This window comes from Amblyraja radiata, chromosome 11, assembly GCF_010909765.2.
Source record: "Amblyraja radiata isolate CabotCenter1 chromosome 11, sAmbRad1.1.pri, whole genome shotgun sequence".
NCBI lineage: Eukaryota > Metazoa > Chordata > Chondrichthyes > Rajiformes > Rajidae > Amblyraja > Amblyraja radiata.
The window spans coordinates 62,576,967-62,643,378 of record NC_045966.1 but is presented as its reverse complement, the minus strand read 5'-3'; the positions used below and the strand labels follow the sequence as shown (position 1 = coordinate 62,643,378).

The following is a 66,412-nucleotide window of genomic DNA, read 5'->3' as shown; positions in this document are numbered from 1 at the left end:
AACACAACCTGCCAAGTACAAACCCATGCTGGCTCTCCCTAATTAGCCCATTCTCTTCCAAATGGGAGTAAATCCTCTCAAAGAATTCTGTCCAATAGTTTCCCTACAATTTACATGAGGCTCACCAGCTTATAGTTCCCTGGATTCTCTCTACTTTCTTTCTTAAACAAAGGAAAACAGTGAACAGATCTCGCTAATGGCCAGAGATGATATGAATATTCTCGACAAAGCCCTGGCAATATCGTCTCTTGCCTCACTCAATAATCTGAATTAGATCCCATGCAGCCTTGAGGATTTATCCACCTTAATGTTCTTCAACAGCCTCAGCACTAGCTCTATTTTGTAGATGTGTTTAGTTGGAAATATGGTATTGAAAGCACAGCTATAGTTAATAAATAGGAGTTAGACAAAAAAATGCTGGAGAAACTCAGCGGGTGCGGCAGCATCTATGGAGAGAAAGAATTGTTGATGTTTAGAGTCGATACCCTTCTTCAGAAGGAGTATGTTGTAGGTGTTATTCAGATGGTCCAGAGATGAATATAGGGCCAGAGAGATGACATCTGCCATAGATGTGTTGCAGTGGTAGACAAATTGCAGTGGATTGACGCTGTTTGACAGGCTGGAGTTAATGAGCAGTGACTAGTGTCTCAAAGCACTTCATGCTAGTGGATGTCAGAGCCACTGGATTGCAGCTATTAAGGCACACTACTTGCTTTTCTTAGACACCAGGCTACAAAAAAGTAGAAGCATCACTATGAATTTCTGGATCATAAGCTACAGAATGCGGTGATAGTGTTGTTCCTTTACAACTTTAGTGACCTGGGTTATATCCTGGTGTCATTTGTTGCCTGTGTGGATTTTACATGTTCTCCTTGTGACTGTGTGGGTTTATCCCAGGTGCTCCAATTTCCTCCCACCTATCAGAGGTTGGTAACCTGATAATTCACAGTAAACATACTGTGAATTAATCTGAATGTATATGAGCAGTTGAAGAATTAGAAAGCAGTTGAAGGGCACTTGAGGAAGAGGGGGTTACACAGAAATAACAACCAAATAGAAATGATGGGATTACTCTAAGAACTAGCATAAGTCCTTGTGCCAATGGCTTGCTTCCTTCTAAGTTACACGGAAAATTAGGAATTATTTAAAAAACAATTATGATAACTTGAAAAAGGTGAAGATTTTTTTGTTTATCCACATCTTGCCTTTGCTTGTGAGGCCTGAATTTATTGGCTAGGTCAACCACATTTGGAGTTACATAGATGCTAGACTACAAATGATTGGCAGATTAATAAACCAGATGGATTTTGACAACAGCCAGTCAGCTTTTCTGAAAAAATACATTTTTTATCCCATTAATGCTAATTTTCTAGTTCCTGTCTCATAGTCCAGAACTGGTTGATAATTTAATTACTTAAACACTACATCACTATGTGGAAGAAAATATTAATATACTTTCTTACTTAATTTTGATTGGAATTGAACAAGGTAACGAAAGGGTGTTTGGATGTGACAATTGGCATCTCTCGTTGACCAGGTGCAGAAGAGGTTCGTGGGAATCAGCAAACATTAGACCTATTAACTTTTGTCTAGGAATGTGTTGCAGGATGGATGGTAAATATAAACATGAAATAGTAGACGGAGATAAGGAAGCTTGTTTCTCTCAGCAGTGTGTTACAGTAGACCACCCGTGTCCCCTTCTGCTAGTTGCATAGATACTTTGCAGTAAATAGGGGCTCAGAGAGAGGATGGTGGCGCGGGCAGCCTAAAAGGTGATATAAAATAATGGCAAGATGCTCTTGTATTGTGTTTGACGTATTAACCATCTGTTGTTCAATAACATTGACATAAACAAAAAGTATGTTATCACTAATTAAATAATTGGTACCCATGTAGTAGATAGTATATTTTCATATAGTTGTATCTAAGAAAAAACGAAGGTTGTTTACTGCACAGTATAACTGTCAGCTAATTCTGCTGTGAAGTCAGAGAACTGTTGAGCAGTTAACTGCCTCCATCTCTCCATGATATCATGCAGTGTAGTCTCTTGAAGCAAACCTGCGAAGTCTCCGCTTTTCATTTTCCTTTAATTTCCCTCTAAATTAATTTCTTCCGCACACCAAAACCTACAAGTTCTTACCTATAAACATCTTTCTCACTTTCTTGACAAACTCCTTTGTCAACTTTCCTAACACTCCTTTGAAGCAGATCCTTTCACCTGCATTCAACTCAGAATGACACCTCTCTCGACCCACTATCACCAGGTATTCATAGTTGAGCATCACAACAACTGAGAAACAACCCCTTCGACTCACCGCCTATATGCTGACCAGCAAGCACACATTTTAGTTATCCCATTTACCAACAATTGATACTTAGCCTCATCATCAATTAATCTGAGAATGTCTAATTTTGATTCTGAGCAAACCAATTTATTTATAAGTAACCCCTTTCTCTCTCATGTGACCATCAACTTTCTGATTCTGCAATCACTCATGATAATAGCAGGGAAAGTATCATACACTCAAGATGAATGCACTTATTTTTGGCAGTGGATGTTGCCTTGACTTTAATAAAGTATCCGACAAGGTCCCTCATCCAGAAGATGAAGGCATAGGGATCCGTGGAGACTTGGCAGACTGGATTCGCAATTAGGTCAATCACAAATTAGTGATAGAAGAGTGTTGTTCTGACTGGAGATATAGACTGCACTGGGATTTCTATTGTTTGTATCATACATAAATGATTTGAGCAACAATGTAGATGGCTTGATTAGTACATTTGCACAGACAGATACATTGAGGATAGAGTTATGGACAGTGAGGAAGGTTGTCAAAAATATACAGCAGGATATAGATCAGTTGGAAATATGGGAAAAAAAATTGGCAGATGGAGCTTAACTCCAGACATATAACATATAACATATAACATATAACATATAACAATTACAGCACGGAAACAGGCCATCTCGACCCCTCTAGTCCGTGCCGAACACATAATCTCCCCTAGTCCCATATACCTGCGCTCAGACCATAACCCTCCATTCCTTTCCCATCCATATAACTATCCAATTTATTTTTAAATGATAAAAACGAACCTGCCTCCACCACCTTCACTGGAAGCTCATTCCACACAGCTACCACTCTCTGAGTAAAGAAGTTCCCCCTCATGTTACCCCCAAACTTCAGTCCCTTAATTCTCAAGTCATGTCCCCTTGTTTGAATCTTCCCTACTCTCAGTGAAGAGTGAAATGTTGCACTTTGGAAGGTCAAATGTAAGAGGAAACAATACAGTAAATGGCAGAACCCTTCGGAGCATTGAGGTTCAAGAGAATCATTGGGTCCGTCCATAGCGCACTGCAGTTCCGGTCACTCAATTACAGATAAGATGTGAGCTTGGGTTGGAGTATATTAGCTACAAAGAGATTTTGGATCAACTTGGATTATTTTCATAGAAGATTTGGAGACTGAGATGGTTACCTGATAGAGGTTTGCAGATGACACAAAAGTGGGTGGTATTGTAAATAGTGAAGATAGTTATCAAAGATTACAGCAGGATCTTGATCAGTTGAGCAATTGGTTGAGGAATGTTTAATAGTCTTTAACCGTGAGACATAGATAGCAGATAGTCAGTATCCTTTGCCCTGGATGGAAAAGCAAAATACTAGTGGTGAAAGGGGGAAAGTTTAAAGGAGATTTACAAGACCAGTTTTTTTTCACACAGTGTTGTGGGTGCCTGGAGCACGTTACCAGGAGAGGTGGTGGAAGCAAATATGATAGCAACATTTAAGAGGTATTTAGACAAGCACCTGAATACGTAGGGGATGGAAGGACATGGATCATGTGCAGGCAGATGTGATTAATTTGAGTTGACATTATGAACATCAGTTTGTATGTTGAAGTGCCTGTTCTTGTGATGTACTGTTCTGTACGGACAATAGACACTACATATATACTTTATTAAGGTCTATGACAAGGTCCTGCATGGTAGGCTGGTCTAAAACGTTAGATGATACAGAATCCAGGATCTGCTAGAGCAAAATTGGATTAGTCCAAGGAGTCAGAGCGTGTTGTAGGTGGGTGTTTTTTCAGATTGGAAGCCTGTGACTAGTGCTGTGCCACATGAATCAGTGCTGGGTCCCTTTTTGTTTGTCATATATAAATTAATAATTTGAATGAGAATATGTGTCATTTTGAGTAAGACTCCAGATGGTACCAAAATTAGTGGCATAGTGAACAGTGAAGAAGGTTGGCTGAGGAGACAGCAGGATATTGGTCAACTGGGAAAGTAGGCAGGGCAGATAGAATTTATGTTAAACAAGTTAATTTCCCAATTCCATAGGTTCTGAGCTGACATACAGTGCATGACAGTGCACTGACAGTGAATGTCAGTGAATGACAGTGCCCCAAGGTGTGTTATGAAACAGAAAAACTACATGGAACAAGTACAAGACATCAAGACAGAAAGTGTTGACACATTAAGATATGGGTGAGGGGGATAGATATGGTAAATGCACAGAGTAGGGGAAACAAAAACTAGAGGAATAAGTTTAAGGTGAGAGGGGAAAGATTTAATAGGAACCTGAGGGGCATTTTTTCACAGAGGAGATAGTTGAGGCGGGTACTATAACAACATTTAATATGCATTTTTACAGGAACATGGATATGAAAAGTTTAATGGGATATGGGCCAATTGCAGGCAGGTTGGACTAGTGTAGATGGGGCATCTAGGTTGGGGTTAAGGGCCTGTTTCCACGCTGTGAACAAGGCATTTTCAGGGTCATAATGACAAGAATTGTAATGTCATATTACAGCTCTTGGAAGGCATTGGTGAGATCGTATTTGGAACATTTTGTGCAGTTCTGGTCACCACACTGTAGGATAGGCATATGATAAAGCCGGATAGCTTGGTGGAAAGATTCACGAGGATATTACCAAATCTGATGGGCTTGTGGCATAAAGGTAGACTGCATAAGCTAGGACCGTTTTCTCTGCAGCGTAAGAGGTTGAGAGGTGTCCTTAAAGAGATTTATAAAACCATGAACTGGTACAGATAAGGTGGAAGGTCAGAATCTTTTTTCTCGGCTATGAAAGTCTAAAACAAGATGGAATAGGTTAAAGGTGAGGGGGGGTGGTGGAATATTTAAAGGGGATTAGAGGCTGAAACAATTACAATATTCAAAACATATTTGGACAGATGGATAGCAAAGGTCGAAGGGAGCACTGGCCAAAGGCGGGCAAATGGGACTAGCTTAGGAAAGCAGCTTGGTCAGCAATGGATAAGTTGGTCCAAAGGGCTCATCTGTGCTATTTTACTCTGTGAATTAATATCTGGTGTAATGTGGGCAGAAGAGCCACAAAATCTCAGACCACATTTTACAAAAGAAGATTCTGTGAATCGTTCCCCAAGATTAAGGTACAAATTTAGTAAAATCTGATCAATGTCCTAGCTAAAATCCATCATCTCAACCAACATTAATTACATCACATAATTTTGTCTTCTTTCTTGGTCTTACTTGGTTCCCTTGGAGTTGAGAATGACTTGCTTCTACTCTAATTCTGTTGGTTCTGATCAGACTAATGAGGCCAACATGGGACCCTCAGACCAGCATAGGTGGGGCCAGAGTTGCTTGAAAGGTTGGGACAGATGGGGAGGTTGCAGGAAAATGTTGCCACTTATGCTGGCTTCTCTGTGCTCCTGATGCATGTGTTTGAGGCTTAAAGCCTTAGTGCCATTCCACATTCTACTTCTCTACTGATCATTTATGGACCCCACGCTGCAAAGACATAGGCAATATAAGTGAACATTGCAAGCACCCTCCCTCAAGCCAACATCCCCTCATTATTTATTCATTATTAGCCTGCTATTTAGGAGAATGAAAACTAGTCGTTGCTTTGTCCATAATTATATTACATGTATATAAGACTACATTGCAAGACGGACATCATGAAAAATTAATAGAATTTCTTTCTAAAAATACTTATTTGGTCAGTAAAGTATCATACTGGCTATAGCATCTGTTGGATCGTTGATCTTTACATATGCGAATAAATGTTCAAGTGTGAAATATAATTGAGCTGCTGTGGAACCACACATTACTGCCAATCCAGGAAAGTATCTGTTGGCACCTCCACAAATTGCTACCTGACAAAAGCAAAATAAACACAAATTATTGTTCTATAACTATCAGGTATAACGTGTGCTTCGTGAAAAATGTAAAATGCTGTGATAAATCATAAACATAGCACAGTTCATGATTTAAAATCTGAAAATCTACATTTCACCTCCTGGATGTTTGACTGGAAAAGCGCGAAATAAAAAGAGAAAATGCTGCAAAAACTTGTCAAATCAGGCAGCATCAGTAGAGAAAGAAACAGATTTAACATTTCAGGTCAATGAGCTTTCATTAGCAATCAAACATGTTTTAAACTACAGAGAAGTGGAGGGTTAGTGAAAACAAAGGGAATGTCTGTGAATGGGCATAGTCTAAGAAATATTGTATGACACATGGTGTTATGGTGAGATGGCTAAGACTTTTTAATTGCAGGTGATAGAGTCATAGAGTGATACAGTGTGGAAACAGGCCCTTCGGCCCAAATTGCCCACACCGGCCAACGTGTCCCAGCTACACTAGTCCCAATTGCCCGCGTTTGGTCCATATCCCTCCAAACCTATCCTATCCATGTACCTGTCTAACTGCCTCAACTACCTCCTCTGGCAGCTTGTTCCATACACCAACCACCCAAAGTGTGAAAAGGTTAACACTCAGATTCCTATTAAATCTTTTCCCCTTCAATTTAAACCTGTCCTTTGCTCCTCGATTCGCCTACTCTGAGTATGAGTCTCTATACATCTATCCAATCTATTCTTCTCATGATTTTATGCACCTCAATAAGACCACTCCTCATCTACCTGTGCGCCAAGGAATAGAGTCCCAGCCTACACAACCTCTCCCTATAGCTTAGACCCTCTAGCCTGGCAATATCCTTGTAAATCTTCTCTGTACCCTTTCCAGGTCGACAACTTCTTTCCTATACCATGGTGCCCAGAACTGAACACCATCTGTCAGGAAATGTAAAAAGCATGAGATGGATGTCAGATAAGTTTTGATAAAAGGTTATAAAGCTATAAAGGTTAAATGCTTTTCTCTCTCTTGATATGCTGCCAGACCTGCTGAGTATTTCATGCATTTTCTTAATTATTTCTTAATTATTTCAGATTTGCAGTAACTGCAGTATTTTGTACCTCATGTTTCCAGTATTGCATTTACTTTGTTTCTCTTCTATTTTCATTCAACTCCTTGTACTGACAGTCAGATCATCTGTTATTACCAAGTCTCCACTCCTCTTTCTCAGATGGTAACAAAACCATTCAGTTTTTCTGGATCCCTATACCATTACAGGCATTTGCCTTGTTCTCTTCAACCACCTCTTCTTTGCAACTTTGCTTAGTTCTGATGAAAACTCAGTGATCTAATACATGAATCGTTTTTTTCCTGGACCCTCTGAAGATTTGGAGGGAGCTGATGGAATGTGGGGAAAATGAAATGGGATTTATGTAGGACAGATACAGGGAAATGTTTTTTCTTGCTGAGGAAACTAGAACTGGGAATTACAGTCTCAAAATGAGGGGTAAATTATTTCAGACTGAAATGAGGAGAAATGTATTCAGTCAAAGGATCATGATTTTTGGTTTAAGGGGCTGAATTGTCTTTTGCCTCTTTTATTTCTTATGTTCGTGTTTCATTTTTGGTTTATTTTACCAAAGATCTCCTGAAAGTCCAACTACACAAAATCCACTATTATTTAATTTGCTAGTTACAACCTCAAAAAATCTAATAGCTTTATCAATCATGATTTTCCTTTCATAAATCCAATTTGACTCTGTTCAGTCCTATTATTATTTTCTTTGTGCCCTCCTTCCACTTCCTTGACACTAGACTCTTCCTTTTTCGAACTGATATCGAGTTAAGGAATTTGAAGCTGTGCATTTTTTCTTTTCTTCCTTCCTTAAATAGTGAAATTACGTCTGCGACCCTAGTCTTTGGGAATCATTCTAGAATCCATGGATATTTGGAAAATGACAACCAGCCAAGCCACCCCTTTCAAAGCCTGGATTTGCAGCACCTGCAGGTCATCAGGTTTTATTAATATAACCAATACTATTTTGCAATTATTGCTAATTTCCCTCTATTTATTGCTTAGATTAGCAAACCAGTACTAAATACAAATACTAAACCAAACCTTCTTTTAACCCAGTATTTCTTCATTATTTCCAGGAAGTTCTCTGATTCACTTTCCAGGACAGTTGGCATAGACATGGTGTGCTGAAGGTCAGTTTTCATGCTGTGACTTCACTCTTACATGTTCACGTTTAAAAGACATTTTGATAGACACGTGGATAGGAAAGGTTTTAGAGCATACTTTAAATGTTGCAGTTCTCATCTTAAAGCTATGCCCTTTAATATTTTCCACCCTGGCAAAAAGGTTCTGATTATCTCTGATAATTTTATATACTTCTATTTGGTCTCCCTACAACCTCTGACGTTCCAGAGAAAACAATCCAAGTTTGTCCAACCCCTCCATATAATCCGGGCAGAAGAGCTCTTCTGCACTCCTTCCTAAGCCTCCACATCCTAATGTAATGGGACTGTCCGAACTGCACATGATACTCCAAAAATAGCCATACCTAAACTCTATAAACCTGCAATATGAACTCCTGAATAATACTCAATTTTCCGACTGATGCAGGGAACTATTTACCCAAACGTTCTTTACCACTCTAGCCACTTGCGTTACCATTTCCAGGGAGCTGTGTACTTTAACCCCACCTCCTTCTGTACATCAATTCTGTTAATGGTCAAGCCATTAATCATATATTTTCCTCTAACATTTGACCTCCCAATGTACCTCTCATTCTTGTTCTGATTAAATTCAATCTGCCATTTCTCCGCACATTTCTCTAACTGCTGTATATTTCGACGGCCTTACTTATTATCCGCAACACTACCAACTTTGGTCTTGGCAAACTTAACAACCAATGTATCTACATTTATGCCCAAGTCATTTATAAATATCATTAACAACAGAGATTCCAGGATAGATCCCAGCAGTATTCACCTGGTCATGAGGAATAGGAGTAGAATTAGACCATTCGGCCCATCATCTACTCCGCTATTGAATCAAGGCTGATCTATCTCTCCCTCCGAACCCCATTCTCCCGCCTTCTCCCCATAACCTCTGACACCTGTACTAATCAAGAATCTATCTATCTCTGCCTTAAAAATATCCACTGACGGCCTCCACAGCCTTCTGCGGCAAAGAATTCCACAGATTCACCACCCTTTGACTAAAGAAATGTCTCCTCATCTCCTTCCTAAAAGAACGTCCTTTATTTCTGAAGCTATGACCTCTAGTCTAGTCCTAGACTCTCCCACTAGTGGAAACATCCTCTCCACATCCACTCTATCCAAGCCTTTCACTAATCTGTATGTTTCAATTAGGTCCCCCCTCATTTTTCTAAACTGCAGCAGGTACAGGTCTTGTGCTGACAAACGCTCGTCATAGGTTAACCTATTCATGCCTGGGATAATTTTTGTGAACCTCCAGAGTCAGCACATTCTTCCTCAGATATGATGCCCAAAATTGCTCACAATATTCCAAAATGCAACCTTACCAGCGCCTTATAGAGCCTGCAGAATCTGCCCCTCCACCTATTTTCATATCATCCGTAAACTTTGCCACAAAGCCTTCAATCCTCTCGTCCAAATCATTTATATACAACGTGAAGAGTAGCCGCCCCATCACCGACCCTTGCGGAACTCCGCTAGTCATTGGTAGCCAACCAGAAAAAGCCACCTTTATTGCCACTCTTTGTCTTCTGCCATCCAGCCAACCTGCAATCCATGTTAGTATCTGCCCTTTGATACCATGGGCTCTCATCTTCCTAAGCAGCTTAACGTGTGGCACCTTCTAAAAGGCTTTCTGAAAATCTAAGTAAACAACATCTACTGGCTCTCCTTTGTCTGTCCTGCTATTTACTTCTTCAAAGATTTCCAGCAAATTTGTCAAGCAAAACCTCCCCTTAACAAAGCCATGCTAACTTCGGCCTATTTTATTGTGAACTTCAAGGTACTCATCCTTTATAATGGACTCTAACATCTTGACTCTAGTAATTCCTGAAATATCACTAACAATGCCTCCACAACTCTAAAGCCACCTCTTTCAGAACCCGAGGGTGCAGTCCATCTGGCCCAGCTTCCCAAACATCTTCTCCCTAGTAATAGCCACTCCATTAACTTCCCATAATTTCTCAGCTCTATCATAGACCACCAGGCAGAATATGAGAAATTTGGAATAAAGATGTCAAATTAAGGAAATTGTGGATGACCAAGGAGGTTGTAAACTTGATCAAGAATAAAAAGGAAGATGATGTCAGATTTAAGAAGGTGGCATCAAACAGAGCTTATGAGGATTATAACGCGAGGAGGAAAAAAATCAAACGGGTGATTAGAAGGGCCAAAAAGGTGAAATGTGATTTGCGAGTCATATTGAAGAAAATCTCAAGGCTCTTTACACGTATGTTGAAAACAGGGAGAAGGTAGGGCTGCTCAAGGATAAAGGAGAGAATCTATGCTTGAAGTCGGAGGATGTAGAAGAGGTACTAAACGCATCTGTATCTGTATTCACCGAGAAGGAGGACTTGGAGGACAGCAAGATCAGTGTGGACAATAAAAACATGTTAGGGCAATTTGATCTTGAGTAGGTGGTGCTGAGACACTTGAGGAGTATTAAGGTGGTACGTCCCCAGGTCCAGTTGTGATCTGTCCTGAGTTGTTGAGGGAGACAAGAGAGAAGATTGCGGGACCTTGATGACAACAGAAAAGTTGGCGTGGGAATGGGAAGGGGAGATGGAAACCTAGAGATCCAGCAGGCCTTGGCGCATGGAGCATAAGTGTTCAACAAAATGGCCGCCTAGTCTACAATTGGTTTTGCAGATGTAAAGGAGTCAGCACCAGATGCATTAGGTGAAGAGGTTCACATGCAGAAGGTGCATGCACACATCTTTCGCATGTGGAAGGGCTGTTGAGCCCCTAGCTGGAGATGAGGGAGAAGGTGTAAGGACAGGTGTTGCCTCTCCTGCAGTTGCTTGAGAGAGTTCCTATGGGAAGGGGCATTTGGTGGGAAAGGATGAGTGAACCAAGGAGTTGCAGATGGAATGGTCTCTGCGGAATGGATTGGAGCTGGGAAGATGTGACTGGTGGTGGGATCTCCTTGAAGATGGCGGAAATGTTAGGGAACAAATTTTTGAATGTGCAGGTAGGTGGGATGTAAAGTGAGGACAAAGGGAACCTCTATCCTTGTTCCGTCTGGGGAGAGGGGAAGCAAGAGCAGAACTGTGGGACAGAGGAGACAAGGTGGGGAATTCATCCCCACCAGCAGGGTGAAAATCACTGAAGATAGAGGACATTTCCCACCAGTCACATTCACTCACCCCCATTGCTTTACAGAGATGACTTCCTTTGCAATTCATTGGTTCACTCATCCCTTTCTGTGCAACCCGTCCCATCCCTAGGTACATTCCCCTACAACTGCAGGAGATATAACATCTGTCATTGGTCTTTCTCCCATTCATAGACCGCAGCAACTTTTTCAGGTGAGACAGAGGTTCACATGCGCCTCTTCAAACCTCATCTTTTGCATTTGATGCTCCCCATGGCCTGCTGGATTTCCCATTTGCTAACCATTTTAACTCTCCTTCTCATTCCCATACCTACCATTTTGTCCTTGGCTGTCTCCAGTGCCAAAGTGAGGCCACACACAAACCGGAGAAACACCTCAATGGTATAAACATTGAATCCTTCAATTTTAACTTAAACCCCTCCCCACCGCTTTCTCTTTCCTGTGCTACAGAACTGCTGAGTTCCTCCAGCACCTTGTGTTTTACTCAAGATTCCAGCATCTGTGGTTCCTTGTGTCACCATCTCAAACTTCTAGACTAGCCTGCCATGACGGAGTTTATCAAATGTGCAGGTGCCATTAAGCTTACGTCAGTATATTATAGCCATGTCTAACATTTTAAAAGTCTTAGTCATAAGTCTGTATTTTTTGTAGGTGGGATTGGATACGAAGGGGTGTGTCTACTTCCAGAGACTAACGAAGACACACACAGACACACACACACGCACACGCACACGCACACACACACACACACACAATTTAATGAGACATACTTTTATAAGAAGAAACTTTCCTAAGATTTATATGACATGAATGGAACAGCGATTAAGAACTGAAAGTGACGGATTATTTCTTGCTATGTACTACTTCAATAAAAGACCAATTAATCAAGAAACAACGTTTGGAAGATTTGTTTTTACTATCTTAAGTGTGTCGTGAGTGTGTAAAATATACTTCCTAACCATCCCTGAGGAGTAATGGTTATCGAAGTTGGACTTTGAGAACGTCGTAAAGATTGCCATTATATTGAGTAAAAAACTGTGTGACTACCAGTAAGCCAAAAACAGCTGAGTAAGCTTGTTTACAGTCGTTTAAAGATAAAGCAGCCAGTGCTGAGCCATGACCTTGGAAATAACGATGTTTTGAACTTTGCCAAGATAAGACTTGCTCAGCTAATGATTGTTTTGAAGACGTGGAACGGGCTGTTTTTTAAACGTATAACAACCTGGCAGCCAGCCAGCCAAGGATACACCAACTCATAGAGCCATGGACAGGTGAGTACGAAGAGGCACCACAAGAGGGAGCCGTGGAGCCAGAAGAGAGAAGATATGGAAAGAGAGAAGCCAAATGCACTGAAAAGGGAGAAGCAGCCTACCTAGAAAGATGTGAGATAGAAAGAAACAAGTTATGGAAGCAGATAGCCAAGGCAATTGAAATCCAGAAGAAACTAATGAAATCAGATGAGAATGCGAAGATGGTGCATTCTAATATGGACCAATAATTCATCCTCGGCCACGAGGTTGGGGACCAGCAAAACTCATTGCTGAGTTTACAACTGCCTGAGGGAGAACTCGAAAGGTACACCCAGTGGTTCCAATAAAAAGTGGAATTTTTCGATGGTTTTGTAGAGTACTAGACCAAGGAGGACCCGTTGGATCCTCACACACACACTAACCCCCGCTTGATATTACATTAAAATGATTCATTCGCTCCTTTTACCCCATCCCCCGCACAATCCACTCACACGTAACCCGCAACTGCGCAGGTGCGGTAGAGATTGAAGGGGGGGGGGCGCGGCGTCACAAGGGAGAGCTGGTTCCCGAACGCAATACTCCACCTCTCACTATTCACCACTCCCTAGAGAGGGAGGGGGGGCAAAGAGGAAGGGGGGGGAAGATTTTGAATCATGGTTTTGAATCATAGATCATGCGGCGTCACATGCACTTACCACCCCTACACATACTAACTACCCCCCTTGATATTATATTAATATGATTAATTTGCTCCTTTTACCCCATTACCGCCCTATCCACTGACGCATAGCCCCCAACGTGCAGGTGGGGGGGGGGGGTAGAGAGGGAGGGCAGAGAGAGAATGGGGACAGACGGAGAAAGAGGGGCAGAGACAGAAGGGCAAGGGCATTGTGAGGTCAGCTGCTGGGCAACCTTAATATTTTTTTTAAATGGCAGTTTGGTTATAAATTTTAGCAAATATCTCGGGAAATAATTGACCAAATTTATAGAGGATTGGTTTTTGAAATCATAAGGAAAATTTCTACCAGAAGATGTAAAAATGCCACTGTTATTGTAACGTCAGCAGCTGGGCAGCGGTCAGATTTAAAAAAAGGGTCAGATTGGTCAACAAGTTTAATAAAAAAGTCGTGAAAATAATGTACCAAATGTACAGAGGAGTGGATTTCTAAAATCACAAGGAAATCACTCTACTGAAATATGTAAAAATTTCCCCGTTTCGGCGTCTGGTTTTTGAGGAGATACGTTTCAAAGGCAAAATGACACACACAAACCCACACAGAGTTTTAAAAGCATATAGATGATATGATATATGATGTGAAAAAGTGGTTACTTGAAATCAAACAACTACAGTCAGAAGTGCGATGCAACAAGGTGTTGAAGTGGGAGAAGAAATTGGACCACAGGATAGTATCTCAAACGTCTCAACACGAAGATCTGGATGAAAATCTGGTTCTGTAGGCAGTTCAACTGCAAGGGTCTCTGCTCAAGTGGAAGCCAAAGCTGAAGTAGCTGCCCTCTCGCTTGCAGCTGCTGCCTTGGAGAAAAAATTAGATGAGGCACAAGAAGAACAGCTGAACAGAGAGGCTGAGGAATGGAACAGCTGAAAAGGGAGGAAGAACAGCTGAAGAGAGAGGCTAAGGAACGAAAAACTCAGTTGGGGAAGGAGAAGGAACGGCTGGAAATAGCCATGAAGCTGGCAGTTGCCGGAGCAAGGAGAGAGATATTGGAAGGCCAAGGATCAAAATGTGTCTTGAGAGTATCTCAGAAGAAAAATTCCTTAATGGAAAAGGAAGTAGCAGCTAAATCGAACCCACAGCCAGCCACTTTGGTCTCGCGACAGAGCTAGCACTGGGTGGTCGACAAAACTTCATTTCAACAACAAGGAGCTAGACCAAAGCAAACAACTTTTGGGCTGTCTGTTGAGGCTCGTAATAAGCCAGCAACCCAATAGTCTTTTCAGAGGCCTGTTCATCATCCATTTGCGCCCAGCCAAGGATCTCAAAGTGAATTCTATGAACTACTGAGGAACGAGAATCAGCGAGCTCCTAGCTCAACAAAATCTCTCTTTCACCTTACCCCAATGGAAATTCCTATGTATGATGGTGGTCATTTGCAATATGAAACTTTCATAATAGTATTTCACAAAGAGTGGAAATCAAAACTACTAATGAAAGCGATCGCTTACGATTTCTGGAGCACTACACAAGCAGATATGCAAAGCAGCTTGTAATAAGTTGTCGAAATGTGCCTGCAGAGGAGGGCTATCAAATGGCAAGTAAATTGCTTGAAGAAGGCCTATGCTTGGACAACTATCAAGGCAGAAGATGTGAAGGCATTGCATGAGTTTGCAATATTTCTTCGAGGTTGTGGCTCAATGAGAAATCACGACATGGAAGAAATTAATGTTGTTGTTAATATGAGAATTATCATTCTAAAACTGCCCTTTAGGCTTAGAGAAAAGTGGAGGGATAGAGCAAGTCGGTTACTGGAAGTTGAAAAACGAGAAGCCATGCTTCCTGATCTGGTGAGTTTCATGGAAAGGGAAGTATGGTTAATGTCAAATCTACGCCATGGGAATTTTCAAGATCCTAAACCAGCAACTGTTAAAGGTTCTATCTTTACTAAAACAAAAGATCAGGGTCTAAGGAAAGCAGTTTTGCTACCGCTATAATACCTGTAGATACGACAGGAAGAAATGAAAGGAGATGCATCTACTATTAAGCAAAAAGGATTCTGTTTGTCATGTGATGAGGTTGGTCACATCATAAGGTGGTGTTGTGGCGGTCCCTAGGGGTTAGGACACTCCTTGGATCACCCCACTCGGCTATTGAGCGACAGGGGCGTTAGTCTGCCACGGGGTTTCCCGAGGTCCCTCTGGGGTGTGTGCTCTCGCTGTGTGATTAAAGACTACTGTTTGAACCTGCGTGGCTTCTGGCCTTTTCTTGACCTCGTCCAGGCCACTACAACTGGTGACCCTGCCATTCATCACACATTGTGATAGATAACAACGCCGTTGCACTTAAACTCCCTACTCTGTGGACCGAAGAGCCTGACATCTGGTTCCAGCAGGCAGAGGCACAATTTGCTGTGCGAGGGATAACTGTGGACGAAACAAAATACTTTTACATGGTCAGCGCGCTTGACCAAGCGACTGCGAGGCGAGTTATGCCTTACCTTAGAGCCACCCCATTAACAAACAAATATAGGGGCCTTAAGGAATTCCTTATCAGGAGGTTTGGCCTTAGTGAATCTGAGCTGGCAGCTTGGATTCTCCGAATGGACGGCCTGGGCGACCGCCGGCCATCTGCCCTCCTGGAGGACATGCTCACCCTAATGAGGAACCACGAACCTTGTTTCCTATTTAAGTTTGCTTACCTGCAGCAGCTCACGCCCAACATCCGCCTGCAGCTTGCCAAGGATCCCTTGGGATATGCAGGCGCTGGCCGAGCACGGCGACGAGCTGTGGATGTCCCGCTGGAAGGTCGGGGCCGCTTTCCACCAGTCGGCCCCTGCGGCAAAATCCGGCCGCCATCAGGCATTCCACTGCAGCCACGTCTTTTTAGCACGGCCCACCTGCAGTTCCACCCAGCGGCAGCAGAAGTCGCTGGTGTTCAACCCAGCCAAATTCGCCTGCAGTTCCACCAGACGCCAGCAGAGGGGGATGGTGCTATTACCATCGTCGCTGGGGAGCTGCAGCAAGGCAATGTCGCCCAACCTTTTCATTCCCGGGAAACGCAGGGGCCGGTCGTCAGTGATTCCTTCGGCGGACGGCAATATTCGTTGCGTCTTCGCCTGGGATCGACGCACTGGGGGTCGATTCCTCGTGGACACAGGTGCGGAAGTGAGTGTTCTGCCTCCCTCCATCGCTGACATCCGTTGGGGGCAAACGGGGCCCCTTCCTCACCGCGGTGAACGGGTGCTATTCGCACCTACGGGGTTCGCACCATCTCCCTCAACTTTGGCTGCAGCTGCTTTTCATGGGAGTTCGTCATCGCCAACGTTTCCCAGCCATTGCTGGGCGCCGACTTCCTTCGAGCCCATTCACTGCTCGTGGATGTCAAGAGGCGGCGACTGGTGCACTCCGTCACGCTGGAGCCGGTCTTCCTCCGCATTGGTAATCCCGTATTCAATTCAATTCAATTCAATTCAATTTATTGTCATTTGGACCCCTTGAGGTCCAAACGAAATGCCGTTTCTGCAGCCATACATTACAAACTAATAGACCCAAGACACAACATAATTTACATAAACATCCATCACATTGCTGTGCTGGAAGGCCAAAAAATCTTCTCTCTCCACTGCACTCTCCCCCCCGATGTCAGAGTCAAAGTCAAAGTCAAAGCCCCCGGCGGGCGATGGCGAATTGTCCCGTGGCCATTAAGCCACGCCGGGTAATGCAAGATCGCGCACCGGGTCTTGATGTTAGAGCCCCCGGCGCGCGCTCGCAGCCCGCAGCCATTCCAAGCCGCGCGGGGCGGTGCTGTAAGGCCCCGCTCCAGGAGCTCTTCAACCCCGCAACTCGGGCGGGAGAAGTCGCCGTTGCGGAAGCCCCGAAAAGCGGTCTCCCTCCAGGGACCCGCGGGCTCCCGGTGCCGTCCGCCAAACCTGCGGTTGCAGCCACCGAATCTCCGGGGGTCGGGCCGCAGCAGCGTCCACCACAGCTCCACCCGCTCTGGACTCGGCCAGCTCCGCGACGGTGAGGTGAGTAGTCGGCACCAGAGCTCCCGGTCTTCCTGTTGGAGGCCGCTCCTCGTTGCAGCCCCAACGACAACGGAGACCCGACAAAGAAAAGGTCGGGTCTCCCGTGCAGGGAGAGATTTAAAAGTTACCCCCAACCCCCCCCACACACATACCCCAACAAAAATAACAAAAACTACATAAAAACATAGACATAAAATAATAAAAACGCAGACGGACTGCAGAGGCCGCTGCTGACGAGAGCCGCGCCGCCTACCGGGAACGCCGATGGTCCCCTGTCGTCCATAGATGGGACTTCCACGCAAATCCTGGCAGATTTTCCGGACATCCCCGAACCCCACTTCTGTTCCTCCACCCCCAAGCACGGGGTGGAGCACCATATTCCTACTACTGGCCCGCCTGTGCACGCCTGGGCGCGTTGTCTCACGCCATACAAGCTTCGTCTGGCTCGGAAGGAGTTCCGCCTGATGGAAGCGATGGGCATTGTGCGCCCTTCCGATAACCCATGGGCATCACCGCTCCATATGGTTCCTAAAGCGGGAGGGGTCTGGTGCCCGTGTGTGGATTACCATCGCCTGAAGGATGCGATCGTCGCCGACTGGTACCCGGTCCCGCACATTCAGGACTTCAATGCCCATCTGGCCGGAGCATCGGTGTTCTCCAAAGTGGACCTCGTGCGAGGGTACAACCAAATTCTGGTCCACCCCGACGATATCCCAAAGACAGCCATTATAACGCCATTTGGACTGTTTGAATTTGTACGGATGCCGTTTGGTTTGAAGAACGCTGTGCAGGCCTTTTAGCGGCTTATGGACTGTGTATCGCGGCCTGGACTTCGTATTCGTGTACTTGGATGACATACTCGTGGCCAGTCGCTCGCGGCAGGAGCACTGCATTCATCGCCGTCGGCTTTGTCAGTGCCTCAGCGATTTTGGTTTGTCCATCAACTCGTCCAAGTGCCGTTTTGGGGTGACGGCTATCGACTTCCTCGGCCACCCCGTAACTCCACAGGGGGTGGTGCCGCTGCCGGTCAGGGTGGACACTGTCCCCAGGTTCCCCCGTCCGACCACAGTTAAGGGTCTACAGGAGTTCGAGGGGATGGCCACCTTTTATCACCTTTTCTTGCCGGCAGCGGCCGCAATCATGCGTCCGCTTTTCCACCTGATTGCTGGTCATCGCAGGGAGGTTGAGTGGTCCGACGAAGCAACAGCGGCATTCGAGAGGGGTAAGGAGGCCCTGACTGGTGGACGCCCCGACCGCCCTGACGGTGGCCGCTTCTGAGATTGCGGTTGGGGCAGTGTTGGAGCAGCTCGTTGACGGATGCTGGTGGCTACTCGCCTTCTTCAGCAGGCATCTCAGTGATGCTCTGCGTCGTTACAGCACTTTCGACCGCGAGCTCCTTGCCCTGTATCTCGCCGTACACATTTTCGCTACTTCCTGGAGGGGAGGCCTTTTACTGCATTTACGGATCACAAGCCGCTAACCTTCGCATCTGCCAAGGTTTCAGACCCGTGGTCTGCCTGGCAGCAGAGGCAGTTGGCGTATGTGTCCGAGTACACCACCTCCATCCGTGTCGTTGAGGGCAAATACAACAGGGTGGCCGACGCCTTATCGCGACCTGCAGTCCACGCGGTTCTCCAAGTCGCTGAGGGGATCAATTATTCCGCCCTGGCAGCTGCTCAGCTGGTCGACGAGGAGATGGCCGCCTATCGTACGGCAGTTTCGGGCCTGCAGTTGGAGGACGTTGTCCGTGGTCCTGGTGGCGCAACGCTGCTGGGCGATGTCTCCACTGGACCTCCGCGACCCATCGTCCCCACCGCGACCCATCGTCCCCTGAGGTGCTCCATGGACTTGCGCATCCCTCCATCCAGGCGACAACGGCCCTGGTAGCCTCCCGCTTCATGTGGCACGGGCTGCGGAAGGAGGTTGGACATTGGGCGCGCACTTGCATCACGTGCCAGACCGCCAAGGTGCAACAACACGTGCTCGCGCCGTTGCAGGAGTTCACCATCCCTCGGCATCAGTTCGACTACATTCACGTGGACATCGTGGGGCAGCTACTGCCATCCCGGAGCATGACCTATCTCTTCACCGTGGTGGACCGCTTCACGCGGTGGCCTGAAGCCATTCCGCTACCTGATTCTTCAACGACCTCTTGTGCTCGAGCCTTGGTGGCGCACTGCATCGCCGGTTCGGTGTACCACTGGACATAATATCCGACCGGGGGCCTCAGTTCACATCGGAACTGTGGTCGGCCATGGCACGCTTCCTGGGGGTTCGCCTACACCACACAACGGCATATCATCCCGCAGGCGAACGGACTGGTGGAGCGGTTTCACCGCCAACTCAAGGATGCCCTGAAGGCACGGCTGAATGATCCGGACTGGGTGGACGCTCTCTCATGGGTTTTGCTGGGGATCCGCACTGCACCGAAAGAGGGCTTGGCCTCCTTCTCCGCCAATTTGGTGTATGGCTCTCTGTTGACGGTGCCCGGGTAGTTCATCCCTCCGGCACGAGGCCAGGTGGAGCAGCCTTCCGACGCTCCGCAACGTCTTCGGCAGACAGTGGGCAAGCTGGCGCCGGTGCCCATGTCTCGTCATGGGTCCTTCTGTCCTCACGTTCCCTCTGCTCTGGAGGACTGCCAGTTCGTCTTCCTGCGCAGGGATGCTCATCGGACACCCCTCCAGCGGCCATGTGAGGGTCCCTTCCGAGTCCTAGAGCATGGCTCATCTACATTCGTCCTGGACATGGGGGGTCGGCATGAGACTGTTTCGGTTGTGCGGCTGAAGCCGGCGCATATTGACAGTGATCAGCCGGTGCTGGTAGCGCGGCCCTGTAAACGAGGGCGCCCTCCGTCCAGGGTACCTCCTTCTCTGGCTACTCCGTCCCCTGCACCTGTTGGTCAGTTACCTGTTCCTGTGCCGGGCATGATATGCACCCGGGCTGGATGCCGTGTACGCCCACCTGTCCGTTTCGTGCCTTGGGTACTTGGGGGGGGGAGGGGGGGGGCCTGTGGCGGTCCCTGGGGATTAGGCCACTCCTTGGATCATCCCCCTCGGCTATTTAGCGACAGGGGCATTGGTCTGCCATTGGGTTTCCCGAGGTCCCTCTGGGGTGTGTGCTCTCGCTGTGTGATTAAAGACTACTGTTTGAACCTGCCTGGCGTCTGGCCTTTTCCTGACCTCGTCCAGGCCGCCACAGTGTCGAAAATTCAAGAAGGACTATAAAGAGACTCCTTAAAGGAGAAGGGAATCTGCTTTGGATGTTTGAAGAAAGGACACATGGTTAACAACTGCAAGAGTCGTATAACTTACAATAAGTGCAGACAAGATCATCCTGAATTACTTCATACTGAACAGAAGAATATGGAAAAGAAACCGGAGCAAATAGAACAGAAGGATAAGCTAGCTACTAGTGATGCTGTTACCTCAAATCAAATAAATGCGCAATTTGGGGCCAGGGTAGAAACATGCATTTTCTCCATCTTACCAGTAAAGGTAAGGAGCAGCCAAGCGAATATAGTGTTGCAAACATATGCATTTTTGGATCATGGAAGTTTGGCTACCTTTTGCACAGAAAGCTTGATGAGAAGGCTGGACATCACAGAAGAAATTAAGATTTTCTTGCATACCATGAATGAAGAGAAATGCTGCATAGTCATATTACAGGTATGGAAATATCTAGTCTGGATGAAGACAATTTTATACAACTATCTGATGAATGAATGAACGAATGAATACGTTTATTAGCCAAGTATTCACATACAAGGAACTTGCCTTGGTGCTTCGCCCACAAGTGACAACATGACATACAGTGACAGTTAAGAATGATACATAAAACATTAAACATTAATAATAAAACATTATTGATTAAAAATGTGAATTAAATAAAATACCAGAGCAAATGTTTCTATGTAAAAGGAGGCTACAGATTTTTGGTTATTGAGTAGAGCTATTACTCGATGTGTTTACACATGCATGCCTGTTTCTCTTCTAAATATACCCAAGCAAGAAGACTTGAAACAATGGCATTACTTGAAGGATGTCAAGATACCTAAAATAAATTTTGGTGTCAACCTACTTATGCTTTGAAGGCACTGGAACCTACAATGCTTTGAAGGCACTGGAACCTAAAGATTTTGTCAGCAGTCAAGGGGATGGACCATTTGCTGTGAGAACCCTACTCGGATGGGTTATCTATGGTTCCTTGAGAAGGAACAACAGAAGCAGCAACCAGAATAACCACCCTGCTGCTGCTATCAATCAGATATCTACTGCTAAAATAGAAGAGCTATTGATCAAGCAATACAACCACGATTTCAATGAAAGTACCTGTAAGGAATCAGAAGAAATGTCCAAAGAGTTAAAATTTATTGTATATTATGAACTACTCAGTAAAGATGATAGACGGACACTATTGTCTAGATTTGCCTTTCAAACAAGAAAGTGTTAGTCTGCTGAATAACCGTCGCATTGCAGAACAACGCACCCAGAATCTGAAACGCAAGTTTGGCAAGAATACAAAATTTCATGATGAATATACATTTCCTAAAGGACATGATTGACATTGATTATGCCAAAATGGTACCAACAGACCAGTTGAATCGAAATGACGGAGAGCTTTGGTATATTCCACACCACGGATTGTATCATTCGAAGAAACGGGACCTTGAGGGTGATCTATGACTGTGTTGCAGTCTTCAAAGGAACATCACTTAACCGTCAACTACTGCAAGGTCCAGACCTTACCAACTCACTCATTGCAGTTCTTATTAAATTTAGACAAAAACTGGTTGCTTTGATGTCTGATATTAAAGTGATGTTTCATCAAGAAAGTATCAGAAAAGCATATTGCCTATTTTCGATTCCTGTGGTTGCCTGATGGTGATGCACAAGACCTCATTGAATACTGGATGAAGGTGCATCTTTTTAGAGTGGTGTCATCACCAAGTTGTGCAAACGTTGCGATAAGGAAGACCGCCGAGGACAATAAAGCTCACTTCCCAGATGAAGTGACAAACACAGTAAAGAAAAATTTCTATGCGGATGATTGTTTAAAATCCATGACGTCGGAAGAGGAAGCAATTCAACTGGTAAAACATCTGACTTCCCTCTGCAACAAGGGAGGATTCATGTTATCCAAGTGGATCAGCAACAGCGTGCTGTATTGCATACCATTCCACCAGATAACAGAGCTGAGGAGACCCGGCAGTTGGATTTGGACAAAGAATGGAAAGGGCACTGGGATTGCACTCGTGTGTCGAAACATATGTGTTCCAGTTCAGAATCTCGATCCAAGAGCGACCATGTACTAGAAGGGGTATCCTATCCGTGATTCGATCTGTTTATGACCCTTTGGGATTTCTCGCACCATTTACACTGCCAGCCAAGTTGATTTTGCAGGATCTTTGTAAGGAATAACTTGGATGGGATGAGAGTATAACGCAAAATTCCTCTCAGCGATGGACAGAATGGTTAGCAGATCTCAACAAGATCTCAGAATTCAAAGTGGACCGGTACATGAAGCCTACAAACTTTGGTCAAATCAGATATGCACAGCTGCATCACTTTTCAGACGCAAGTTAAAGTGACTACGGGTGCTGTTTCATATCTAAGGCTGGAAAATGATAACAATGAAGTACAAGGTAGACAAAAATGCTGGAGAAACTCAGCGGGTGAGGCAACATCTATGGAGCAAAGGAAATAGGCGACGTTTCGGGTCAAGACCCAAAACATCGCCTTTCCTTTGCTCCATAGATGCTGCCTCATCCGCTGAGTTTCTCCAGCATTTTTGTCTGCCTTCGATTTTCCAGCATCTGCAGTTCCTTTTTAAACAATGAAGTACATGTTGCATTCTTAATGGGAAAGGCCAGAGTGACTCCATTGAAGCAAATGACGATTCCCAGAATGGAACGTACTGACACAGTCTTAGAAACACAGAAAATAGGTGCAGGAGGAGGCCATTCAGCTCCTCGAGCCCGCCCCGCCATTCATTGTGATCATGGCTGATCATCCCCAATCAATAACCCGTGCCTGCCTTCTCCCCATATCCCGATTCCACCAGCCCCAAGAGCTCGATATAACTCTCTCTTAAATCCATCCAGTGATTTGGCCTCCACTGCCCTATGTGGCAGGGAATTCCACAAATTCACAACTCTCTGGGTGAAAAAGTTTTTTCTCACCTCAGTCCTAAATGGCTTCCCCTTTATTCTAAGACTGTAGCCCCTGGTTCTGGACTCGCCCAACATTGGGACCATTTTTCCTGCATCTAGCTTGTCCAGTCCTAATCGTATATGTTTCTTTCACATCTCCCCCTCATCCTTCTAAACTCCAGTGAGTACAAGCTAGTCTTTTCAATCTTTCCTCATATGACAGTCCCGCCATCCCAGGGATCAATCTCGTGAACCTACGCTGCACTGCCTCAATTACAATTACAAGGATGTCCTTCCTCAAATTAGGAGACCAAAACTGTACACAATACTCCAGATGTGGTCTCACCAGAGCCCAACACAACTGCAGAAGAAACTCCTATACTGAAATCCTCTTGTTATGAAGGCCAACATTCCATTAGCTTTCTTCACTGCCTGCTGTACCTGCACGCCAACTTTCAGTGACCGGTGAACAAGGACATCCAGGTCTCGCTGTACCCCCCCCCCCCTTACCTAACCTAACCTAACCCCATTGAGATAATAATCTGCCCTCTTGTTTTTGCCACCAAAGTGGATAACCTCACATTTATCTATATTATACTGCATCTGCCACGCATCTGCTCACTCACTCAACCTGTCCAGGTCACTCTGCAACATCCCAACATCCTCTTCACAGTTCACACTGCCACCCAGCTTTGTGTCATCCGCAAACTTGCTAGTGCTGCTCTTAATTCCCCCTTCCAAATCATTAATATATATGGAAACAGTTGCGGCCCCAACACCGAGCCTTGCGGCACTCCACTCGCCACTGCCTGCCGTTCTGAAAAGGACCCGTTCATTCCTACTCTTTGCTTCCTGTCTGCCAACCAATTTTCTATCCATGTCAACACCCTACCCCCAATACCATGTGCTCTAATTTTAGTTACCAGTCTCCCATGCAGGACCTTATCAAAGGCTTTCTGAAAGTCTAGATACACTACATCCACTGGCTCCCCTTCATCCATTTTACTTCTCACATCCTCAAAAAATTCCAGAAGATTAGTCAAGCATGATTTTCCTTTCATAAGTCCATGCTGACTTGGACTAATCATTTTACTGCTATCCGAATGCCCCATTATTACCTCTTTAATAATTGACTCCAGCATCTTTCCCATCACCGAAGTCAGGCTAACTGGTCTGTAATTCCCCGTTTTCTCTCACTCCTTTCTTGAAAAGTTGTTAGCTGTTGACATAATGCTGCAAAAGGAACTGCAGCTTCAGCTGGAGAAATCTATCTCCTGGACTGATTGTACTACAGTGCTTAAATGGTACCCGGACGTGGTGCAGACAGACAAGAGGCCGAAGCAAAGAAGCCGAAGCCAAAGAACCGAATAGAAACGAGGCCAAAATGCGAACGAACCGAAATAGTCCGAAGACGAAACGCCTACTAACCGAAAGGTTGGGCGCTTAAATGCAAACTAACCGAAAGGGCGGGACGCCTAAACGCCTACGAACCGAAAAGCTGCGTCGCCTAAAAGCAAATTTACCGAATGGCCGCTCAGTCGATACGCCACCTACAGCCCAAAGGACCGACAGCTGCTCAACAGAAAAGTCCAATAACAGACTTGGCGTTGCCGGGGGGCGGGACTTATCAGCGATTGGTCTAGACCCCCGCATCCATCACATCACCGTGAAGGCATGAACATTGCCCCAAACCTCCGCTCCACCCGATCCACAGCCCGCCCAGGGTGGCCTTGGGAGAGTGGAGGCTGTCCCGAGGAATGCGCCCCTTCGGCCGCTTTCAACTTGGTGCTTGTGTTCAGATTGTCCAGTCACCTATAGCCTGTGTGGGAAAATGAACCCCATGCTCCTGCCTCTCCTTCTCTCTCCCCCCTCTCTCTCTCCCCCTTCTCTCTCCTCCCCTCACTAGCCTCTTCTCTCTCTCCTCCCCCTCTCTCTCCTCCGTCTCCACCCGCGAGAGCGTCCCACAGTCAATGACCGCGATGCACCGCCATCGGACCCCAACCTCCACACCAGGGTGATTCTCCCCCCCCCCCTCCCGACCCCCGGTCTTTGACACCCACACCAGGGTGATTCACCCCGGCCGCGGGGACAGACGGTTTATATATTACCGTCTCGGTGTTTGCGGAAGGCACCCAAGCTCCCACGCACAAAACAGGCAGCATCTCTGGAGAGAAGGAATGGGTGACGTTTCGTGCCGAGACCATTCTTCAGAGTGCTGCCTCTTCAGCTGAGTTACTCCAGCATCTTTGGTGTGACAGTTGTGTAATTTCATCGCCTTTGTGTATTGCGCGCCCAGGAGAGAAGCTGGACATGCCGCTTGCATCTATTCAAACAAGTGCGCTCAAATTGAAATCCCACATCTTTGCGAGGGAGGGATGGAATAGATTTAATCACCGGCTAAAACAAAGGCCGTTAGGACAGGGAAATAATTCCACCAGTTAATTAACCATGTTCCCGAATGTAAGAAAGATTACTACATGTAATACATGATATACATTTATACATGGTTAATGCACCACGAGTGTCTTGGTTGATGGGAAGGATACTGGAAATCATGCCCGATATTAAAGGTTTGGTGCGTACAGTACGACTTCAGACTAAGAACAATATCTTGGTAAGACCAATAACCAAGATATGTCTGCTTCCAAAAGCGAAGGTAAAGATGGAAGAATCGCTAAAGAAGTCTGAATGCTAAATAATGCATATTATTTTTGTCTTTTGATATATGTTAAGCTTTTATAGCTCCTTTTTTAATGTTTGTTAGTAATTGCTTCGTTATATGCTTCGAACAATTAGGGGCCGGTATGTAAGAGCCATTAAGCTTGTCAGTATATTATAGTCATGTCTAACATTTTTAATATTTTAGTCTTTATCTGTCTGTATTTTTGTAGGTGGGATTTGATACGTAGAAGGGGTGTGTGTACTTCTAGAGACTTGCGCAGAATCATAAATGAGGAGTGAGTTTGATCTTGGAAGGATGGTGAGAATAGTTTTTTACCATTCATTCACACACATCCACACACATACACACACACACGTTAACGAGACAACATACTTTTATAAGAAGAAACTTTCATATGATTTATGTGACATGAATGGAACAGCGATTATGTACTACTTCAATAAAAGACCAATTAATTAAGAAGAAATAACGTATGGAAGATTTATTTTTACTATCTTAAGTGTGTTGTGAGTGCTTAAAATATACCTCCTAACCATTTCCGAGGAGTAATGCCTATCGGTTGGACTTTGAGAACGTCCTAAAGACTGCCATTATAAAATGCCTCACTAAAATCCATGTAGACAACATTCACAGCCCTACCCTCATCAATCACCTTCGTCACTTTTATTTGGAATGACATAGGCCAATTGCAGGTAAGTGGGATTAAATAGGAACTGGGTCGTCATGGATGAGTTAGGCCAAAAGGCCTGTTTCAATGCTGTGACTTTGGTCAAATTTGCACTCTTTAATTTTATCACTCCAAGATGGATGCAAAACACTTTTTATTTATCTACTATTTCTTCCTCTGAATTCTCCTTCCATCTTTAGGGAATCCTTGCTAATTTTTGCTACTCCTTTCTTTTTTGCATATTAATAGTTGCTTGTGCAGTCTATCTTTTGTGCTTTTTGCGGGTTACTCTATTTAATTTCATTATTTAAGCTAGATAAGTCCTTATCTAACTTTTCCATTCCTCTTCAATTTCTTAGTACCTCTTTGTCGAAATTTGAAATTTTGATGATTCTCAGGATAAGTTATTGTTAGCATTGTAATGGGCCTGTCCCACTTAGGCGATTTATTTGGCGACTGTCATAGTCCGCCGACTGGACCCCCTAACGACAATGTCTACAACAACCTACCACCTAGTCGACGTCAAGCTACGGCAAGCTACCGACAACCGGCGACACATTAGGACGTCCACCTATGACCACACCTTCGACAATCTATGTCCACCCATGACAGGTTACGACAAGGTAAGACAATTCAGTCGCCGGTACCTGTCGTAGGTAGTCGCCAATGGAATTCACCAAAGTCAGCACCGGCGACAACCTACGTCATCCTAGCGACAAACTACGACAGCACCTACGTCAGGAGAAATCAAGTTACGACAAGCCCACGGTCGCCAAAAAGTTTTGAACATTTCAAAATGCAGCGCTGACCAGAAAAATGCTATAATTCTTTTGGGCGGCTGAGGAGACCATACAGGCGACACCCCGGCGATAGCCTAGTCGCATGTAGTCGCCTAAAAAATTGCCTAAGTGGGACAGGGGCATACATTACCGTGAGGTTAAGCATTGAGAAAATAATAATTTTCAGGTTTTGTCACTCTACAGTCTGTAATAACTGTTTGATTGTAATAATTTATTTCTAACTTGGGTTTCAATTCATCTATTGTTATGAATGCCACATGCATTCAAATCAAAAGCCTTCAATTTTGGCACTTTACTATTTATTTCCTGCTATGATTCTAATTATAAGAGCCCAAACATTTCTCATAAGAGTCATACAGCACAGGAACTGGGCTATTAGACGACTTGGTCATGTTGACCAAGATGCACAATCCAAGCAAGTCCCATTTGTTTGCATTTGGTTCATATACCTCTAAACCTTTCTTATCCATGTACCTGCCCAAATGTCTTTTAGGTGTTGTTATTGTACCTGCTTCCACTACCATCTCTGGCAGCTCTTTTCATACCCACCAACTTCTGAATGAAAAAGTTGCCCTTCAGGTTCCTATCAAATCTTTCCCCTCTCACCTTAAGCCTATGTCTTTTGGTTCATGATTCCCAACCCTGGGTAAAAGATTCTATGCATTTACTCTATCAATTCCGTGCGATTTTATACACCTCAATAAGATCACCCCTATGCCTCCAGCACTCCAAAGAATAAAGTCCTAGCTTGCCCAATTTCTCTCTGCAGCTCAGGCCCTCAAGTCCTGGCAACATGCTTGTAAATCTTTTCTGTAGTCTTGTCCAAGGGCATTGCCTGGAATCTTAACTGCTTTTGTTTCTTCAGATGCTGCCTGACCTGCGGCGTATTACCAGCATTAACTACAGTTTTTCACAATCCTCAGAGTATTTTATTGTTGTGTTGTTTTGCCCCAAACATTCCTTGCTGATGATAAAGTAATTCACTTGTCATTCATTCACAGCATTTGCATCGGGATTTCTTAATATCTTTGTTTTGAATTCCACCATTTCTAATTTCCCCATTTGCACCATTACCGTTCCTCCCCACCTTCTCTGACAATATATTTTGTGATACAATTGTTGCATGTCTAACATTTCCCAGTTCCATTGAGAACTTTCATTAACCTGAAAGAGTTTGCTCTCCACATGGAAAACAATTGATCTGCTAAGTATTTTCAGCATTTTCTCATTTTAGATTTTCAGACTGTGGCATTCGCACATTTCTGTTGTAAGCAGGGAACATCTTGGCATTGAAGAGATCAATCAATTAAACACTTGAGATATGTGCAGAAATAGAACTACTTTTTACTTTGTTTAAACAAAAGGGTAAGGAAGACCACGCTGAGAAATTAAAAATTCTAAAAGTAAAAGAATTAACTCTGAAATCTGACTTCATTATAATCTCCACAATAAGTAGTGACGTAAACTGAAAATAGGAATGGAACACAATAATTGAGAAGATTTTAGATGTGCGTAATGTTAGCACATTTTAGCAGAATGTGCTAAAAAAATTACTTAAAAGAAAACATTTCAGTCTCTTCTAGTCTTCTGCATTGTGCACATAATCCAGTGAATAGGATTGTCATTAAGGATGTCATTAAACTGCAAAGTATGCAGGAAAAATATCACCATGATGTCGCCTGGAATCAAGGGCTTGAGTTATAAGGAAGATTGGATAGGCAGAGACTTGTTTACCTAGAGTACAGTAGGCTGAGGGTGACCTTGTTGAGGTATACAAAATCATGAAAGGCATAGATAGAGTCACAGAGTCATACAGCATGGAGATAGGTCCTTCGGCCCAACTTGCCCATGCCAACCAAGATGCCCCATCTTCATTAATCCCACCTGCCTGCGTTTGGCCCATATCCTTGAAAACATTTCCTATCCATGTACCACTTCAAATATGTTTAAAATGTTGGTATAGTACCCACCTCAACTACCTCTGGCAGCTCGTTCCATATACCCACCACCTTTTTGTGTGAAAATGATGCCCCAAAGGTTCTGATTATATCTTTCCCCTCTCACCTTTCCCCTGTCCCCAGGTCCTTGATTCCACAACTCTGGATTAAAGACTCTTAAAAGCATCTAACCTATCTGTCCCCTTATGATTTTATTCATCTCTATAAGATCACCTCTCATCCTCCTGCACTCCAAGGAATAAAGTCCTAGCCTGTCTAACCTCTCCCTGTAACTCAGGCCCTCTAGTCCTGGCAATATCCTTATACGTCTTCTCTGCATTCTTTCCAGTTTAACAACATGTTTCCTATAGCAGGGTGACCAAAACTGAACACTATACTCGTAGTGTGACCTCACCTATATCTGGTAGAACTGTAACATAACTTCTATACACGGTGTGCCAAAAGCCTTCTTGACCACCTTATCTACCTGTCACTTTCAAGGAACTATGTACCTACACTCCTAGATCCCTCTGCTCTACAACATTCCCCTGTGCCTTGCCAATCACCGTGAAGGTCCTGCCCTAGTTTGACCCCCCCCCCCCCTCTATCTGCATTAAACTTCATTAACTGTTCCTTGGCCAATTGCCCAACTGATCACGATCCTGTTGTAATCTTTGCTAACCATCTTCACTATTTACAATACCATCCACTTTAGTGTTATCTGCAAACTTACTACTTATGTCTTCTACATTCTCATCCAAATCGTCGATATAAACCACAAACAGCAAAAGATACAACACTAATCCCTGAGGCACACCACTATTCACAGTCCAAAAAATAACCTTCCACCATCACTCTCTGCTTTCTTCTAACAATGAAGCCAATGTTCTATCTAGTCGGCTAGCTCTCCTTGGACCCCATGCGATCTAAACTTCTAGAGCACCCTCCCATGTGGAACCTTATGAAATGCCTTGAAATCTATAAAAATAACAATTACAGATTTGCCTTCATCAACCTTTTTGATTAGGTGAGATGAATAGACACCCACTTTTTCCCAGGGAACAGTAGTGCAGAACTAGAGAGCAGTTTTAAAGTACCAAAAGAACAACTTAAAAGAGACCCGAAGGGCAATTTCTGCACACTGAAAGCGGTGTCATATATGGAACAAGTTGCCAGAGGAAGCGGTAGAGGCGGATACAATGGTATGTTTAAAAAACAGGCAAATAGGAAAATTTCAGAGGGATGTGGTCAAATCCAGGCAAATGGGATTAGCCCAGTTATAAAATAGAGTTCTGTGCTGTATGACTTTATGAATGTATTTCAATCAGCTGAAACATAAATACTTGCCAAGCCAGTGAGAGCTGCATTAACCAATCGTATTATATTGTAGGAGTCGCTCTTCATTCTCAGGTAAATTAAGCCACATAAACCTGCAGATCCTGTTGATAGTAGAGTATTGACCGCGGCAAGGCTGGCTGATTGACCATCTCCAGATTCTGTAATGTGACCTTGTGCACCAACAATAAAACCTAAGGAGCCCACAAGTTCCATGGAAGCACCAAGAACTGTAAGCTTTCAAACAAAAACAGAAAAAGTCATCTGTCTCTCAGGTTTCATCTTCATCAGTTGTGCTAAATCCACTATATTGTCAGTAGAAAAACTGCTAAGTCATGGAGATATACAGCATGGAATCATGCCATTCAGCCCATCAAAGCCCTGCACCAAGCAGTGGAAACCTGTCAGTAATTAATCCCAACTTCCAGAAATTGTCCACAGGCTTCTTTTTGCTTTTTTTTTAGGCAGTGTATTCTGGGTACTCACTCTTTGTGAGCTCCTCCTCAGATGCCCTCTAAATGTCTGAATCTGGTGGTGCGGAACTTCAGGATTCTGTACCGCTTGCCCAATGTTAGCACTACGAAGGAGGCTGGGCCCGGATGGTGAAGATCCTAAATAATAGATGTTGCCTTCTTGAGGCACTTTCTCATGTAGAAGCTGAATGGGGGACTGAGGGTTGATGACTAAGTTCGTGATGAACCAGGCTGAAAAAAACAATGTTTGCAACTTCTTGTATTTCTGTGCATTGGAATTGCTGTGCTAGGCCATGAGGCAACTAGTGATGACCATTTCTACAGTGCATCTATAAAAGTTTGGTGACATGTTGAGACTCTTTAACCTTCTAAGAAATAAGAGGTGCTGCTGCACCTTCTTCATGATTATATCTATGCCCAGGACAGGTCTTCTGAGATGTTAACACCCAGGGGTTTTCCTATATTCTAAGCAAAACAGTCCCAGCTTCTCCAATCTCTTCTCATAGATGAAACAATCCCATCTCCGGCAACATCTTCATGAACCTGCCCTGCACCTTCACCATCTTTGCTATGATGTGGTGACCAGAACTGCACACAGAATTCTAGCTGAGGCCTGACCGATGTTTTTTAAAGCTGGAGCATAACTTCCCAGCTCTTTCGTCAATGCTGACTACTGAAGGCCAGCACCCCACATGCTTTCTTAATCATATTATTAACCTCTGTTGTGAGCTTGAAGGATCTTTAAACTTGTACACCAAGGTCCTTTTGTTCCTCAATGCTCTTCTAGGACCCTATAATTTATGGTGTATACCCATAGCCTCATTTGTACTTCGAAAATCCATCACCTCACACTTATCGGAATTAAATTCTCTGCCACTTCTCAGCCCATTTCACCAACAGATCAATATCACTTGGTATGTAAGATTATCCTTCACACTATCAACAACTCCAGCACGTCATGTCATCAGCAAATTATCTTGCCTCTTATATCCATGTTCAAATCATTTGTGTATATTACAAACAGCAAGAATTTTTGTTTTAAACATCTGAAGTATTTTACTGTGGACATAAGAGGAACTTTCAGGTAACCAGAGACTCAAGCAAAGGGGGTACAACTGTAAACATGGGTGACTTTACATCTAAATTGATCAAAAAATCAGGTGTAATGCTAAATAATACAATGAGCAGTTAATTCCTGGAGAGAACATGTGACTTTGTTTTTAGACTAATGCATTGACGAACCAATGAAAGATTAGAGTACACTAGGCTGGGCTTAATACAATGAGAAAGACATAAGAAATTAACCATTTTATTGTGTGTGGTCCTTTTGGGAAGAGTGACTAAGAATTCATCATCATGATGGAGAATAAAGTAGTAGAATCCTGAATCTGAATGAAGAAAATTGCAAAGGTAGAAGATATGAAGATAGACACAAAGTGCTGGAGTAACTCAGTGGGTCGGGTAGCATCTCTGGTGAGATTTTGGACCGGGACCCTTCTTCAGACTAAAAGTAGAGGGGAGAGAACTGCAGGTAATACAAGGCCAGAACGAAGAAAGACAAGCAACAGATGACCAGGATGGGAAAGGTGGGGAGGAAGGGAATTAAATGACTTGAAATTAGATAAATCAACGTTGTAAACTGCCCAAGCAAAATATGAGGTGTTGTTCCACCAATTTGCATGCGGCCTCACTCTGACAGTGGAGGTGGCCCAGGACAGAAAGGTCAGTATTGGAATGGGAAGGGGAGTTAAAATGTTTTCAAGGTAAAAGACTATTGAGGTAAAAGACACAGTTGGCACAGAGAATTTACTATATAGGTTAGCTTGAATATGTAAAGAATGGATACATGAATTACACCAATTATTCACTCACATCTGGCACAAAAATGTCATAAAAAAAGGCTCAACAGTGAGCCAAAGAAATTAAGTATAGTATAAGATACAAATAGGAGGTACATAAAATAGCCAGAAATAAAAAACAGTGGGCCTGAGAATTGTGAGCAGTTTAGAATACAACAAAGGACAAAATAATTAAGACGGAGATGATGAAACACAGGAGTAATCTTGAAGGGATTATAAAATACTAGACCAACTGCAGACCCATTGAGTCTGCTCCCTACCCGTTCCCATAGCCCCCAAGGGAGAGCTCACAGATGATTGGAAAATTGCTAATATTACCCCGCTGCACGAGAAGAGAGCAAAGCGGAACAGTGGGAACAACTGGCCGGTTAGTCTGGCTTCGGTGGTTGATAAGATTTTAGAGTCCATTATAAAGGATGACGTTACGGATTACTTAGAAGTTCACGATAAAATAGGCCGAAGTCAGCATGGCTTTATGAAGGGGCGGTTGAAAAATTTGCTGGAAATCTTTGAAGAAGTAAATAGCAAGACAGACAAAGGAGAGTCAGTAGATGATGTTTACTTAGATTTTCAGAAAGCCTTTGATAAGGTGCCACACGTTAGGCAGCTAAGGAAGATGAGTGCCCAAGGTATCAATGAGCAGATACTAACATGGATTGCAGGTTGGCTGGATGGCAGAAGACAAAGAGTGGCAATAAAGGGGGCCTTTTCTGGTTGGCTGCCAGTGAATAGCGGAGTTCCGCAAGGATCGGTGCTGGGGCCGCTACCCTTCACATTGTATATTAATGATTTGGACGGGGGGATTGAAGGTTTTGTGGCCAAGTTTGCGGATTATATGAAAATAGGTGGAAGGCAAGGTTGTGTAGAGAAAGCAGGGACTCTGGAGAAGGACTTGGACAAGTTGGGAGAATGGGCAGAGAAGTGGCAGATGGAATAGAGTGTAGCAAAGTGTGGAGTCATGCATTTTTGTAATAGGAATAAAGGAGCAGACTATTTTCTAAATGGGGAGGGAATCCAGAAATTGGAGGTGCAATTGGACTTGGAAGGTGGTGCAGGATTCCCAAAAAGTTAATCTGCAAGTCGAATCTGTAGTAAAGTCAATGCCTGCATTTATAGGCTTGTATACAAATCAGGGATGCAATACCGAGGCTCCATACGGCGCTGGTAAGGCCGCATTTGGAATATTGTGAGCAATTTTGGGCACCAGATCTGAGGAATGATGTGCTGGCTCTGAAGAGGGCCCAGAGGAGGTTTACAAGAATGATCCCAGAAATGAGTAGGTTAACCTATGACGAGCATTTGTCGGGCCTGTACTTGCTGGAGTTTAGAGAATGGGGTGGTGGGGGGGGGGACATTGAAACATATAGAATAGTGAAAGGCTTGGATAGAGTGGATGTGGAGAGGATGTTTCCATGATTGGGAGAGTCTAGGACTAGAGGTCACAGCCTCAGAATTAAAGGACATTCTTTTTGGAAGGAGATGAGGGGAAATTTATTTTGTCAGAGGGTGGTGAATCTGTGGAATTCTTTGCCACAGAAGGCTGTGAAGGCCAAGTCTGTGGATATTGTTAAGGCAGAGATAGATTCTTGATTAGTGCGGGTGTCAGAGGTTATGGGGAGAAGGCTGGAGAATGGGGTTAGGAGATATCTATCAGCCATGATTGAATGGTGGAGTAGAAAAATGGGCCGAATGACCTAATTCTACTCCTACGACCTTATGAAACAGGCTCTTTGGCCCACCAAGTGCACACTGACCGTTATTCACCATAGTTCTATGTTATCCATTCTATATCTACTAGGGGCAATTTACATATTCTGAATAACCTGTAAACCTACCCATTTTTGGGAGGCGGCAAGAAACCAAAGCACCCAGAAGAAACCCATGTAGTCACAGGGAGAACGTGCAAACTCCAAGGTCAGGATCGGACATGCATGCAAGGTTAGAATTGAACCCGGGTCTCTGGTACTGTGAGCTAGCTGTTCGAACAGCTGAGCCAGTGTGCCGTCCATGGTTTCTATGCTTATAAATTATTGAAGTAAGCCCATTGAAAACTCCACGGTTAGGAGAGTAATATGACATAATATGACTAATGTGTCATATCACGTTATTTCAATTCATTTTTATTATGAACGCTTAAGTTGTTTAAATTATCTTGACTTTGAAAGTTTCTCTTCATAAAACCAGTAAACTATTTTTTGTATTTTATAAAATGTGTACATATAAATTTGAATTTTCATAAAAGCTTTGATTTAATTCAAGAACTAATAATTGAAAAAGTACAAAATCCACTGTTATGAAACAACATCTTAACTCATCTTACTTTCATGCATCTTTTTAAAATCAAAAAAGTTAGATAATTATGGTTTTCTTTTTTTAATGTATTCACTCACAGGTAAACTGTATTCTTTATTGATCTTTGGTGTTTGCCAGTGTTCAACATGTAGATTTGTAACAAATGATGCAATTAGTGCTGCCGTGCCACCGACTAAGAACACTACTCCACTTCCAGCATAGTCCTTTGAAAATAAAATAGATGAAATATATATGATGAGATAGTTGTGATATAGTCATTTCATAATTTCTTTAAACATTGCAAGTAAAAACAAAAACATTGGAAACATGTTTTATTGGTCATGCTAAAAAGGGATTGGCTATATGATGGAGCAGGGAGCATTTGAAATTGTGAGCTAGGTGGGACTGACAGGAGTCTCCGCAAGGAGAATTTATGGGAAACAGAATGTTGCATTTGGCAGCAGGTCATTAAGAGCTGTAACTTGCTTCTAAAGAAAATATTGGTGTGGTACCATACCAATTCAACACAAATTATTCAACACAAGTGAACAGCACTGGTGCGTTTAATTTTAACACGTTGAATCTTTTCTCTCGGAAAATACTTTTATGATCACTTTTTATTTGTTTTAAGTGAAAAGTGACACAGAATAGTAAGAAGGAAGGCGGTTTTTCTACAGAGGATAGGTTACGATGTGTTTTTAGATTAAGAATACATATTTATTTTCAATGTTGTTGTCTTACTTGAAAATCAGTAAACTCAAGGAAATTAATGTTCAGAATTGACAAAATTTACAGCAAAGGCAAGAGAAATTTCTAAACAAACTTCCAGCAACTTCCAGTCAATGGCTAAGGCATAACTCAAGTGAATAATGGCTAGACTGGATTGGTAGAAAAAGGGAAATTGAAGGACAAGGGTGGGGAAATGTGATTAAAACTAATTGCATTTGTGGAAGCTAAATGTAAACGTAGATCAGTTTGATCAACTATTACAATTTCTATATTTCTGCTGCACCAACAGAAGTTGTCATATTCAAGGCTATATATAATCAACTATTAAAGAAAGATTAAAATATTACAACCGTAGGTCATCAATTCAATGCAGATTTCCTGGTACTCATGTTATTCCAACCAAAGAAGAAGTTTTCTAGTTTCATGTCACCCATATTTATCATGGGTCCCATCAACCAAAATGTAGAGCTAGGTGGTAAATGCTGCAACCTCTGGACGATTCCATTTCAAGTAATGTTAACATCCATTTTCCATTAAAATCTTAGCTGGTCATTATCTCATTGTTGTTTGAAGGATTTTGCCACCTGTAAATTGAAGCAATATTTCCTCTATTGCAACAGTGATTCTATTTCAAAAGTCATCAATGGCTATTAAGTAATTTGGAATTCTTACATTTGTGATTAGCATAACTTCATTTTTTCCCCCTCTCTTTTTATATGCTGATGAATAACATAAAAGTTGTTTGCCAAAGTACTCGTATTACATTTAAAATATTGTTCCTGAATTTGTTTTAATTTACCAAAAGTGGCAACACAGGTAGATAGGATGGTAAAAAGGCATATGGTTTGCTTGCTGTGGACATTGAGTACAAGAGTCAGGATGCAACTCTATAGTACTTTGGTTAGGCCGCACTGGAATATTGTATGCAGTTCTGGGCATCCCATTACAGGAAAGATGTGGAAGCTTTGGAGAGGTTTACCAAATGCTGCCTGGATTGGAGAGTTTCAGCTACAGGGAGAGGTTGGACAGACTTGGATTGTTTTCTTTGGAATGTTGGTGGTCGATGGTTGAGGGGAGACTTGATAGAAATAATATTAAATTATGAGAGGCAGAGATAGGGTAGACAGTGAGAACCCTTTTCCCCCTAGGTGGAATTGTCCAACAGCAGAGGGCATAGCTATAAGGTGAGAGGGGAAAAGTGTAATGGAGATGTGTGGGGCAAGCTTTTTCTCCACACATCTCTATCAAACATTCCCCCTCTCACCTTATACAGAGGGTGGGGGTTGGGGGGAAGGAGGGGCTGGAATGCATTCCCAGGGTGGTGGTGGTGGAGGCAGATACGATAATGGTGTTTAAGAGGCTTTTGGATAGGCACATGAAACTGTAGAGGAATATGGACATGTGCAGGCATAAGTGATCAGTTCAGCTAGGCATTAGGTTCGGCAAACATTGTGTGCCAAAGGGTCTGTTTCTGTGCTGTACACTTCTTTGTTCTAATTCAAAACACAGTCCTCAAATTTGCATGCAACTTTTTATGATTTGAAATTTTACTCACCTGAACTGGGAGACGTACATAAAAAAGGCCAGATTGATTCCAAAAGAAACGAGAAACAATTGGATACACAAATCCTGTGATAGATCAAAATTTAAACATATACTAAACTTCAAAGTATTTGCATATCAAAAAACATAAAACAGATTTTTACATAAAACAGATCTTCCATATGTTTTGTTATGAAGTCAGTAGCAGCTATGGCTTATTTCAATCTAGTCTCATTGAAGTTCCCAGCTATGATACAGAAGGCATTGGGATAATCCATCTGATGTTTGTTGATTCAGTTTCAGAATCACACCTACTTCTTCTCGTGCTAGCTGAACATCTGCCAGGGGTGGGAAGTAGACATTCACGATGATGGATGTAAATTTCCTTGGAAGGTAGAAGGGACGGCACTTCACTACTAAATGTTCCAGATGAAGGGAGCATGAGTCAGCACAGACACTGCATGCCGAAGAGCCTATTACTGTGATTTCCCACATGAAAAGCCATCCCTAATCTGAGTTGTCTATCCAGCCATGGGCTGATTGTAACAATAGGATTGTTTATTTAAGTACTGTTGTACGGGGGACTGGTTTAGAGGTGACACCGGGGGCGCGGCCCAGTTCGGATGATGACTGCACAAAGACAATAAAGTTCAAGTAAGCAAGACTGCTTTAATCGTCCATTATGTATAGTCCAGATAGAGACAGAACATAATGAAACATGGTGGCAGCTGTGGGATGGACGTCGAAAATTGTCAGAATTAACTAGAAAAGTGAAAGTTTAGCTAGCCAGCAGCAGGCTAACGTTAGCCTTACAGAAGCCGGCAAAGAAGAAAAAATGCAGTTGAACAATTGAAGAGAGTAGCTTGTTTTCAGTGGGCCCGTAGCCAACAGCACACCAAAGACATAACAAAGCACAAAAGATAAGCAGTTAGCCTTCAGCATCGGCAAAGAAAAAAACAACAGCTAGCTGACAGCGATGGAAGTGCTAAAACCCCCTGGAACTTTGGTTTTGGACTCCAACAACTTGGCGAAGTCATGGAAAAGTCGGAAGGAGGAGTTCACACTGTACATAGACCTTACCATGCCAGACGCCGAAGAGACCACAAAAGTCAAGCTATTCAACTATCTCATCGGAGAAAAAGGCAGAGAACTTTGGGCAACTTTGTCGAGTGCTAGCCCTTCAGCGAGGACCACAGTGAGTTCAATGATCATACAGTTTGACGAGTACTGCAACCCAAAGGTAAACGAGACTGTGGAAAGGTACCGATTCTTCATGAGGAACCAAGGATTGGATGAAAACGTGGACAGCTATATAAGACTTGAAAATACTTGCTAGTAGTTGCAATTTTGGGGACATTAGAGATTCATTGATTAGAGATCGACTTGTGTGTGGTACAAATAGCTCAGCACTGAGGGAGAGATTACTCAGGGAAGAGAAGCTGACTCTTGAGACATGCCTGCACATTTGTAGAGCTACAGAGCTGTCAAGGGAGAATAGCAGAACACTGCAAGGACAGACAGTGGAGGAGGTACATGCACTGAAACAGGCAGAAGAGAGACAAAAAGACAATGAGATACTGTGCAAGTTTTGTGGTAGAACACACGAGAGGAATAAGAAAAAATGCCCAGCTTTTGGGAAAAAGTGTAAGAAGTGTGGAAAGGAAAATCATTTTGCAGCTCAGTGCAGATCGAGACAAGAGAGCAGTAGGAAAACTAAGAAAGTGCATGCAGTTACAGAGCAGACTAGTGACAGTGACTCTTATGAGGATGTCAACTGTATAATTGAATTGAATTGAATTGAATTGCCTTTTATTTGTCATCCAGACCGAAGTCTGAACGAAATTTAAGCAGTCATTACATATAATACAATACAATAAAAAACAACAATAAACACATATTAACATCCACCACAGTGAGTCCACCCAACATCTCCTCACTGTGATGGAGGCAAAAGTCTTAGGGCTGCAGTCTCTTCCCTCCTCTTCTCCTTCTGCGCTGAGGCGATACCCCCCGGGCGATGTTAAAACCTGTCCTGCGGCTCAAACACCGCGGCCCGGGGTAGTCGAAGCTGCCGCTCACCAGACCTGCTGACGCAGCCGCTGGCCCGCGGCCGAACCCCCGGTCTCAGGCCACCGCCACCAGAACTGCCGTCCCAGCCCCCGGAGCATCGTTCCAGCCCCGGGCCGGATCGCCCTCACGTGAGTACTGCCACCGTCTCAGCCTCGCGCCAGGCCGCCGCTCCTCCCTCGCGCCAGGCCGCCCCGACCGGGCACCGCTCCTCCCTCAGGCTGGGCCGCCCCGACCGGGCACCGCTCCTCCCTCAGGCTGGGCCGCCCCGACCGGGCACCGCTCCTCCCTCAGGCTGGGCCGCCCCGACCGGGCGCCGCTCCTCCCTCAGGCTGGGCCGCCCCGACCGGGCGCCGCTCCTCCCTCAGGCTGGGAACGCCGTACCTCCCGAGCTCGGCTACTCCGACGGGAGCACCGTTCCTTCCTCGGGCCGGCCGTCACAGCCCCTCACGAAAGCCCTGTTCCAGCCCCGAGCCGGGCCGTCCTCACGGGAGCGAGCTCAGTGCGAGTCCTGGCAGGCTCTGCCTCCTGAGCCTCGAGGTCGCCAGCTCCGCCATTAGGCCTCAGCGCAGACGGAGGCAGAGAAGGGGAATACGACAAAAAAGTAACTGAAGCAAATAGAGAGGATGAAACTGTAAACCAGGTTAAAAACAGCCACAGTCAGGGCCAGCAGCTCTTTGCAGGAATGAAGATAGGGGAAAAGTTAGTTGACTTCCAGATAGACTGTGGGGCCACCTGTAATATCATCCCCATCGATCTACTAAACCCAGACACACAGTTAGAGCACACTGAGAAGGTGCTAGTGATGTATAACAAGACCAAGTTGACTCCTCTGGGTACATGTAAGGTTAAGGTCAGAAACCCCAGAAACAACAAGCTGTACCGACTAGAGTTTCAAGTGGTTGACCAGAGTAGCAGAATCCCTTTACTGGGCAGAAAAGCCAGCGAGGCAATGAAGTTGATAAAAGTACAGTACGAGAATATTCTGGCTATAGACAACATAGTGAAGAAAGAGCCGAGCCCAGTGACAAAGGGAGAAAGTGGCAAACACGTGACCATGGACAAAATAAATGAAGAGTTTGAGGATGTGTTCACCGGAGATGGCTGCATGGAGGGTGAATATAGAATAGAGATAGATGACAGAGTACCGCCAGTGAAACTGCCAAAGCGCAGAGTGCCTGTAGCTATGATGACACCTCTACAAGAGGAACTCAAAGATCTAGAGAGAAGAGGGATAATCACACCAGTGGAACGCAGCACTGACTGGATCAGTAGCATGGTCGCAGTGAGAAAACCTAATGGGAAGCTGAGGATATGTATAGACCCAAAACCCCTGAATCGGGCACTAAAAATAAGTCACTATCCACTCCCAACTATAGATGACATCCTGCCGGAGATGTCAAAGGCAAAAGTATTCACAGTCTGCGACGTGAAGCAAGGCTTCTGGCACGTCAAACTAGTGGAAGAGTCGAGCTTACTTACCACATTCGCCACCCCATTTGGTCGCTTCCGTTGGCTAAGGATGCTGATGGGAATAAGCCCAGCACCTGAAGTGTTCCAAAGAAAGCTCATGCAGGCCCTGGAGGGCCTCCCAGGAGTCTGCGTCATAGCAGATGATGTGTTAATCACGGGGGAAGGAGCAACACAAGAGGAGGCAGGAAAGGACCACGACGAGAAAGTCAGACGCTTTCTAACCAGGTGCAGAGAGCGCAACATCAAACTGAACGCGGACAAATTCAAGCTCAGACAAAAAGAGGTACCCTACATAGGTCATCTGCTCACGGCCGAGGGACTGAGGGTTGACCCGGAGAAAGTACGGGCAATCAGAGAGATGCCAAGGCCAACAGACGTGAAAGGGGTACAGAGATTAGTTGGGATGGTCAACTATCTTTCTAAGTTCTATGACCACCTTTCAGATGACTCTGAGATTCTGAGACAACTCACGCGCAAGGAGAACATGTGGGAATGGACGGACATCCAAGAAGGGGCGTTTCAAAGACTGAAAGACAAAATCGCTAAAGCACCAGTTCTACAGTACTACAACAAGGAAAAGGAGTTGACACTTCAGTGTGATGCATCTGACACGGGACTGGGGGCCGCCCTGACACGGAAAGGTAAACCGGTAGCATTTGGTAGTAGGGCACTCACACCAACTGAAAGGGGCTATGCCCAAATAGAGAAAGAATGCTTAGCCATAGTGTTTGGGATGGAAAAGTTCCATCAGTATACTTATGGTAGAGAGGTCACAGTACAAAGCCTCTAGAAAATATACACAGAAAGCCATTACTTAGTGCACCTAAGAGACTGCAGAGAATGCTACTCAGGTTGCAGCAGTATGATATCAGTGTGACCTATGTTCCAGGCAGGGACATGCTACTTGCAGACACGCTGAGTAGAGCATACTTACCAGAGAGCACTAAGGGAGAGAGTGAGACAGATATAGAGACTGTGAACATGGTCAGCTACCTACCCATTTCAGCAGAGAGGCTGAGTGCCATCAGGGCTGCAACAAAAGATGACACAAAGTTACAGAGTGTGGCAAACAGAATACTGTCAGGGTGGCCCAAGAGAAAAAAGGACTTACCAAGTGACATCAGGCACTACCACACTTTCCAAGATGAACTGAGTTTCCAGGACGGCATAGTGTTCCGAGGAGACAGAGCCGTGATACCTGACGCACTCAGGGTGGACATCACTCACAGGATCCACTCCTCTCATCTGGGAGTAGAAGGATGTCTGAGGCGAGCGAGGGAGTGTGTATACTGGCTTGGAATGAACGAGGAGATCAAGACCTTCATCGCCAAATGTGACATATGTAGGTCAGTGGACCCAAAGCAACAAAGAGAGACACTACATCCACATGACATGGCCAGCAGACCCTGGACCAAGGTAGGAACGGACCTTTTCTCCTTTCACAATAAAGACTATCTGATAACAGTATTATTATTCAAACTTTTGGGAGGTCGATTATCCACCTGACACTAAGAGCAACACAGTGATCAAAAAACTCAAGGCCCACTTTGCCCGACAGGGGATTCCTGACATTGTTATCTCGGATAACGGACCCCAGTATGCATCACAAGAGTTTCAGCACTTCAGCCAGAAGTGGGGCTTTGAACACAGGACATCGTCGCCGGGATACCCGCAGAGTAATGGGAAGGCGGAGTCAGCGGTAAAGACAGCCAAGCGCCTGATGCTGAAGGCTGCAGCAGCGAGACAGGATCCGTACTTGGCAATGCTGGATCATCGCAACACACCGAGCCAGGGCCTCAACACAAGCCCGGCACAGAGACTCCTAAGCAGGAGGACCAGGACCCTGCTTCCCACAAAGGACACTCTGCTGAAGCCAGAGGTGACACACGACGAACAGGGACTAAAATACAACAGACAGAGACAGGAAAAGTACTACAACCGCACAGCAAAAGACATGGACACTCTGAAAAGAGAGGACAGTGTGAGAGTACAGCCCTGTGACACACACAAGGGTTGGAGACCAGCAAGAGTGGTCCAACAGGTGAGCCATAGATCGTATGAGGTGGAGTTAGAGTCAGGAGGTGTTCTGAGACGAAATCGTCGCCACCTCAGATACAATCTCACCACGCTCACACCAACACAAAACACACCCACACCAACAGTGACTGAGGCGGCCATACCGCCAGATGGCCCAGCAGAGAACCAAGACACGGTCACCAGGTCAGGTCGACAAGTTACAGTGACTGAGGCGGCCATACCGCCAGATGGCCCAGCAGAGAACCAAGACACGGTCACCAGGTCAGGTCGACAAGTTACAGTGACTGAGGCGGCCATACCGCCAGATGGCCCAGCAGAGAACCAAGACACGGTCACCAGGTCAGGTCGACAAGTTGTCACCACGGTCACCAGGTCAGGTCGACAAGTTGTCAGACCCCGCTACCTGACAGACTATACTCAGTGATTAGAGTATGGACTATGGAAAGAAAAAGAAATGAAAATGTGTTGTTTATGCACTTGTTGGAAAACGGATGTTTTGAACTGTTGATTTATTATTGCTTATGTTGCTAGATCTGTTGTAAATGAGCAGAGCATATGGTACAAGTGTTGCACATAATACCTAAGGGAAAGAGACTAACTTGAAAAAAGAAAAAGAAAGATGTAACAATAGGATTGTTTATTTAAGTACTGGTGTACGGCGGACTGGTTTAGAGGTGACACCGGGGGCGCAGCCCAGTTCGGATGATGACTGCACAAAGACAATAAAGTTCAAGTAAGCAAGACTGCTTTAATCGTCCATTATGTATAGTCCAGATAGAGACAGAACATAATGAAACACTGATGAGCTTAACATCAGTGGTAGGTTTCCCCACCATTGATTTTACACTCACCAGCTTGTAGTACCCTTACTTCTCCTTGCACCTCGTCTTAAGTAAAAATATACTATTATCCATTCCTCAATCTTCCAATACCCTACATGTGGTTAAATGATGTAAACATATCTGACAAGGCCCTTGTAATTTCTTCCTTTGCTTCCCACAAGAGGGCTACTTTGCTCTGTTGGTGAGATTCCTGAGACTTGTTGACACTGCACTCTTGCAGACAAGTGGAGAGTATTCTATCACTTCTGATTTGGGCTTTGGAAAGGGTGGTGAGTCACATGCCTTAGAACACCCAGGTCTGACCTGCTCTTGTTTTTAAAGGGCTAGTCCAATTGAGTTTATGGCCTATGATAACCACCAGGATAGTGAAGGATGGATACTTATCAAAGACACATTTAATAAACTATTCAACCTTAAACAATAACATGTTTCTCTTTCCATTGTCTATAAGCATTTTCTATTTTTTAATCTCTGGTAACCGAACTGCTGTGCCAACACGGCATCCTTTTTTATGCAACTCTTTTACACGTTGACGGTATTAAGGTGACAGATTTTAGTTCTACAGGATAATTTAAAATATACTCATTACTAATGTCAGTAGGAGATTAAAACATTAACAAATCCATAACTATACAAATTGCTATACCTGCTAACATGTAGCTTGACATAATGTAACCAATTGGTTCTGTCCTTCGGGTAATAGTTCCAGATACGATCGTAGTTACAATAGCACATCTTGCATAATTATAAAAGAAGTGTGAGAAGTTGACATTGCCAGAAGTAAAGAAATTCTTATTTCCAATAATTCTGTCTTGATCTCCAAAAGCAAAGGCATAGCCATGTATCCAGTAGGCTAGTAAAGACACAACTACAAAGAATTAAATCTTTCTGTTAACGCATTTTTCACCATTGCACACAGAAATAGTGATTGAAAACAAAATTCACATTTAACTATTTTTTTCAAGAATCACATAAATTACAATTTTCCTTTGTTCAACTTTAAGTAATTTTGTTGAATTCTTTCAAGTTACATCAAATTTTGTAACGGTACAGTTCCAATTAATTAAACTGTGATATTTCCCAATTACTTGTGGAGGACAGGAAAGGTTCTCTACTCCAATAGTACATGGTAAATGGATGTGTGGTGAACTGCTGGCAGTTTGCACCTGTCTACTTCTACCCAGTGATATATCTCACTGAATTTAGGTCTTAGTGTATTTTTTTATGCTTTTTACAACATTGCATGATAAAAACACTGCAGTTCAATGCCTGTGAGTGAAGATTGAGAAATCCAACGTATTATTATGGCCAATAACTGTAAATTTTATTCCATGCTTGATTTGTAAGGGTGGTGCTGTTCAACAGTTCCTGAAGTAATATAAACAGGTTGGGATTTTTGGAGATAAAAATATTTTTGCCTGACTTACAACTGTGATCTTTTTAGTAGATATTTCTATGTACTATGGGAGAAATCCCTGCTTCTTTGCTTTTAATGGAGAAAGGTTTCATGCAGGTTAGCCAGCACTATGGCATTCAACACCTGAATCACCATTTATTACGAAGCCAAGACCATGCTCAATCAAGAGCCACTTTCTTGAGGTACCTTGAAGGGGGAGATGGTGCTTTATTGGACACTGGAACATTTGCAACTTCACATACCTGTTCTCCACTAAATTGTGAAGGTATGTTACGTAAACCATCAGCTCCCTGACACAAGTCTACACTTCCCATTGAAGTGTTAGCAAAGCTGCTGAAAGACTACTTAAGAATCAAAGAGAGTGAAAAGAGACCCTTCAGTCGAACTTCCCCATGCTGACCAACATGCCCCATCTATACTCGTGATACCTGCTTGCATTTGTCCCATACACTTCTAAACTTATCCTATCCATGTACCTGTCCAAATGTATTTTAAATGTTGTGATAGTACCTGCCTCAACTACTTCCTCTGCCAGCTCGTTCCATATACCTATGACCCTTTGTAAAAAAGTTGCCCCTCGGATTCCTATTAAATCTTTCCCCCCCATCACCTTAAACCTATGTCGTCCTGTTCTCGATACTTTAAGCAAATGACTGGGCATTTACCTGACCTATTCCGCTCATGATTAGTTTAGTTTAGTTTAGAGATACAGCGCGGAAACAGGCACTTTGGCCCACCGGATCCGCGCCGACCAGCGATCCCCGCATATCAACACTATCCTACACACACTAAGGACAAATTTTACATTTACCAAGCCAATTTACCTACACATCTGTACATCTGAAACCCAAGATCTAGGAGAAAACTCACATGGTCACATGGAGGACGTACAAACTCCGTGCAGACAGTACCCATAGTCGGGATCGAACCCGGGTCTGCAGCGTTGCAAGGGCTGTAAGGCAGCAACTCTATCGCTGCTCCACCATGCCGCACAATCTTGTACACCTCCATAAGATCACCCCTCATACTCCTTCATTCCAAGGAATAAAGTCCTAGCCTGCTCAACCTCTCCATAATGCTCAGGCCCCGAGTTCAGGCAACATCCTCGTAAATCTTTTCTTTATCCTTTCCACCTTAACAACAACCTTCCTATAAAAGGGCGACCAAAACTGAACATGATACTCCAAATGGTGCCTCACCAATATCTTGTAAAATATTTTCCCAACTTCTATACTCAATACTCTGACTGATGAAGGCCAATGTGCTGAAAGCTTTCTTGACCGCCCTATCTGTCTGTGACACCACTTTCAAGGAACTATGTACTTGCATTCCTAGTTCCCTCTGCTCGACAACACTAGCAAAAAATCCTGCCATTCACTGTGTAAGTCCTGCCCTGGTTTGACTTCCCAAAATGCAACACCTCGTATTTATCTGTGTTAAACTCCATTAACCATTCCTCAGCTGACCTGCTCAACCGATCAAGATCCTGCTGCAATTTCTGTTAAGGGAAGCAGAGCCGTCCTGAGATCATCATGCTCAACAGCTTCTGGATGTTCAAGCACTAGCCCAACGCAGACAAATGGAATTTAACCAACGCAAGATATTATTTCCCCATTCTGTTCCTGGCAACATGAAAGCAAATATATGTTTATTTTGCTTGGGCAAGCCATCCTCCTCTTGCTCATAACCTCTCCCAGGGAATGCGATCCAAGGCTATTTGCTCTGCCTGTCAGAGAAAATGACAGGAAGCCTTCTCTTCATCACTTTTCCTCACCATTGTCTCCTAAGTGAGAGTTAAGTAGGCTTGTATATATCCTGGATATGGTCCATAGGGTAAAAGATACAGAATAAACAAAGAAGAAGGCATAATGGACATGAAGGGATCGGTTTATGATCCGATGAAGATTGAAATGCAGCATGCGAAAAAATAAAATATTCCTAAACTGTGCTGTTTTCAAAGCAAATAGTTTGATGGATTTGGAATAAGCAAGAGATGTTTGGTGTGCTATGGTGACTGGGGTATGAGGTGTGCTTAAAATTGAAAGAGCCAAGGGAGGGCTGAGAGGATCAATGACAAAGTTTAAATGCCCTTGCTTGTTGTGAAATCAAGTTTTAGAATTTTCTTGTCAGCAACAATCTTCCCAATTAAATGGAGGCACCTTTGCAGACAATTAATTGTCCAGTTATTGACTGGAAAGTGCAAGCAGGTGATCTAACCTTTCTTTTAGCGAATACCTTCTGACTTTAAGTAAGATCTGGAAGTGCACTGTACAATGTGTATAAGCTTGTGGGTAAGCTACTTCATGTACTTGCTCCCCATTAATTTGTTCATAATTAAATATGGACAATAGGGAGCATAGCCCAGGCCACAAATGTCAATTGAGGATTTATTTATTGCACCAAATAATGTTGCTGATTTTTACACTTTTTCTTTCCCCATCAACTATAATTCTAACATTCAAAAATGAATAAATATTAATATATTTCTGATGCAGGTCCAGCACCGATTTTTTGGCACCCTTGGTTACTCCTGCCTGGGGAGAAGGCAGAAGAATCGGGTTAGGAGGGAGAGAAAGATCACCCATGATTGAATGGCGGAGTAGACTTGATGGGCCGAACGGCCTAATTCTGCTCCTATCACATGACCTTTCTGGATTTTCCATTTTGCTGAGCCATCAGAGGTCAAGGCCTCTGAGAGGAATGAACGCTACTGGAACAGTCCGCTTAGGCTGCCAGGAGACCGAGATACCGGCCCGCAAATTCGCCCTCCAAAGTCGGCGATAGCAACAGATCTGCCGGCTCCGTCCGGGCCAGAGTTTGAGAGCCTGGCTGCAGGGGGCAAATTTGACCCGCCGATTGGCCACTGAAGTCCCAATGTGGTCGAGATCGGCCGCTCCACCTAGGCATCACATTTTTGGTGAAACTTATGGGTGTTGCCGGAACACCAGTTGCTGGAAAATCGGTGGTAGACCTGTATTAAATTTGTACTTGTCATGCATACAAACAGTATTAGAACAATAAACACATTACCTTAACTGTTTGCCAAAATAGATTCATACAATAATTTACAGAATTGCCTATAATCCTCAGTAAGAAATACAAAATAGTTAATGGTATAAGACAGGACCCTTAGAAGTGGACTGGGAACAATTGCAAAATCCAATAAATGGGAGGCATTTAAAAGTGAGTTAATAAGTAATCGTCAAAATTACCTTATCCCTTTAAGATTAAGAAATAATGATGGTAAGTCAAGGGAAAAGAAGGATTTGAAGGATTTAACCAAGGTAAAGAGGAATAAGATGTCAGGTACAAGAAATTATTTTGGAATGAATCCTTTGAGGAAATAAATTGAAAAAGCTAAAAGGAGACATGAAATGACATTGCCAAATAGGATTAAAGAAAATCGGAAACGTTTTACAAGTAGATTAGAAGCTAAGGATCCGTTTGAGGACCAAAGGGATAATCTACATATGGAGCCAAGGGATATGCTCAATGTCCTAAATGAATACTTCTCATTTGTATTCACCAGAGTGATGGAAATGGAGGCTGAAGAGGTAAGGGACATGTACACTGATATTACTAGAGCATGTTAGGAAGGAGAAAATATTACAAATATTGAAGCACATTAGGATTGATAAATCCTCAAGAGCTGGCAGAATCTATCCCAGGGTGCTGAGGGAAACAAGGAAGGATGTTGATGGGCTTTAATAGAGATTTTTGCATCTTCATTAGCTACAAGTATGAGAAAACTGAAGAATAACCAATGTTATCTATGTTCAAAATCGGCAGTAGGGATCAACCTGGAAACTACCGGCCGATGAGTTGTACATCAGTGGTAGAAATGTTAGAATATAGAACAGTACACCACAGGAATAGGACCCTTCAGCCCACAATGGCTGTGCCAAACATGATGTCAAGATAAATTAATTTGACCTGCCTGTACATGCTCCACAACTGTCCATTCCCTGCAAATCCATGTGCCTATCAATGCCACTATTATGTCTTTTTTGCCACTATTATATCTGGCTCTACCATGGCAGCATGATCTAGGCACCTATCAACCTCTGTGTAAAAAAACTGTGTAAAAAAACTGACTGTCTACCTAGTCTATGGCTCTCATGATAGAACATAGAACAGTATAGACAGCGTCTCTGGAGAGTAGGAAGGAGTGATGATTCAGGTGGGACCCTACATCACCCATTCCTTCTCTCCAGAGATGCTGCCTGTCCCGCTGAGTTAATCCAGAATTTTGCGTCTATCTTCAGTGTAAACCAGCATCTGCAGTTCCTTCCTAAACATACATAAAACAGCCCTTCAGCCACCATGTTTGTGCCGAACATGATACCACGTTAAACTGATCTAATTTGCCTGTACATGATCCATATTCCTCTATTCTCTGCACTTCCATATGCCCATCTAAAACCCTTTTAAGTGCCACTATGTAGAACATAGAATAGTATAGACAGCATCTCTGGAGAGAAGGAAAGCGTTTCACATCCACCATGACCTCTTGCAATGCGTTCCAGACCTCCACTACCTTCTGTAGCTAATGCTTCTATTGTTAGACATTTGCATCATGGGAAGAAGGTTCTGATTGTCTACCCTATCTATGCCTCTCAATTTTATATACTTCTATCAAGTCTCCCCTCAACCTCCGACGTTCCACAGAAAACAACCCAAGTCTATCCAATCTCTTCGTGTAGCTGAAATCCTCGACTCCAGGCAGCCTTCTGAACCTCTGCACCATCTCCAATGCCTCCACATCTCTCCTGTAATGTGGCAACCAGAACTGCATGCAATACTCCAAATTCGGCCTCACTAACATCCTGCAGAGCTGCATCATGACATCCTGACTCTTGTAAGGCAAGCAGACCTTATGCCTTCTTTAAAACTCATTTTACATGTGTTGCCACTTTCAGTGAGTTATAGCATTGAACTCGGTAAATCAATGTTATTAAGGGTCTTACCACCAATTGTATATTTTCCCCTTACTTCAACCTCCCAAAGTACAATTATAAATGATTCTGAGGCTCAGGATCTATGTTCACTTTGAAATACAGGAACTGTTTAGGAAGATTCAGCATGGTTTTGTGCAAGGGGAATCCTGAATCACAAATCTGAGTTTTTTTGAGTAGTTTGCTGAGAAAAATTGATGAAGACAGATAACAGCAATGATTTTGACAATTGTAGGCTGGTCCAGGCTTAGACTCAGGACATATTGGCAAACTAGGTCCATATGTTATTAGTGGAAGAAAGCATAGGATAGTGAAGTATGGGTGTTTATTTTCAATTGGTGGTCTGTAACAAATGGTGTAATGCAAGGATCAGTGTTGAGACCATTGTTGCTTGTAATATATAAATGACTTGGATGATAATGTAGATGGTTTGATTAGCAAGTTTGAAGAACTCAAAACTGATGGAGCAGACAGACAGACAGATAGACAGATAGATAAGAAGGTTGTCTAAAAATTCTATGGGGCATAGATCAGCTGGAAAGTTGTGCAGAGTGACGGCAGATGGAGTCTGATTGAGACAAATGTAATGTAATGCACTTTTCGAAGTACATTCTGGTGAGACATAGAAAGTAAATGACAGGGACCTTAGGATTACATGTAAATAGACCTGGGGTACAAGTCCACTACTCCCCGAAAGTGGTGTCACAATGGATAGGGCAGTAAAGAAGGCATTTGTTATGCTTGCCTTTGTAGACCTAAGCATTGAATATAAGAGTTGGGATTTTCGTTTTAAAGCACATTAAGGTGCAAACCCCCAGGGCCTAACCAAGTGCATGTCCAGAACTCAATGGAAGTCAGAGAAGAAACAGAGATATTTATATTGTGTTTAGCCACATGTGAAGTTCCAGAAGACTGGAGTGTGGCTAACATTGTACCATTATTTAAGAAGGACAGCATGGACAGTTCAGGGAACTACAAGCTGATGTCAGTAGTGGGAAAGTTGGAAGGGATTCTTAGTTTAGAGATACAGTGGAAACAGGCCCTTCAGTCCACCAAGTCCGCGTTGTACAAAGGTCACCCGTAGACTAGTTTTATGTTTTCCCACCTTTCCACCCTACTAGGGGCAATTTACAGAAGTCAATTAACCTACAACTCTGCATGGCTTTGGAATGTGGGCGGAAATTGGAGGACCGGGAGGAAACCCATGCATTGACATGGAGAACGTATAAACTCCGTACACACAGCAGCACCTGTAGTCAGGATTTAATCCGGGTCTTTGACGCTGTAAGACAGCAATTCTACCACTATGCCACAATGCTGCTCCTAAATGACAGGAACTACCAGCATTTGGATATGCAAGGTAGACAAAAATGCTGTCTACCTTCGATTTTTTCAGCATCTGCAGTTCTTTCTTAAACATTTGGATACACAAGGTTGTTTTGGGATAGTCAGCATGGCTTTGTGCATGGGAAATTGGTTTTCGCAAAATCTGATAAGAGTTTTTGGAAGAGGTCACTAAGAGGATTGATGAGGGCAGGCTAGTGGCGGTTGCCTATATGAATTTTAGCAAGATCTTTGACAAAGTCCCACATGGCAGGCTAATCTGATAGGTTAGAGCATACAGAATCCAAGGTGAGCTAGCCAATTGGATTAAAAAATGGCTTGGAAAAGGGAGTCAAAGGATGGTGTGGGAATTGTTTTTCTAATTGAGGTCTATGACCAGTGGACTACTAGAGAGGTGTGTGCCGTGTCCACCATTGTTTATTATATACATTAACGATTTGGATGACAGTGTAATTAACAGTGTGAGCAAATTTGCAGAAGACACCAAAATTGGTGGTACATTGGACAGCATGGAAGGATATCTAAGTTTACATCAGCATCTACATCAGTTGGGAAGGTGGGCCATGAAATAGCAAATGGAATTCGATTCTGACACTAATACAGACGAGATCTGGAAACTACAGGTGCATGGTTCCCTGAAAATGGTGAGTCAAGTGGACAGTGCGGTAAATAAGGCTTTTGGCACTTGTCTTAATTGGGAAGGCTACTGAAAACAAGTGTTGGAACATCAGTAATTAACTGTAGAAGTCGTTGCTGAAACCACACTGTTCTGATCAACATATTACAGGAAGAATGTCATTAAGTTAGAAAGCGTGCAGAAGAGAGCCAACAGGATGTTACCTGGGCTAGCGAGCTTGAGTTACAGGGAGAGGTCGGACAGCCTAGGACTTTTCTTCTTTGCAACGTAGAAAGCCAAAGGTGACCTTATTGAGGTGTACAAGATCATGAGAGACATGGATAAACTGAATACTCAGTCTTTTTTCCTAGAGTAGAGGATGCTAAAGCTAGAAGGCATATGGTTAAGTTGACAGAGGAAGATGTAAGAGGAACCTCAGGAGCAACATTTTCACTCCACAGTCCGTATCTGGAATGAGTTGCCAGGGAAAGCTATAGAATTAGATACAATTGTGACTTTTGAAGGACATTTAAACAGATATATGGATAGGAAGAGTCTGGAAGGCAATGGGCCAAATGCAGGCAAATAGGACCAGCCCTGTATACCAGGGGACAGACTCCTGACCGACATACATTACAAACCCACTGACTCACATGGCTATCTGGACTACACGTCTTCCCACCCTGCCCCCTGTAAAAACTCCATCCCCTACTCCCAATTCCTCCGCCTACGCCGCTTCTGTTCCCAGGATGAGACATTCCATACCAGGGCATCGGAAATGTCCTCGTTCTTCAGGGAACGGGGATTCCCCTCCGCCACCATAGATGAAGCTCACACCAGGGTCTCATCCATACCCCGTAACACTGCTCTCTCTCCCCATCCCCGCACTCGCAACAAGGGCAGAGTCCCTCTGGTCCTCACCTTTCACCCCACCAGCCGGCAAATACAACACATAATCCTCCGCCATTTCCGCCACCTCCAACATGACCCCACCACTCGCCACATCTTCCCATCTCCCCCCATGTCTGCCTTCCGCAAAGACCGCTCCCTCCGCAACTCCCTCGTCAATTCTTCCCTTCCCTCCCGCACCACCCCTCCCCGGGCACTTTCCGTTGCAACCGCAAGAAATGCAACACCTGTCCCTTCACCTCCCCCCTCGACTCCATTCAAGGACCCAAGCAGTCGTTCCAGGTGCGACAAAGGTTCACCTGTATCTCCTCCAACCTCATCTACTGCATCCGCTGCTCTAGATGTCAGCTGATTTACATCGGGGAGACTAAGCGGAGGTTGGGCGATCGTTTCGCCGAACACCTCCGCTCAGTCCGCAATAACCAACCTGACCTCCCGGTGGCTCAGCACTTCAACTCCCCCTCCCATTCCCAATCCGACCTCTCTGTCCTGGGTCTCCTCCATTGCCAGAGTGAGCAACAGCGGAAATTGGAGGAACAGCACCTCATATTCCGTCTGGGGACCTTGCGTCCGGATGGCATTAACATTGAATTCTCCCAATTTTGCTAGTCCTTGCTGTCTCCTCCCCTTCCTCAACCCTCTAGCTGTCTCCTGCCACCCTTCCATCCGCCCGCCCTCAGGCTCCTCCTCCTCCCCTTTTCCTTCCTTCTCCCCCCACCCCCCATCAGTCTGAAGAAGGGTTTTGGCCCGAAACGTCGCCTATTTCCTTCGCTCCATAGATGCTGCTGCACCCGCTGAGTTTCTCCAGCAATTTTGTGTACCTTCGATCTTCCAGCATCTGCAGTTCCTTCTTGAACACAGCCCTGTATACTAACTTGGTCAGTGTGAACAAGGTGGGCTTAAGGGCTTGTTTTCCTGCTATTTGGCTCTATGACTCCATGTGGGATTAATGCAGTATGATCAGCATGGACAAGGTGACCATGCGGGCTTGTTTCTGTGCTGAACAATTCTATGATATTATGAAAACATTACACCATACATATCAAACTTAAAAAAAATCTTATTTGAATTTGTAAATACTTACATGTATCTATCACACTTTTAAAAATAACAGCAAGCGTACTTTGTCTTGGCAATCTCCCAATTTGGTAGCAAATCAGTCCAACTTTCATAACTGAAAGAAAGTGGAATTGGAAATTCAATTTTACTTCAATAATAATATCAATAAGGTAGACACAAAATGCTAGAGTAACTCAGCGGGGCAGGCAGCTGAAGATCAGTCTGAAGAAGGGTCTCGACCCGAAACATCACCCATTCCTTCTCTCCAGAGATGCTGCCTGTCCGCTGAGTTACTCCAGCATTTTGTGGATCAGTCAGAAGAAGGGTCTCGACCCGAAATGTCACCCATTCAGATTCAGATTCAACTTTAATTGTCATTGTCAGTGTACAGTACAGAGACAACGAAATGCAGTTAGCATCTCCCTGGAAGAGCGACATAGAATATGATTTCAATAAATAAATCTATTTACATGCATACAGTCATTGTGTTTTTCCTGTGGGAGGAGTGGTGGGGGGGGTGATTGGCAGTCACCGAGGTACATTGTTGAGTAGTGTGACAGCCGCAGGGAAGAAGCTGTTCCTGGACCTGCTGGTCCGGCAACGGAGAGACCTGTAACGCCTCCCGGATGGTAGGAGGGTAAACAGTCCATGGTTGGGGTGAGAGCAGTCCTTGGCGATGCTGAGCGCCCTTCGCAGACAACGCTTGCTTTGGACAGACTCAATGGAGGGGAGCGATGAACCGGTGATGCGTTGGGCAATTTTCACCACCCTCTGCAGTGCTTTCCGGTCGGAGACAGAGCAGTTGCCATAACATACTGTGATACAGTTGGTAAGGATGCTCTCGATGGTGTAGCGGTAGAAGTTCACCAGAACCTGAGGAGACAGATGGACCTTCTTCAGTCTCCTCAGGAAGAAGAGACGCTGGTGAGCCTTCTTGACCAGAGTTGAGGTATTGTGGGTCCAAGAGAGGTCATCGGAGATGTTGACCCCCAGGAACCTGAAGCTGGAAACACGGCCCGTTGATGTGTATGGGGGTGTGCGTGCCGCCCCTAGACTTCCTGAAGTCTACAATGAACTCCTTGGTCTTCTTGGAGTTCTCTCCTTCTCTCCAGAGGTGCTGCCTGCCCCACTGAGTTACTCCAGCATTTTGTGTCTACCCTCAATTTAAACCAGCATCTGAAGTTCTTTCCTACACATAATATCAATAATATCATTTATTATTTTTGAAAGATTGTCGAGCTCCAATTCTGGAGAGGCTAACAAAGGCCAGATTTTATATTTCTTCCCACCGTATAAAAGGTCGGATATTAAGTTACAGTCATACAAGATGTTGGTGAGACTTCATTTGGAGTATTCTATTCAGTTTTGGTCACCCTGCCATAGGAAGCATATTGTTAAGCTGGAAAGAGTGCAGAGAAGATTTAGGAGGATACTAGACTAAGTGGGACCCGTTGGGTCCCAGCATCTCACGGGAGGGCTGATCCCCCAACGCAATATTTCACCTCTCCACCAATTCCAATATTGGTGGCCAGTGGGGGGGGGGGCAGGGCTTTCTAGAGTGCTAGTATGGGTGTTGTGGGCTGGAAGGACTGGTTTCCAGTGGGGCTGGTATGGACATTGTGGGCCGAATGGGTTCTTGGGGTGGCAGCTCAGTCACTCAAGCTTGTTGTGCTGGCAGCTCACTCACTCACGGCTGGTGGGCTGGCAGTTGACTCGAGGCTATTCCTTGAAATTCCATTTCAAGCCGGGTGCAAGGCCACCAAATTCAAGTGCAGTTTCATACCACTTCAAGCAGGGTGCAATGCCACTATAGACAGCGAGTCGTGACCTCTCCCTCCTCCATCTTGCAGAGACTGAGCCACGCCCACACTTCTGGGTTTTATACTCCCTCCCCCTCCCACCAGAAGGGGCGTGGCCTTCATTGCATGATTGACAGGAGAAACTCAACATTTATTAAACACTAATAACTCTTTTATTTTTAATCGATGGGATAAATCCTTGGCACCTGATGAACGGAGGGGAACTCTGAGTAAGATGGCCAAAAATTACAGCCGTACGTGGTAGCGTGTTTTCTAAAATCAATATAAAGCGCAAACAGGAAGTGGTCAAGATTAGACTTTAAATTATAGAGAAGTCAAGGCAACTTTAATTAGGCAAGGCAACTTTAATTAGGCAACACAGCTTTAACATTTCCAAACCAAATGCAACACAGCTTTAGCATTTCCAAATCAAAGGCAACACAGCTTTAGCATTTCCAAATCAAAGGCAACACAGCTTTAGCATTACCAAACCATAGGCAACACAGCTTTAGCATTTCCAAACCAAAGGTAACACAGCTTTAGCATTTCCAAACCAAAGGCAACACAGCTTTAGCATTTCCAAACCAAAGGCAACACAGCTTTAGCATTTCCAAACTATATTTTCAAACCACATTAAGGGCACTGACAGGTCTGTAAACCCACTCACAGTTTAGTAGACATGTATTCAGTGTTATTCAGACTGAGAGACGTGATCCTCTCGCTCCCCCATCTTGCAGAGACTGACTGAGGCACTCAACACTTCCGGGTTTTATAGTCCCTCCAGAAGGGGCGTGGCCATCATGAGAGAGAATCTCAACATTTTTTAAACACTAATAACTCTTTTATTTTTAATTAATGGGAAAAATCCTCTTGTCCTGCGCAGTGGAGGGAGGCTCTGAGTAAGATGGCCAAAAATTACAGCCGTAAGTGGCAGCGTTTTTTATAAAATCAATATACAGAACAACAGGAAGTGGTCAAGATCAGACTTTTATTAATATAGATGGCCAGTACCCGAGGTCTGAACATTTGGAAGAGGTTGGACAGGCTTAGACTTTATTGCTCGGTGCGCAGTTGTATAATGGGATATCATATAGAGAGTAGAAGATCATGAGTGGAATAGTTAGGGTGAATGCAGTCTGCTTCCCCAGAGTAGGGATATCAAGAAGCAGAGGACATGTGTTTAGTTTAGTTTTTTTAAGTTTAGTTTAGAGATACAGCGTGGAAACAGGCCCTTTGACCTACCGAGTCTGGCCCCGACCAGCGATCCCCGTACATTAACACTATCCTACACAAGATAGGGACAATTTACACATACACCAAGCAAATTAACCTACAAACCTCTTTGGAGTGTGGGAGGAAAACAAAGATCTAGTAGAAAACTCACGCGGCCACGAGGAGAATGTACAAACTCAGTGCAAACAGCATCCATAGTGAGGATTGAACCTGGGTCTCCGGCGTTGCAAACGCTGTAAGGCAGCAACTCTACTGCTGCGCCACGGTGGCGCCATGAGAGGGGAAAGGTGGCGCCAAGGTGAGAAGGGAAAGATTTAATGGGAACCCGAGGGTGACTTTTTTCCACACAGAGGGTGGTGGGTATATGGAACAAGATGCCAGAGAAGATAGTTAAGCCAGATACATTTAAAAGACATTTGGCAGGAATATGGATAATAAAGGTTTAGAGGTATACTAGACTAAGTTGAACCCGTTGTGTCCCAGTCAAACGGGAGGCCTGGTTCTCCAACGCAATATTCCGCCACTCACCCGTTACCCCAACGCAAACCGTTCCTCCATTGCAATATTCCACCACTCACCTGTAGCCCCTAACTGCACAGGCGTGGCTCATTTCCCCTCATCCCCGAGCGCTCCCTCCTCCTCCTCTTCATGTGTGGGAGATGAGGAGGGGAGGGAGGGAGGGAAGTGGGGTGTGTGGCGGGGAGGGGTGGGGTGAGAGGGGAGGAGGGGAGGGGGAGTGTGTGTGGGTGGGGAGGTGTAGGAGGAGGGAGAGGGTGGTGTGGGGGGAGGGGGTTGTGGGGGATGGGGGGAGGTGATTATGTGGGCGGGAGGGATGTGGAAAGGGGAGGCATGAGGGAGGGCTGTGTGGGGAGGGGTGTGAGGGCGAGGTTTGTGGGGGGGAAGAGATGTGGGGAAGGGGGTGGGGTGTGGGGGGGGGCGGCTGTGGTGGGAGGGGGGTGTGGACGGGAGGGAGTTGTGGGGGAGAGGGGTGTCTGGGCAGGGGGGAAGTGAGCTCGGAGAAAAGACGGGATGATCCATGGGGGAGAGGGAGTATCACGGGGAGGGGGCAAGAGCCAGCGAGGGGGACAGAGGGGTAGGGGCTGGAGCTGGCGGTGCAATGGGGACTCACAGCGGGCGCTGGTCATTGGTCGCTGGCCTTTCTCCTCCGCCGGGATCAGTCTCCGCTTTCCATTTGACGACATGGGCGACATCTCCGACTGGGCTGGGTCGTGTCTCCGATGCTGGGCTGGGTCATGCAGGGCTCTCGCTTAACTTTTTTTCCCTGTTGTCAGCCGGGCAACCTTGGCAGCTTTTTAGGTTGCCAAATGACATTTTAGGTGGTCATTTAAGATGGCTTGCATGACGCGTGCTCGGACGAAGTGCGTAGTTACCAGTCGGAATTATGCATTCACATATTATTTCTGCTTCAAATAAAGTCACAAACTAACATATTCACCAATCAAGACATGATATATACCACAATGACATGCAGCAAAATTATAATACGGTATCTCAACTCTTTTTACACATTGCAATTAATGCAATTTTTATTATTTTTTTCCACTTCCAAACAAAAATGTGGTTGGATTATTCAGCGTATGATCAACCTGTGTCAATAAATCCTGGACCTTGATAACATATATGCTTAACCATGCACACTACAAGCATGTTTTCTGTGAAGGACCGAACATTATCATGACATGTCAATAGCATGGGTCGTTATTGCTATTGGTACAGAAACACTCTCGCTTCCCACATAATTTATCCACATCAAAATATACAGGTTGCAAGGAATTTTCTATACGTATAGTTGTGAATGTTGCTCATTAAATAACTACAGTACTGATACTCCATATTAACAGCATTGATTTGCCATTAAAATGAATTCTGTAATAACGTGTCAGTGACAATCGAACACTGCGGTTTTAATGTTTCACGTGTTCAAAATTTAATTAATCCATCTTTATGGATTAAAACAAATAATAACATTGGGAATTAAAACATATTTGATTGCATTCCGTTATCAAACATAGTCAATGTTAGCTCTGAAGACATTTCCAGCACTATAGGGTCGGGAGGGGGTGTATGAATCGGTGTGGATTGGATGGATTGAGGCAGGGGAATTAGTGAGTGTTGGTTGGAGTAGATAAAATTATGAGGGGAGAGCGCGGGGGATGTCAGTGGGGTTGAATGGGGGGGGATCTGTGCAGGATGGATGGGGGGGGCAGTGCAGGATGAAAGGGTGAGCAGTGCAGGATGGATGGGAAGGGGGGCAGTACAGGATGAATTGGGGGACCAGTGTAGGATTGATGGGGAGTGGCAGGAGAATCAATGCGAGGTGGCTAGGGAGATCAGTGCAGGATGAATAGATGGGGGGGGGGGGGAGTGGGGAGCACAGGGAATGTCAGTGAGGACTGAATAGAGACAGAAATGGGGGTCAGTGCGGGATGGAGAGGAGGGGTCTCAGGATAAGGGGAGTGGAGGGGGGAGGAGGGGGAGAGAGAGAGAGAGAGAGAGAGAGAGAGAGAGAGAGAGAGAGATGGAGAGGGAGGGAGGGAGGGAGGGATGGAGGGATGGGTGGATGGATGGATGGATGGGTGGAGGGAGGGAGGGAGGGAGGGAGGGAGGGAGGGAGGGAGGGAGGGAGGGAGGGAGGGAGGGAGAGGAGGGAGAGAGGGAGAGAGGAGAGAGAGAGACGAGAGAGAGAGAGAGAGAGAGAGAGCGAGAGAGAGAGAGAGAGAGAGAGAGAGAGAGAGAGAGAGAGAGGGAGAGGGAGAGAGGGGGGGAGGGGGAGAGAGAGCGGGAGAGGGAGAGGGAGAGAGAGGAAGGAAGGCCAACGCTCCTCGGACAACACCTGTCAGGCACATAAATCGCAACCAAAATATGGAGGGGACCACGGACAGAATATCTTGGCGGCCGCGCGCACGTGCGCACACTCACACACACGCGCGCGAGGCTTCGGATGCTTCTGTGAACGGTAATTTCAGCTCAATCCAGCACAAAATGCAGTCCAACTGTGCCTGTCTCGCCTACAGCCCTGTCTCAATCCAGACATGGCTGTTGGTTAACCTGGTAGGACAGGCAGAGTGAGCTGGGTTTAACACTGCTTCTCTGCGCTGGCTGGGGGCGCCGCGCCCGTCTGACTCCCGACGCCTCTGGCCACCCCCGGGCGTGTGGAAGCTCTCGGGTGGGGACGGGGATGGTCATGTGGCGGTTCGGCAGCGATTGCAGCGCGGAGACCGGGATCGGTCCTGGCTGCAGTGCAGGGCTGCCGAGAGTGTTTTGGCTCGTCTCCCTCCTGCAATCACTCACCCCCCCACCCCCCCACCCCCCACTCTACTTCCGCCTCTGACCGACACCTCCCTCCTCCAAAGGTCTGTTTTGAAAGCGCCGTTGGTGAAGTGGCAGCAGCTGCCGCTAACAGGCCAGGCGGGGCCGGGTGCGGGAGGAGGAGGAGGAGGCGATGGAGCCGTCGCCGTCGCCGCTGCTGCTACTGCTGTGCGGGGCCCGACATTCGCTCCGACCCTCCGTCACGCCACACTTAGCATCTTTCCCACAACCGTCGCCGACACAAAATGTCACGTTCCTTTTCTCCAGAGATGCTGCCGGACCCGCGGAGTTACTCCAGTTTTTTGTGTCTATCTTCGGTATAAACCAAGTTGCCAAGCCGGGCAAAATGACTCGCCATTTAGATTGCCCGGCGGCAGTTTGAGTGGTCATTGGCACCCGGGCAACCGTTAATTTCGAGCCCTGTCATGTCTGCAACGCTGGGCTGGGTCGTGTCTCTGACGCTGGGCTGGGCTGGTTTGGCCTGTGCTGGATCCGATGTTGGGTTGGCCTGTGCTGGATCCGACGCTGGGCTGGGTGGGGTCTCCAACGCTGGGCTGGGTTGTGTCTCCGACGCTGGGCTGGTCGTGTCTCCGACGCTGGGCTGGGTCGTGTCTCCGACGCTGGGCTGGGTCGTGTCTCCGACGCTGGGCTGGGTCGTGTCTCCGATGCTGGGCTGGGTCGTGTCTCCGACGCTGGGCTGGGTGGGGTCTCCGACACTGGGCTGGGTCGTGTCTCCGACGCTGGGCTGGGTCGTGTCTCCGATGCTGGGCTGGGTGGGGTCTCCGACACTGGGCTGGTTCGGGTCGCTTCATGTCCCTCCGAAAATTGTGTCCAGTTGGAGACCTCCGCCGGCCATCCTCAGTTCCAGTAAAGATGCGCTTGCGCAGGAAGGGGCGGACCGTCCCGGGAAATGACAGAAGAAGAGATCGATCTGCGGTTTTTAAGATTTTTAAAGCTCGCTAACTTTTACAACATTCAACCGATCGGAACGAAACTTGGTGCACTCGCAGCACAGGAGAACGGTGAATGAACTGGCAAAAAGTCGTAGCACTATCACGCACTTTTTTTGCGCAAATAGAATAAGACCGCTTAAACCGGAAGATAACAAGATCAGAGTTTTAGTTATGATTAGATAGATGGGCCAAACGCAGGCAGGTGGGACTTGAGTAGATTAGTTTAGTTTTGTTTAGAGATCCATGTGGAACCAGGCCCTTTGGCCCATCGAGTCTGCGCCGATCAATGATTACCCATACACTAGTTCTATCTTACACACCAGGGACAACTTACAGAGGTCAAGTAATCTACATACCAGCATGTCTTTGGAATGTGGAAGGAAACTGGTGCAAGCTGAGAAAACCCTCACGGTCACTGGGAGAACGTACAAACTCTATTCAGGCAGGATCAGAATGAAACACAGATTTCACAGTAAACACAGGCACTGTAAGGCAGCAACTCTACTGCAGTGCCACTGTGCTGCCCATCTATGTCAGAATGGGCAAGTTGGGTCAAAGGGCCTGTTTCCGTGCTGTATGACACTATAACTCATTAAAGTCATTAAAGATTACTTTGGAATGAATGTTCATTTCACAGCAAAATTTGGATACTTTTAGTCAATATTTTGTATGTTCTTGGCACAAACTGTGAATTTGTAATTTTTCAATTATGATTAAATCAGAAAATCAGTAACTTACATTTTTTTTGCAAAAGTAATCACATTGTAAGTAAAAACTAAACAGTATACTTTAAAGCGGTACACATATCCCAGTTTGCATTGATGGCGCTGAAGTAGAGATGATTGAAAACTTCAAATTCAACAACTTCTCCCGGACCACCCATATTGAAGTTACAACCAAGAAAGCACACTAATGCCTCTACATCCTTAGAAGGCTTAGGAGGTTCGGCATGTCCACTACCACTCTCACCAACTTCTAATGTTCATAGCTTAGTTTGGGAACAGCTCCATCCAAGACCGCAAAAAATTGCAGCAAATCGTGGATGCAGCCCAGCCCATCACGCAAACCAACCTCCCTTCTATTGACTCCATTTATACCTCACGCTACCTTGGCAAGGCCAGCAGCATAATCAAGGCCGAGTCTCACCCTGGTCACGACCTCTTCTCCCCTCTCCCCTCTCCCCTCAGCCAAAAGGCATAGAAGTGTGAAAATGCACACCTCCATATTCAGGAAGTTTCTTTCCAGCTATAAAAGGCAACTGAATCATCTAACCATAACCAGACAGCAGTCCAGAACTATTATGTACCTCTTTGATGACCCTCGGACTATCCTTGATCGGACTTTTCTGGCTTTACCTGGCACTAAATATTATTCACTTTTATACAATGGCTCGATTGTAATTATGTATTGTCTTTCTGCTGACTGGCTACCATGAATCCTAAGCTTTTCATGCTGGGAACTATAGGCCAGTGAGCTTAACATCTGCAGTTGGAAAGTTACTAGAGAGTATTCTGAGGGATAGGTTATACAGGCATTTGGACGGGCAAAAGCTGATATGGGATAGTCAGCATGGTTAAGTACGTGAGAAGTTGAGTCTCACAAATCTGATTGAGTTTTTTGAAGACGTGACCAAAAAGGTCGATGAGGTCGGAGCTGTAGATGTTGTATACATGGATTTCAGTAAAGCATTTGACAAGGTTCCACATGGTAAACTCTGGATGGCTTGATTGCATGGGATAAAAGGAGAGAGAGCTGAATAGAGAGCAAATTGTCTCCAAGGAAGGAAGCAGAGGGTGATGGTGGAAGGTTCCTTCTCGGACTGGAGGCCTGTGACTATTAGTGTGTTCGGTGCTGGGCCCATTATTGTTTGTCATCTACATCAATGATTTGGATGAGAACATAGTGAAGGTGGGTGTGAAAGATTGCAGCAGAATCTGGATTGATTGGCCAGGTGGGCGAATGAATGGTTGATAGAATTCAATACAGAGAAGAGTGAGGTGTTGTATTTTGGGACGTCTAACAAGGGCAGGACCTACACAGTGAATGGTAGGCCTCTGTGGAGTGTTGTAGAGCAGAGGGATCTAGGAGTGCAGGTGCATTGTTGCTTGAAGGTCGAGTCGCAGGTAGATAAGGTGGTCTAAAAGCCTTTTGGCTCATTAGTCTTCATCAGTCAGAGTATGAGGTTGGGAAGTCATGTTGCAGTTGTATAAGACGTTGGTGGGACCACATTTAGAATATTGTGTTCAGTTCTGGGCACAATGTTATAGAAAATATATAGTCAAGCTTGAAACGGTTCAGAGAAGATTGCCAGGACTAGAGGGTGTGAGCTATGGGGCGAGGTTGAGTAGGCTGGGTCTCTATTTCTTGGAGTGCAGGAGGATGAGGCGTGATCTTATAGAGGTGTACAAAATCATGAGAGGAATAGATTGGGTAGATGCACAGTCTCTTGCCCAGAGTAGGGGAATCGAGGACCAGAGGACATAGGTTCAAGGTGAAGGGGAAAAGATTTAATAGGAATCCAAGGGGTAACTTTTTCACACAAATGGTGGTGGATGTATGGAACAAGCTGCCAGGTGAGGTAGTTGAGGTTGAGACTACCCCAATGTTTAATAAACAGTTAGACAGGTACATGGATAGGACAGGTTTGGAGGGATATGGTCCAAGCGCAGGCAGGTGGGACGAGTGTAGCTGGGACATGTTGTGGGCAAGTTGGGCCGAAGGGCCTGTTTCCATACTGTACCACTTTATGACTATGACTGTACCTCGGTACATGTGACAATAAACTAAACTAATGTGAAAGGCGGAAAAAACACAAGTAAGTAAGTACACAAGGAGCGCAGAAGGTTAAGGGGGGACTTGATAGAGGTCTTTAAAATGATGAGAGGGATAGACAGAGTTGACGTGGATAAGCTTTTCCCATTGAGAGTAGGGAAGATTCAAACAAGAGAACATGACTTGAGAATTAAGGAACAGAAGTTTAGGGGTAACATGAGGGGGAACTTCTTTACTCAGAGAGTGGTAGCTGTGTGGAATGAGCTTCCAGTGGAAGTGGTGGAGGCAGGTTCGATTTTATCATTTAAAAATAAATTGGATAGGTATATGGACGGGAAAGGAATGGAGGGTTATGGTCTGAGTGCAGGTAGATGGGACTAGTGGAAAATAAGTGTTCGGCACGGACTTGAAGGGCCGACATGGCCTGTTTCCGTGCTGTAATTGTTATATGGTTATAAGTTCAATACTGGAAAATCGCAAATGTAGCTCCACTATTTAAGAAGGGAGTGAGGCAAAAGAGAGGAAATTATTAAGAAATGGACATAAAGTCACTAAGTAATTCACCATGGATGTGATGTTTCCGGTCAGGACCCTTCTTCAAGATCAAGAGAGTTTATTGTCATGTGTCCCAGATAGGACAATGAAAATCTTGCTTTGCTTCAGCCCAACAGAATATAGTAGGCATGGATACAGAACAGATCAGTGTGTCCATTTACCATTATATAAATATATACACACATGAATAAATAAACAGATAAAATGCAAATAAACAGATAATGGTCTATTAATGTTCAGAGTTTGGTTAGTTGAGTTTAATAGCCTGATGGCTGTGGGAAAGTAGCTATTCCTGAACCTGGACTTTGCAGTCTTCAGGGTCCTGTTCCTTCTACCTGAAGGTAGCGGGGAGATGTGTGTGTGACCAGGATGGTGTGGGTCCTTGATGATGCTGCCAGCCTTTTTTAGGCAGCATCACGTAGTGTCAGTGGATGCTGTTTACATAATCTCAGAAGGCTTTTGATAAGGTGCCGCACACGAGGCTGCCACATAAGGTCGGAGTTTTTTTTAGTCTGTTGGTGAATCTTTATTGTGCAATAAGAGGTTTATACAGATTGGTAGAGAAATTTTGTTTAACGTATGTTAGCTGCAGGGTTCATCTGCTCATATACTGAATAGTGAAACTCACTTTCTCAGTTCCCTGGGCACGGTTACTGAGGCCCTATATAATGAGAGTAATGTATTCTTGTACTCAATTCCCAATTCCAATACAGGATGAATGGAAGGTGTTCACTCGTAAGGTCAATGTCAAGAGTGAAGGATACAGTTGCAGGGTTGGAACATTTAATGACTTCATTAGTATATTGTGGTCAAGATCACAAAAGCGAAAACATCCCATCGACAGTATCAACAAATGCACCAGTAGTCTTCCACACTGCTCTATGCTCCTATAATCACCTAATTACAATCACACTCAGCTTGTATTTATTATCAATATGCCCCATCTTAACTCATACATTCCAAGATTCATGTCTATATCTTGCTGCCTCCTTTAGAATATGCTGCCAGCATTTGTGGAAAGGTCATTGAAAGTGACAACATATAATCCACCTCATATTTCACTTTCCCGTCATCCCACAATCACTTTTGATTTACAAGTAGATGATGAGAGCCTGTACTTCTTACATCCCATCATTATGATCCTACCGTTGAACTTTTCTCCTTGTAGAAAGC

At 44.8% G+C, this 66,412-nt stretch overlaps 1 protein-coding gene across 1 annotated transcript; it reads right to left on the bottom strand.

The window, feature by feature from the left end:
- Nucleotides 1–5,988: 5,988 nt before the first annotated feature.
- Nucleotides 5,989–49,691, bottom strand: LOC116978420 (putative ammonium transporter 1). The gene is made up of 7 exons (XM_033029541.1): nucleotides 49,658–49,691; nucleotides 48,464–48,613; nucleotides 44,944–45,165; nucleotides 37,892–37,965; nucleotides 35,706–35,831; nucleotides 30,996–31,220; nucleotides 5,989–6,144 (listed from the first exon to the last, which is right to left on the bottom strand). The coding sequence occupies exons 1-7, from the start codon at nucleotides 49,689–49,691 to the stop codon at nucleotides 5,989–5,991; spliced, it is 987 nt and encodes a 328-aa protein (XP_032885432.1).
- Nucleotides 49,692–66,412: the final 16,721 nt, after the last annotated feature.

Coding starts and splice junctions, on each gene's coding strand:
- LOC116978420 (XM_033029541.1), bottom strand. CDS start 49,691: ATGGATTTGCAGGGAATGGACAGTTGTGGAGCAT. Junction 35,832..37,891: donor ATGTACGTCTCCCAGTTCAG/GTGAGTAAAATT, acceptor TTATTTTCAAAG/GACTATGCTGGAAGTGGAGT. Junction 31,221..35,705: donor ATAAAGAATACAGTTTACCT/GTGAGTGAATAC, acceptor TTTGTTTGAAAG/CTTACAGTTCTTGGTGCTTC.